Genomic DNA, 72,089 nt, shown 5'->3' with positions numbered 1-72,089 from the left:
GGCCATCTTTATTAGGGCTCCGTCCTCCATTGCAAGTTAAGATGAGGTCATACTGATGTTAGGTGGGCCCTAGACCCACCTAACGTGGGCTGGTGTCTTTATCAAAAGAGGAGAGGACACAGATGGAAGTAGAGGAGAAGGCCATACAAAGACAGAGGCAGAGATTGGAGTGATGCTTCTACAAGCCAAGTATAGGGAAGGGAAAAAAAAAAATCTCTTTCCTCTAGTCTCTTAGGTTCTATACCAGGGGCCTGCAAATTAAACTCAGAAAAGTTAATGTGCGAATAGCTAGCTTTAATCATGTACGCACATATGCACAGGAGTTCACAAAGAAAAATATGGGTCAAGGAGGTGACCCGATAATTAGGGTTTATATAGCATCTTAGACTAAAACAAGGAAAAGGGGTTTGGGCTTCTGTGTGTGGGAGGCCAGTTGTGGGAAGGGGAGGGGAGGAAATGTATGGTAAATAATGGTTGTTCTACAGATGAGAGAATCTCTCAGATGATAAGAATTGTGTCTGGGAGTAGCTCTCTTTCCGGTACAAAGACATTTTTACAAATGGAAATTATCTTTATAAATGTCAAATTCCTTTACAAGAGGGGAAATTTGTACTCCACTTTTAGGCAGTGAGGGGGAGGTAAAGCGCTTTTCCTACATCTGCAGGTTCTCAATCACCGTTAGTTCAAAATAATCCATATACCCCAAAAAAGGTATATTTTAGGCTGGCAGGCTCTGGTCCCCTTCCTGGGGAAAACCAAAGATTGTCAGAAGCATGGAGCTTACACTACCTCAGAGCGTCCAGAATGAACCACCCCTGCCCACACCTTGATTTCAGAACTCTGCCTCCAGAACTGTGAGGGAATCAATTTCTGTTCGCTTAAGCCCCACCCCAAGTTTGCGGTCATCTGTTACGGCCGCCCCAAGAAACTCATACACATGCCAACCCGGGGTTATTCCCACTGTGGTCTCCCCATAAGCAGTGTGATGGGCAGAGGTCTGGCTTTACCTAGAAACAACAAAACAAAACAAATTTTCTTGCCCTTTCCCCCCACCCTGCCCCGAGAGGAAAAGTGAGAATAGTATCTCTACTAATATGGAACAAATTAAAATAAGCCAGTAAACAGTAGAATCAGAATTTTATATACGGGTTGGTTTACAGTTTCAAGGGTGGTGGACGCATGAAATGCAGCAATAAAAAGCAATAAAAAGCACCGGCATTCACAAAGTCAAAGGCATGTGAAAAGCACGTCCTCCACAGGACAAATGTAAGATATTGGACATCACATTTTTGGTTCTGGATGATTTTTTCTGAAACTCTCCACAAGACGTGTGAAAGCAGCTCTTTTGCCCCTTTCCTCTTCCTTCTCCTCCCATTTCTATCCCCCTCTAACCCTAAAAGAACCTAATTATAGGAATGAGATCACTAAGCAATTGAAGCTAAGTCCTGACTTGTGCTCTCCTGAAGGCACACCATGCCTTGCCTAACCCGTTGATTCTTTTCCTAGATAAAGAGAAGTAAGAATGAAGAATGAAGCAATTTATAAACACGACTAGCTCTCAACCCCCAAGAGGCCCTTAGCAATCCTGCAGGCAGATCACGTGGGCAGGAGGACGTCTGAAGGAAAAGTCAGCCAGTCTGCACGCAATGGAGGATATGATACAGAACCCAACCTCTTGTCTGGATGATTCGCTGAGATTCTTCCCCCTTTTTTCCCTTTAAAAACGATCCTGACTGAGCAGAAGCTTTAGAGTTGGTCTTGGGACACGAGTCTACCTTCTCCACAGATTGCTGGCTTTTCTAAATAAAGCAACTTTCCTTTCTACCAATGCTTGCCGCCCTCCACCCTCTGATTATTGCCTTTTGAGCAGCGACCAGCCGAACCTGAGTTTGGTAACATGTGCACACTTCTGTTTCCTAATCAGCTTTCAGCAGGATCGTTGAATTCCCCTGGTCCGAAATAGGAAGAAGAACTGACTTCACATTATTCTCCCCCTTCATCCTCCTCTTGTTCCAAATTGTCGGTGATTATCTGTTTTACGTTTAATTCTCTTAGTCATACCCACTGAACTTGAAAACATTGCTGATACTTATTTTTCTTCCTCTGCAAGGTTTAGATGGTTCTCAGCAGGACGGCACTGGGAGAAATGTTAAATTTTTAAAAAGTCAAATCAAGGTGGAAGACACCTGATGCCACCAATGACCCTGTTTGCATGTTCTCACCTGGCCTGTTCCGTGTTTTCTATTGTATACATTCCCTTTACTTGTATTCCAGCGGCACTAACACAATCCAAGCGTTTTCACGCCCAGTGGTTTCAAGGAGGCTTGAAAACTGGTTCAGTTGAATCACACAGGCTGATCACACCCAACATCAAGTCCCTTCCTTATGTCTCAAATCTCTATGCTCGCAAAACACTCAAAGAAATGTCGACCCTCCCCCCTAAAAAACACCCATTCTGTTTAACCTTTCACAGAAAAAAAAAAAAAAAGAAATAAAATAAAAAGCTACACCCAAAAATCACAGGGTCGGACTAAGACTCAATGTTCTTCAAGTTCTGTCTTATGTCCTTCTCCAGCCCCTTTGGAAGATTTAAGGAAAATAAATCAGAAATCTGCACCACGCCTTCTGGTTTTTAGAGAAACAGCCTCTACTTTATAGCTTTGAGGCCACTATTGCTACTGGGAAGATACAAGTGAAACAAAGAGGGGGAAAAGGAGAAAAAAAGTCTCTTCCAGAATAAATATTGAATGTCTGTGTGTGTGGTGTGTCTGTGTGTGTGTGTGCGTGAGAGTGTGTCTGTGTCTGTGTGTGTTTTCACCAGGGTCTCCAGCCGCTTGGTCCTGGTGGGAGGTGTGAACAGAATCTCTCCCCGCACCCTTCTCTGTATGACAACGGCCTCAGAACTTGGATTGAGAAGACTAAGCGCCCAAGCATCTCTGCAAACAGACTCGTCTGTTATTTTTACCATAATGACAGGAATATTGCATCACACTCTGGTGTTGCAAAGCCTCCCCAGAGGTCAGAAGCAATGAATTACAGGGGTGAACCCTCAGGGAAGAGTGAATGGCCAGATGGGGCAGGAAGGGATGGAAAAGACAAGGGTCGCTAATCCCCATAAAACTACTCACATAACCCCCGGTAACTATAAAGACTTGTGATACACCTTGATCTCGTGTCCTAGAAGCTTCTACAACTTGGGAGCACCCACACTTCCAAAAGGAAACAGCCATTCCAACCATCACGGGGTGAAAGAGAAGTCCCCCTCCAGCTTCAAGAGGCTGATTCTCAACAAAACTAAAATCCTTAGATCAATAAATTCTCTATCCTCGGAAAATCCCAGGAGCGCTCACACAGCTGCCACAACTACCATGTGTGTCCGAAGATGCCGACTTGCCCCGCTTGCACAAGAAGGCATCCAGTGATCCTGAGGACAAGACCACAATTGTGAGAAAGGGACCTATGGTCATTTCTTTGGGAAGAGGAAAGAGGACGCCCCCTCTGAGCCTGGTGACACGCTCCTAGAAGTCTGGGCACCCCCATCCCTGGGGACCAGGGTCCCCTCTGTTGTTTTCCTGAGAACAAGAAAAGGAGGCATGAGGCATTGTATACAGAGGGCAGAGGGACATGGGCAGTATTTGCTTCCTGCTGGGCCCTGTTTCCCATCTTTACATCTTTCCCTATTTATTTTCTATCTATCTATCATCTATCTATCAATCTATCTATCAATCTATCTATCTATCTACAATGTCCAATGAGATTCTTCCTAGGCTGTGAAGACAAGAAATCAGCATTTCAGCCCCCTTCTTCCTCTTGAGGCAGGAGATAGATGGGCTCCAAGCGAGACATTTACAACCGGCCTCCTGTTCACACTTCCTGGGGTGAGAAGAAGATGGGCTCCAGGCCGGACATTCATTACCAGCCTCCTGTTTACATTTCCTGAAGCAAGAGACAAACGGGCTCCAGAACTACATATTTATGACTGGACTCCTGTCTATATTTCGAGATCTGCACCTCGATATAAAAACCAGCAACAGAAATAAGGTAAATAACCAGACATTGGACCTTTTTATGGCAGGGACAGAGTGGGACTAAACCCTGTTAAAAGATCAAGAGGTCATACATTTCCCATCCTGGGGGCAAGGGAGACATTGCACATGTGCAGAAAGCCTCCTTGGGGGTCAAAAAGGAGGGGGCACCACCCCATAACAGGTGATGCTAAGGCCGTCCCATAGGCCTCTGGGCTGAAATCCATCTTGGAAAAAAGTTGCGCACGTGTGTTGAGGAGGGTCCTAGGGCAGGGCAGGTGTGGAAAAATAAACCAGGTAATTGGCCAAAGGTAAACAAAGACTGGGAAGAACTGCCCTATATGAATGAACTAACCGCCTCTTTCCTGGGTTCCTCCTCATTAGGGGGGACACCCACACCCTTTCTCTCCGGGTGGGCATCTCTGCCCTGCTTCTGTCTTAACTAAGTAAACCGTTTCTCTGTGTGCTCTCCCACTTGTTGTTGTGCTGTGTCTCTAGTCATAAACTTTGTACCTGTTTTTACAGTTTCACCTCTGTGAGGAATGCATTTTTCACTGGGGGCGAAAGCCAGGGGGGTGGTGGCTGGGACTCCTGGTTTTCATCCAGGCCCCCCGGGTTCAACTCCTGGGCAGGGAATCAAGATCTCGCTTCGCGCCACCGCTCCCTGCTGCCTCTCCGGGATCACTGCTGTGGTCTTTCCCCCAGGGGTGGCGCATGACGCTTGGGGTTTGGGTCAGGGCCCTTTGTCTTCCATCCCTGACAGCTGGCCTCGGTCTAACAGAGGTGCTTGGGAGGCCTTGAACTCCTGGATGCCATCGCTCTTGGGAAACCCTGGGCTCCTTGTATAAATGCATCCACACCTTCCACTGGGCTTCCATGGGGTGGAGGGAGATTTGGCTCAACTCCACCATGTGCACGGCCCCAAATGGGAAGTACAGTTGATTTACAATGTTGTGTTACTTTCAGGTGTACAGCAAAATGATTCAGTTATATGTATACGTATATACATATTCTGTTTCAAATTCTTTTCCCTTGTAGGTTATCATAAAACACTAAGTAGACTTCCCTGTGCTGTATATACAGTAGGTATAGCACAGGGAACTCTACTCAGTATTTTATAATGGAAAAGAGTCTGAAGAAGAATATATATGTTTATCTATTTTATTTATAGTAATGTGTACCTGCTAATCCCAGACTCTCAAATTTATCCCTCCCACCTTCTTTTCCCTTTGGTAACCATAAGTTTGTTCTCATGTCTGGGAGTCTGCTTCTGTTTTGTAAATAAGTTCATTTGTATCATTTGTTTAGATTCCACATATTAGTGAAATCATATGATATTTTATCTTTCTCTGTCTGACTTACTTCACTTAGTATGATCATCTGTAGGTCCATCATCTTTTTATGGCTGAGTAATATTCCATTGTATACATGTACCACACCTTCTTTATCCATTCATCTGTCGATGGACACTTAGGATGCTTCCATGTCTTGGTTATTGTAAATAGTGCTGCTATGAACAGTGGGGTGCATGTATTTTTTCGAATTAGACTTTTTGTCTTTTCCAGATATATGCCCATGAGCAGGATTGTTGGATCATAGGGTAGCTCTATTTTTAGTTTTTGGAGAAAGCTCTATACTGTTTTCCACAGTGGCTGCGGAAATTTACATTCCATACACTCTTTTATTTTAATTTTGATACTTGTATACATTCTGAGTCTACAAGGAGTCCTTTCTGAATGCCTTCCACCCTCTTCCCTCTCCTCAACAGTCTTCAGAGCGCTGGTTCTCAAGAGGGGTGGCATGAGGTCCCCCTGAGGATGATCTGGAAATCTGGGGGGAGCCTCTTGCTGTTCTCAGAATGACTTAGCACCTGACTGTCATCTGTGGGGAGTATCCTTTAGACAAAGTACAGCGGGCTAATCACATGCTGAGGAACCTCCCACCGCTTACCACACGACGGCTAGGTGGCACATCAGATGCTTGTGTAGAAAAACCTTTCAGAATGATCGGAGGCTAGGACCCCACTCGGGTTTTACACGTGAAGCAAATTCTCGTACAAATAGAGGATTTACTGAGAACATATGTGAGGTTCATGAGTAATAAAAGAGTCAAAGAGGAAAGGTCACATTAAAAATTGTTGACAAGAGAGACAAAGGGTTGCCAATATTTAAAACTCTTGAAGTTACTTAAAGGCAATAAAATCTTTTTCCCCCACGTAATCATCCGAGAAACAGATGGACCGTTAGCCAGCTTTCAAAAAGTTCTGCTGGGCATGTGAGCAACCGATGGCCTGACTCAAATGGATGGGACATGATGGCCAAGAAATCTTAGGAAAAGACTACAAATCAAAGAGTGTTCTTGTCACAGTTAGTGATGAAGTTAAGAGAGTTCTGATGAAGGAGAGATTCTCATACACCACGGAACAAGACAGCTCTCTAATTGAAATAGTTTTCAGACATTTTGTTCACTATTTGGCATGTTTGTATAAATCTTGATTCAATTAAATAGTAAAATTGAATTATTAAGACATAAAGTAACTTCGTATGCATCTAACTGTCTAGCATCTGTTTATCTATCATCTATATATCTATTTATCTATCAATGCATCAATCATTATCCATCTAGGCATCAATCATCTATTTATTTTCTATCTATCATCTATCTATCTATCAATCTATCTATCTATCTACAATGTCCAATGAGATCCTTCCTAAGCTGTGAAGCCAAGAAATCATTTTGGTTAAAGTTAAGGGGATTATCATAGGATTTATCGTCATACTTACATTATGTATAAATAACCTTGCTGGTTACTTCTGTCTTTACAAGAGTTAGATGCAGATAGGCTCAAAAAAGAAAAAAAGAAAAAACCTGACAGAAGTAAATTTCTCTCCTTTGGATGTTTAAAAACATTTTGGATGTCAATCTTTATGGATGATTTAACAACATCACGTTGATTGGTTTCAAAGATCAATTAGATCCTACCACCGTACTGGGTAATGAATCCATTTGCAGTGAATACAGAACATTAGCTGTATTTACTTTAGGATGAGCTTTAAAAATAACTTTGAAGCCAAAGCACAATCGAATCAATCTAATCAGAAAGGTTCTGAGACAAGCTGAGACTTCTTTCCCCTCTTTGGAGAGGAGCTGCCTTGTTTGTAGCACTCAGCATTTGGCAGTGCGCCAGTGATGGAATCTGAGCGCTGGAAAAAACAGGGCGGACATCACAGATGCACGGTGACACCTTTATTTCCCGCAAATACCTGAGCGCTAGAGTGTGGGACTGCAAGGCAGGGGAGGCGGTTGGTTCCTGCTGATCTTGGCATCCCTGCTTCCACGATCAAGACACGGGAACCTACCTGGATTCTACACGTAGAACCATGACCACTTCCAGGGTGAAAACAGTCTCTGCTTTATTTTACATCTCTTCACCATCTGTGCTTTTTCTTGGCTGCCTATGGCCATTTCCATCTGATGTTCCTTTTGACTATCCTACACAAATATTTGTCATCTGTATTTATTTCTCCTACCCCTTGATTATATTCGTGTGTCCATCCCTCCAGCTGTTTGTTTCATGTGTGCACCATCTTATATAAATGGCTTTTTCCCTTCCTATGTCTCTTAAACTCAGATATATTCAGTAGGAGCTAACCCAAGCACGTGGTTACTTTAACATAAGCTTGGTGAAATCACACGCCCAAGCATTTACACGGACATACAAATGACAACAGAGCTCATTCACCTTTAATTCTCCTTTATTGTAGGTAGACATTGCATTTCCTTCTTTATTTGCATGCAATGAGGTTATAGGGACTTCAGTTGAAGGGCAGGAAGGGACTTGCAAGCTACTAATTATGAGAAGGGGCCCCAGAGAACTGAAGGGAAAGGGCATCTGAAGAAAGAGGAAGCTCTGGGATTCCCATACAAATTCACACACTCAGGACAGACCCAATGAGTCCCCCAGAGCCCCTCAGAAATTTCTGAATCGCTCTCCTGTTTAATTTAGGCAGGATATGACAAGACTCATAACCTTTCTGTGTTTTATTTGATTGCCCAAAACTGTAAGGTAGGGTAAAATCCACATACAATGTCCAAGAGAGAGGAAAGAATTCTTTCCAATTATGCTACCAAATGAAAATTCAAGACTTCTCCAGTGTGTGCATAGAACCAGGCGGAACATTTTGCTTATTAAATTAGGCCCTGCCTCCTTTGATTTTTCTAATAGCTCTGTCTGCACTAGGCATTTGTCCAAAATTCTTTTGGTCTTCCCCACTTGTATGTAGGAAATGCAATCAAGCAGAAGAGCAGAGATAATAAAACATGAATTGTATACTCAAGTAGCCTTGTTCTTATTTCCTAAATAAGACCACTCACCTTAGGACATTTAACTTCTATGAAATCTCAGCTCCGAGGAGATTTTAATGTGTCTCAGAACACATGATTGGCTAGGGATAGAGTGAGTGTAAGGTCACTGACCCTAAAAGTCAACAGCAGGCTCTGGGGTCTCCTTAAGCAACGATGGAGTGAATGACAAAGGGGTTGCAATTCAGGACTCTCCCTCCCTCATATCCTGCCTGAACTTGCAATCTCTGAGCTACGCTGATGTTAAGACCTAATTCACGAGGATGTTGGAATAATTAAATGAGGTAATGTCAATAAAACGTCGGACACATGGCAGCGGTTCAAGCATTGCTTTGATCAAAGAAAGAAACGTTTCCTTTCCAAGAAAAGAATTTGGTATATTACTTCAAAAATTGATTATCAGCCATGTACTGTAGGATTCCAACTCTATGACATTCTGCGAAAGGCAAAACTATGGAGACAGTAAAATTATCAGTGGTTGCCAGGGGTTAAGAAGCGAAGAGGGATGAATAGGTGGACCACAGGGGAATTTTAGGGCAGTGAAAATACTCTGATACTGTAATGTCATTACACATCTGTCCAAACCCATAGAATGTACAACACCAAGAGTGAACCTTAAGGTAAACTATGGCCTCTGGGTGATCATGACATATCCGTGTAGGTCCATCACTCATAAAGAATGTACCATCTGGTGGGGATGTTGATAGTGGGGGAGATTGTGCATGTGTGCTGGGGTGTAAGGGATGTAGGGAAAATCTCTGTATCTTCTGCTCAATTTTTAAAAAATTTTTGATCACGCTGCACGCGGCATGTGGGATCCTAGCTCCCCGACCAGGGCTCGAACCCGCACCACCCCTGCATTGGAAGGCGGAGTCTTAACCACTGGACCGCCAGGGAAGTCCCTTTTCTGCTCAATTTTTCTGTGAACTTAAAACTGCTCGAAAAAGTAAAGTCTACTAACAATAATAATAATACAGTTTATTATCTGTGGAAACTTTGACGTATATTGGAAAACGTTGTGTTGTACCCGATGCCAAGCAAGATCGGGGACCAGACATTTTGCATATTTGTTGATTCATTTGACGAACTCGACCAAGGTGCTTATTATGGGATACGAACTCTGCGTGCAAGGCATACAAGGCAGAAAGCCCTAAGGACCTACCCTATAACACAGGGAACTCTGCTCAGTGCTATGTAACAACCTAAATGGGAAAGGAATTGAAACAGCATAGATGCATGTATATGTATAACTGAATCACTTTGCTGTACCCCTGAAACTAACACAGCTTTGTAAATCAACTCTACTCCAATATAAAATAAAAAGTTAAGAAAAAGGAAGTCCTCCATGTTTTCCTACATCTATGTGTAAAACAAACTCTAAATAAAATCACATATATTTTTAAAAACGGCTTAACTTTTTGACTGTATGACTCTTTTTTTTCCCTCACCGTAACTGGTTCGATGATGCAATTCTGCTTCACCAGAAGGGATTTCTGTGTTCGACAGGCTTAGTATATTCAAATGTGTTCACTTCAATCTGACTGACTTGTGAATGAATGATGTTACTGAATACCATGTCGGTTACTTACGGGATGTTCTATGAATTTCCTTGTGGGTCCCCGTGAGGCATAGAGAACAGGGGCCCATGTAGAGCTGAGTCAGGGGGCCTGCCTGGCCGAGGGCTGAGGTCACGCAGGGCAGAGACGCAGCCAGGACAGTTGCTACGGTAGCTGAAACCCAATCCCATTGCCCTCCGTCCGCCGTAAGGCAGCTTCTGCATTTACTTTTATGGTCCCATCGTAACTGCTGGTATTCCTGGTGTAAATATGCACCTCACTGCAGAGAACGGCCAGGTGTGAGGGCTCTGGGCGTGAAAAGTCTGAGACTACCCCTTGTGCCTGAGAAAGAGGATGGTCAGCAAATGCAGGGGTATGTGGAAACTTTAGGTTCAGTATACTTATTCTGTCCTTTATCTTGTTGGCCAGACGTTTTGTGTTATCTATTTATATCTATCTATCTATCTATCTATCCATCATCTAATATCATTAAGTTATTTGTCATTTGTCATCTACCTATTATCCGTCTTCTAGCTACATATCATCCATCTATCTATCTATCTACCTATCTGTCATCTCTCTATCTCCCATCTATCTATCTACCTATCTGTCATCTCTCTATCGCCCATCTACCTATCCACCTATCTGTCATCTCTCTATCTCCCATCTATCTATCTACCTATCTGTCATCTCTCTATCTCCCATCTATTTATCTATTCAACCATCCATCCTTCCATCCCACTTGTCCAGCCATTTATCTATCCTATCTATCTGTCTGTCTATCTATCATCTATCTCTATCTATGTCTATCCCTATCTCTAACTATCCATCTCTCTATAGCCCTCTATCTATCTCTCATCTAACTATTTATCTGTAGAAATTCATCACATTTCCAAGTGACCACATGGACACAAACATGAAAAATCGAATAGCCACTGCATTTCCAAGAGAATGTGCTGTGTAGGATGCTTTTGCAAAGAGTTCACATTCTTTTCCCTTCAGGAAGTGATCAGAGCCCTTCAGCACGGAAGCCAGCTAAGCTGTAATTCCATTTGGACTCCATAAACAATTCCATGTAACTCTGCAAAAACAGCAAGTGAGTCTAGATTTCATGTACAGCGTCACAAGTTCTGGGATATGCATTAACTAGGGGCAATGATTAACTTAACATTTGTCTGATATAAATAAAATTTGCCATAGATCTTTTAAAAAAATCTAGGTGTAGTTTCATCATCAGATTTTAAAATGACTCTCACCTGCTTTTGGTAAAGGTCATGGACGTCTTATGGTTTATGGTATATCCATCTGTTCAGAGTTTTTCCAACATTTTAGCAATTTCCGTTAATATTTCAACTCTACAGCTGATGATTAGAGAACTAAAGAGTTTAGATTCTGAGTTGATCCCGCTGTTTCAAAAGCACCAGTTGGGCTTATACTATTTGAAATGGATGAATTTTTTTTCATGGGAGTGGAATTTCCGCTTGTTTTTTGAAAATCTGCTCTGATCCATGATGTGAGAGATAATATACATCCTCTAGAATTGGAGTTGGGTGTATACCAAGCATTGGCAAACCCAGAAAGGCATGACGACCAAGAATGTTTATTTAATTTTACCAATAACCTGCATTGATAGACACATTTCTTTATACACAGAATCCCACATGGATGTGTAAAGCATGGGTCTCTATGGGTTTCCTGTGCTCTGATATTGCATAGATCAATCAGATTAGCATAGGATATAAGAGGAGTTTCAAAGAACCATTGCAGAGTCACCTTGAACTAAGATGGCACTTTTATATTTCCAGCCACACTTTTCCTGCCAATATCAAGCAGTTTACTCCAAACCTTAGAATTCTTTCCTTTACCAAAAAAAAAAAAAAAAAAAAAATGCACTTTACTTTCCTTTATCTCTGAACCAGCAAGCTTTGTTTTTACTGAAAGGAAATCTTGAAAATTACTCTCTGTTCGTTTGCCTAGCCGTGTCTACCCAGCTACGTTTTCCATTGACGTAGATGTCTACGTGGAATTCTGCTCACTCTTCCTCTTGGAAATTATATTTCTTTTGCTGTTTCTGAAGCATGAAAGGTGTCTGGTGAGAGCCATCAGGAGGTAGTGAGATTTTTAATGACTTTTAAGATTTCCCTTTACTGCATCCAAGACTCAAATCAAACGTGGAACAGTCTATTCCTTGCTGTTTATTGTAAAGATTCATTAAGCAAATCTAGGGAAATTTTATTGTGCTAAAATACCAAGCAGTATGTCAGGAATAACATTATTATTATTGCTGCCTTTTCAACCTTTAAAAACACACAGAAACCCACCTTAATCCACTGGTTGCCAGGCAAATACCTAATATGGAAACTGTAGTGGTTTGAATGGCGACTCCTAAAAAAATATGGCCAGGTTCTAAGCCCAGAACTTTTGAAAGTGACTTTATTTGGAAAAAAGATTTTTGCAGACGGAATAAAGTGAAGGATTTTGAAATGAGGTCATCTGGATGAGGGTGGCCCTACATCCAATGACAGGGTCCTTCTAAGAGACAGAAGAGGAGAGACACAGACACAGAGGAGAAGCCCCGGGAAGACAGAGGCAGAGACGGGAGGGAGGCGGCCACAAGCCCAGGGACCCCCTGGAGCCCCCAGAAGCTGGAAGAGGCGGGAAGGACCCTCCCCTGGAGCCTTTGGAGGGAGCACAGCCCTGGGACACCTTGACCTCAGACGTCTGATCCCCAGGACTGGGGAGGATGGATGTCTGTGGTTTTAAGCCCCCAGTTTGTGGTCACTTTTGTTACAGCCACCGCAGGAAACTCATACAAACACTTTCTTGGAACTCCTGCCTTTTAAGTTTTTAGCTACATCCGTCTCCTTGGCCCCTTGGTGCAGAAACCTCTCCTGGAAAAGAGGAAGGCTGTGTGGCTGTTTTGAAGTGATACTGTGTATGTCTGGGCTTTGTCGGCACTTTCAGACTCTACTGCCTCCCAAAGAAGGTGTGTGGGGACTTCCAGCTGAGTCTGGCTTTCCTGACGTAATAAAAATTGTCCCCCCTATGCTCTCCTCTCTGCTACATCTACCACTCATAGAATTGCACACAGAAAAGAATGGAGACAATACATCTGTCTACCAACTTCCAATAGTCAGAGATGCTTCCTGTAGGAAATTAACCAGACAGGGTAGAATGCATTCCCTTTAACAGAAAGTAGGAAAAGCAGATGCGCATGGGAAAACACATCATGTTTAGAATGAATAAGTATGATGTGTTTAGTGTATGAGTTTTTCCCAACGGATTGTGGTTTTTGGAAACATATAGATCCAAATCGCTGTCATCCTAATAATGAGAAGGTGTGCCTTCGATCCAGGAGCAAAAGTCTGATTTTGAAATCATTGCAGTGACACTGGCGCTCTCAATATTTTTTGGATCCATCTCCTAAAGTAAAGGAAATAAAAGCAAAAGAAAACAAATGGGACCTAATCAAACGTAAAAGCTTTTGCACAGCAAAGGAAACCATGGACGAAATGAAAAGACAGCCTACGGAATGGGAGAAAATATCTGCAAATGAGGTGACCAATAAGGATTTAACATCCAACATATATAAACAGCTCATACAACGCAACATCAAAAAGACAAACAACCTGATTGAAAAATGGGCAAAAGAACTGAATAGACATTCTTTCAAAGAGGGCATGCAGACGGCCAACAGGCAGACGAAAAGATGCTCAACATCGTTGATCGTCAGGAAAATGCAAGTGAAAACCACAATCAGGTATCATCTCGCCCCTGTCAGAATGGCCGTCATCAAAAAAAAGAACACAAATAACAAATGCTGGAGAGGGTGTGGAGAAAAGGCAACCCTCTTGCACTGTCGGTGGGAATGTAAACTGGTACAGCCACTATGGAGAACAGTATGGAGGTTCCTTAAAAAACTAAAGATAGAGCTACCATATGACCCAGCAATGCCACTCCTGGGTGTATATCTGAAAAAACACTGGCACTCCCTCTTCTATTCTTGTGTCCCGTGGCTCTTGTGGGATAACACAAGCATTCTGCAAATTCTTCTTCAGCTTTGAGAAGGGCCCCCAAGTGGTGTCTCCTGGGCTCACATACAAAGCAGACAAATGGATTTAAGGTACAACATGATAAATATAATGAACACTGCTGTGTGTTGTATATGAACGTTTGTTAAGACAGTAAATTCTAAGAGTTCCCACCACAAGGAAAATATCTATTTTTTCCACTTAATTTTATATCTATGAGATGTCTGATGTTCACTAAACTTATTGTGATAATCATTTCATAACGTATGTAAATCATTGCTCTAAACGTATACAGTGCTGTATATCAATTATATCTCAATAGAGCTGGAAGGAAAAAAAGAAAGCGATAAGCAGTGAGATCTGTAGAAATGTTCCCACCGACCACTTTCATGAACTTGCCTCAAGCCATAAAATCAGTGAGAGACAGAGCCAGGAGTGGAGTTCATAATCCCCCAGAGGCCAGTGAGCCATGCATTACAGGAAACCATGGCACTTCTTGACTTAATTTTTGGAAAAGAAATATGGTCCGGATTATACTTACTACCTGTCCAAGCCAGAAGTTTTGTCCCTATCACCCTAAGGAAATGCCCTGTGAAAGGACAACCCCCAGATCTGGAAGTTATTTCTCTGCAATTTGGTAGGTGACCACAGGCTTCATCTGATCAGACTACTTCCCTATAGCAGCCCCATAAAATTCCCCCAGATACCGACGTGGGGATTAGCTCCTTACTCAGCCTTGATGTGGTTCCATTATGGCCCTTTATTAATGGACCAAAAGCTCAAAGAAGACCCTTCATGAGAGTACAGCTTCTTTCTCAAAGATGGTGCAGAACAAGGAAGAAAGGAAAATACTGAGGTAGATTCATCCGAGGGTGTGGTTCTAATCTACTCTCTCTGTCTTGTTGCTTTAACCTAAATATCTCCCCAGACCAGCCTAAACCCTTCCAGCTCTGATGCCAGGGGCCAGATTGAAAGTTTTATCATCTCTTACTTTCCTGATTGCAATGCCTTTCTCATTGGCATCTCCTCAAGACCCACTCTTGTTTAGTTCAAAACCCACTTGACAGCCAGGAGGGTGTAACTATATATCCATCCATTTTGCATCCTATGGAAACTCACTTCTCCCAGCATTCATTAGGTAGGAACTGTTCAAGTCCTTAGCACACTCTCCTAAGTGTTTGTTGAATGAATATATAAAACAGGTGAAAAATCGGCTTCAAAGCTGCCTTGAATTCATGAGTTAAAATAATGACATCAAAACTGATGTGGTCATAAGTCGTGTAAATAAGAATTCTTTCATCATCTTGAGCGCTGGAATCACGCATAAGAAATGGTTCTCTGCATCTGGTTACTTTCTACTCCTCTGGAATCTCAATTCCATGCAATGAAGTTGGGTTTGGAGGTCGTTGTCTGTTTTGAATTGTATTTACTTGCCTCTTTCACGAGGGTTTTTTTCTGGTAGCACCAACAGGACCTCTTTATCATGAATATCATGGAGAGTTCTTTGAAGTACGTGAAAAAGAAAAAAAATGTCATATTGCCAATCGGAAAAAAAAAAAGAGGTGTGGTCATATTCTAAGAGTTGAAATGTAGAAAGAGCTTCTGATTTTTTCTCCTAAAATGCCACCAGAAGCCACCACTTTACTACCCTCCTAGAAAACTATTTTATCTAAGATCACCGTAAAGCTCAGTTCCATGTCACAATGCCATTTCATGATCTAGCTACAGACAGCTCTGCTAATGTAACAAAAATTGCTCTACAGAAACACTTTTATGAGATTTTGTCCATAGTGCAGTAACACTAAGGAAGGAGTCCTTTGGGCAACATATTTGGGTACCATGACTATATTTGTTTACCCAAAATATTAAATATTCTTAATTAAATTGGCAATGATTTTCTGGGGGAAAAAAAGAGAGATGGTCAGTTCCCGATTTTACCTGGTCACGCATCATTCCCTTGTAGGTAATAACTTTATCGGCACAGACGGCAAATGATGTTGAACTTACTCTGTTCTTAAAAGGAGCATCGGTTGGCATTCTTGGAGCCTCAGAGGAGAAATAAAGAGTGAACTTGTTGAATTCATGTCCTCAGAAGGCAAGAGCCAATTTGAACCAGCACAGGACATGATCAAGGACACCAACAGGTGCGGCTGGAAACAGTCTCCCCAACTGCTTCTTTCTCATCTCCAGACCAATGGGGTCCTCACATCCAGCCTTCCCTTGGTATTTCCACTTGGGTCTCTTGGTGATAGCATCTCGAACTCAGAGCTTGCCGTGTGTAGGGTTTTCCCTTGAGCACCATCTTTGCAAATGGCACCAGCATCCCTCCAGTGGCTCAAACAAGAAAACAAGAAGTCATCAGTGATAAGCATCTTGTCCATTCTTCTGCACCCCAGCCCACCATCCATGACCAGCAAGTCTGGTTACTCCTATTGCCAATATGGGTCTCAAATATATGGGAGACTGGCCCCACCAACACCAGCTGGTTTCCTTGGTCATGGCGTTCTTTGCTATTTCTAGTGCTGTTACTCCGGGCAGGTCTACCATCCTCGCCCACCTAGCCTACTGCTGCCAGCATGTCCCCTACAGTCCCCGATTTACTGGGTATTACTTCCCACCACCCATTCTCTGCATCTCCCCACATGGCAGCTAGAATGAGTGTCAGGAAAGCCATGCTTTCCTTATAACCCACCAAGGTCTTCCTTTCCCATTTGTTTTTTTTTTTAGGAAGAGCCATTATTATTTTTTTTTCTTTTTTTAAAAAGTTTATTTTATTTATTTATTTATTTTTGGCTGTGTTGGGTCTTCGTTGCTGTGCACGGGCTTTCTCTAGTTGTGGCAAGCGGGGGTTACTCTTCGTGGCAGTGCGCGGGCTTCTCATTGCAGTGGCTTCTCTCATTGTGGAGCATGGGCTCTAGGCGCGCGGGCTTCAGTAGTTGCGGCACACGGGCTCAGTATTTGTGGCTCACGGGCTCTAGAGCACAGGCTCAGTAGTTGTGGCACACGAGCTTAGTTGCTCCACGGCATGTGGGATCTTCCCGGACCAGGGATCGAACCCGTGTCCCCTGCATTGGCAGGCGGATTCTCAACCACTGTGCCACCGGGAAAGCCTTTCCCTTCCCATTTAGAATATCCTATAAGCTGCTCATCATAATCTTCGGAACCTCAACCATCAGTCTCCCATTTTACAAAGACCAGCACAGAGTTCCTGGAAGCCACACCGCTTTGGCCATAAACCCTAGTTCCACGTCTTTTCCTCCCCATCCGGCTCTTTGCAAGGCTGGCTCTGTCCCGTCTTTCAGTGCTCAGCCAAAATAAAGCTCTTACCTTAAACGTGAAAAGTCTAGGAACAGGTCTGTGCTTGTCCAGCCCCATGTAAAATTTCAGAGATGCTTTTGATAAGGACCGAAGCTTGTCCAAGAAGGCCACTTCAGATTCTAGGAGAGATTCAGAGGGCTGACACCCACCAGCAGGGCAGGCTTTGGGATGTGTGCCGTAAAATGTCCTACACGGTCCCCTCTTAGAAGGGCCTCCTTGCACTTCGCTTAATACTCTGCTATCACCATCCCAAAATTATTAAGCCTTTTTAAAGAAGGAGCCTGGGGTTTCCATTCTGCACTGGACCCTGAAAATTATACAGCCAGTCCTGACCACACATCAGGGCACACAAGGATTGAACTTGTCTGGGGCATAATCATTCAGACTGAGAACCAGCGTGGGTTTAAAGATATGAAACAACGCCCTCAAATGTGTGTGTTGCTTGTGTCTAGATTTTTGGAACATTCCTTCAACAGGGACCTAAATTTTGCTCTCCGGGTGAAACTTAGGAAGTTTGAATCACTGATTAAAATTCTGCCAAAAAGCAGGGATTTCTTGGCGGTTTCAAGAAAGGATACAGGCGACGGAGATGTAGGGGCAGGGGGGTGTTTTGCATTTTCTGAGTGGAAGTTTGCTTGCCTGTTGTCTAAAGGCAATGGAAAATTGGGTAGGACATTTTTGGGGCAGCAGCAAGAAGCCTTCTGAATCCGAAATCCGTATCTTCCATTCTGCCACAACCTGCTGGCCATCCTGGAAAATGCGGCTGGAAAATGTCCATTGCTCCATCCAGAGATGGTTGGACTACCGCCCCTCAGCCAAGAACCTTCACCTCAAGGATTCCAGGCAACCCACGCAGACTGTACTTTTCGGAGATGCGGGCTCTTCTGTACCTCCCCCTGTTTTCTGGAACAGTGTTAAGGAAGCTCCTCCCGGCCAGAGGCTGGACTTTCCAAAGCCATTTGCTCCGAGTTAACAGGGATCACATCATCCCAGCCCTGGGAGTCTTTACCGTCTGGAAGTCCATCCTGGAGTTAGAATTTTCTCCTGAAACCCAGAAGCATCCAAAGTCACGTTTCATCAAGGGGGTCTAATGGTTGCATTCACTCATCAGTAACACACCTACAAATGCCTTGAGTGAGAATGTAAGCTCCACTCGTGTAGAGACCTCCTTAACCACAATAGACACAAATACTGTGTCTGTGACAGTTTGAATGGATAAAGAAATGGTTCGGGAGAATAAGGAATAAGGACCAAGTTTGGACCAGGCAAGGCAAAGCACAAGAGTTAAAAAGAAGCAAGAACTCAGAATCAGAAATGAGCATGGGAATGTAAATTGTCAGGAACTCACAGAAATATTGGGGGAGATACTGGACTTCCCACAGGACATGGGATGGGAGAGAAAGTTTTTTCTTCAGGTTTCAAATGTTAGAATGACTTCGTCTAACATTGAGATTTTTCTTTCTCTGCTTATATATAATTTTACAAAAACTGTGTAATGGTCATCATGCTATGCCATAACTATTGGAACATGGTCTTTTCACTTATAAGTAAATACGGATTTACGTTTTAAAAAGTCAAGTTTCATTTAAAAAAAAATTTGGATTTTCAAATGCCATTCCAGGTAGAGGCACTGTTTCCTTAGATAATTTGTATCCAAGATCAGAAGAAGGGGTATTTATGCCAGCAAAGCATATTGGAATTACTTGTGTGCAAATCTCACCTCCAATTCTTGTTTTTTGTTTTTTTGTTTTTTTCATTCCTGGAACAAGAGGGTCTCAAGACAGAAGAAAGGATGCATCTTTGTTCTACACTTAGCTCAGTGCCCGGATTCATCTAAGTGCTCAATTAATGCTCTCCAGCGACGGGATGAATGAGTAAAATACATTGTAATCAATATATTATTACTCAGAAAAATCCAGGTATTAAATCATGCACTTCGATTATTCCCTCTCTGTCTGTTTTTCTATAACTTTTGCTTTCTGCTATTCCTATCAGAACATTTACATCATACATCCTATCCCACCAAAGTTATTACCGCTTTGAGGGGCGTCTATAAATTATATTCTTTAAGATGCACGAGGCAGGTGGGGGTGAACTTCTTGATCCAATTGAAGGCGAAAAGTTGAAAAGTGTGTCTGTCCCTTGCAAATTCCTTTTTTAGGAATGAAGTTTAAACTGACTTGTTCATGGTCAGCTGTGTGACCCCAGCAAGCCCCTGGTAGTCCCAGAATTCATGTCAAGATGCATAAAAAGAAAAAGAAAAAAAAACACTTCTGCTACCTTTATAGAAGTGAAAGGAATGTATACATTTACAAAGTTGTTTCAGGATTTTGAGTCAGGCAAGTTCGCAGCTATATGAGTGTGCCCCCTAGTGGTTAAATAATCTAATGATTAAAAACACCTATTGTGGGCTTCCCTGGTGGCGCAGTGGTTGAGAAGCTGCCTGCCAATGCAGGGGACACGGGTTCGAGCCCGGGTCCGGGAAGATCCCACATGCCGCGGAGCAGCTGGGCCCGTGAGCCACAACTACTGAGCCTGCGCGTCTGGAGCCTGTGCTCCGCAGCAAAAGAGGCCGCGATAGTGAGAGGCCCACGCACCGCGATGAAGAGTGGCCCCCGCTCGCCGCAACTAGAGAAAGCCCCCTCGCACAGAAACGAAGACCCAACACAGCCATAAATAAATAAATAAATAAAAATTAAAAAAAAAAAAAAAAAAAGGGACACATAAAACTAAGGACATTATGAGACTTGGGCATTAATGAGTCCCAGTTGGGACTCATCGCAAAAATCTCATCTAAGATGTACCATTTTCTTCTCTTTTTTCTTTTTTACTAATAATATATGTATATGTTACATTACACAACATGATGTATTTCATAGCAAATATATGTGTATATGTTTAGGTTGATGGTGCTAGAAAGCATATAAGCATTTTCATGTTTACTATCTAATCAATAATTTTTTTTAATGCTTCAAACATTAAGAACAGAATCAGTTCAAAGCATTGGCTGTCATCATGCTTAAGGGTAAAATATTGAAACTATTTCATTAACATCGACTATAAAATAAGACTTTTTCTATCATCATTATTATCATAACCTATTTTTTCTGGATCACCTGACTAATGCAATTAACATAAAACTTAAATACATGTGTACTCAGAATAAGAGACAAACTTGACATTAGCTAGAATGGACATAATTGTCTACGTTGAGACCCTAGAAAATCTAAAAGAAACTATTATTATGTATGCATAGAATGTATATATAAAATTTGCAGAATATAATATTGTATAAAATCTATAATTATATAAAATAATATATTAAAATATGCTAATCATTATATACTCATGATAAATTAATCTTATATACTAATATTATAATATAATATATATTATACATGACACAACATAATTATAATTATATTATAATATTATGTGTAATATATATACTAATACTTATTTTATTAGACTCTAGAGTTTTCAACATAGACAACTATATTTTTTACAGATATCAAGTTACTTTGAGATATTTCTATTCTTAGTATCTACAGACATTAAATTTGTATTACATATATATATATATTTCTAGAATCAAGTGAAATAAAGATATGTGTAAATTTATATATATTAAATATATAAATATTAAATTTATATTATACCTATGTTGTATATTACACATATATCAGTTTATCAGGGTTTAGGATCCTGGCTCACGGCTGGACACCAACCCCACACGCAGATCTTGGTACCCTGCCGACCTGAAGTCAAGGTTTGCTGTTTAACCAAAGGGTATTGACATCTGAGTTGAGGTCAGGGCTCCATGGGAGACACAAGAATGTAGACAAAGATCCCAGTTGGGAAACAGGTAGGTGAAAAGAATGGATAAGAAATCAACGAGATTTTTGTGTCTTCTTTGTCCAGTACTTTTAGATATTATTACATCATTTGGTCTAAGACCAACCCTCCCTAGTAGAAATGATTCTTCTCACTCTTCAGACGATCACCCCAAACGTCTCCTTCACAGGCTGTGGGTGACCTGAACTATCAAAGATTTCACCGACTTTGGTCCTGACACTTACCCAGCATGGCGTCCATCTCCTGCACGTTATCTCCGTACAAGCCGTGCTTGCTGATGCCCATGAACTCGTCCTATGTGGGGAGAGGGGTGTGAACATGAAGAATGGACAAGAAGAGGAGGAAAGGTCCTTCACGGTGCCTGAGAAGACGTCAACCACATCGCGTTTGAGTTTTCAATACCTCAGAAATTGAGCAACATTGTTCTTGGGCAAAGAACCCACAGTTCCCTTCTTACCTCTCCATGCCCTGTGAGAGTGGACGCACGTGAAAGGCAGCCCCTTTGAGAGACTGTCGTGGCTGGAGTGGATTTTAGGATCCTCCAGTGTCTGGACACACATAGTACTACTGCATTTAGAAGAAGCCCTGCCTGACTATTCACAGTAGCCAAGACATGGACGCCACCTGTGTCCATAGACAGATGAATGGATAAAGAAGATGTGGTACAAATATACAATGGAATATTAGTCAGTCAAAAAAAGAATGAAATAATGCCATTTGCAGCAACATGGATGGACCTAGAGATGATCATACTAAGTGAAGTAAATCTGACAGAGAAAGACAAATATCATATGATATCGCATACATGTGGAATCTAAAAAATAGTACAAATGAACTTATTTACAAAACAGAAACAGACTCACAGACATAGAAAACAAATTTATGGTTACCAAAGGGGAAACCGGTCGGGGAGGGATAAATTAGGAGTTTGGGATTAGCAGATACACACTACTATATATAAAATAGATAAACAACAGGGACCTACTGTAGAGCACAGGGAGCTCTGCTCAAACCCTTTATGTAAAGGGTTTCTTTACATCCCTGAGTTATTACTGTAGCAGCATAAGTCTCCCACCCAGAGGTTGTCCACCATCAAGAGGACAATGTTGGGTCTGGAGTTCCTCATCATGAACATTCCGTGAAGCCTCCCAAACAAACGGTTCACAGGGCTTTCTCATCCCCAAGGCATTTCTACAACACAGGATCCCAGTGGGTCCTCAAAATACTTTACCTGGCTTGCCTCCGAGGGTTAAGGATAGTGGTCCTGTTTTACGGGAGAGGGACTTGGGGATCACACAGTTTAAAAGACTTTCACAAGGCTGGTAAATTGAAGATCAGGGATGCCGTATGAGGTCTCTGACTCAATCGTGTTTGTGTGTGTGTGTAATTCCCACCTTCTAGTCTTTGACCTCCAGTGAGGCACTCCAATGTAACATCTCTAGAGGCTGACAACCCGGGAGTGATTGGTGAAGCCCACATCCCAGCCTTTGACCGGTGGTCCATTCTCTCTGCCCCACGACCCCCAGTCAAGACTTCTGCTTTAGATTTGGTCCCCATTCTATATATACTAGTTTGCATCTGCTAACCCCGAACTCCCAATCCTTCCCTACCCCACCCTCCTCCCCCTAGGCAACCACCAGTCTGTTCTCTATGTCTGTGAGTCCGTTTCTGTTTTGTAGATAAGTTTATTCGTGTCATATTTTAGATTCCATATATAAGTGATATCACATAATATCTGTCTTTCTCTCTCTGACTTACTTCGCTTAGTATGATCATCTCTAGGTCCATCCATGTTGCTGCAAATTGAAAAGCCAGACTTTTTCATCTTCCCAACCCCACCGCTTAATATATTACATGGCATTTCAGTAAATGCACACCCAAGGAATCAAGAGTTTCCCAAGAACTCGGTGAGGGAGGCAAGAACCGCTTTTTTTAAATTCACCAATCATTGCTGTTTCCATCCAAATCTCATAAGTGCCTCTGCAGTCCATATGGGTAAGAATTACAACTGGTGGTCTTAGCCGCCAGTGGAAAGTTCTTTCTACCTGGCAAGGAATAAAAGTTGTTTGTTAAATAGAAAGAAATAAAAGTTATCTTCATGATATAAGGGAGCTCCCATTGCCTCAAAATTTTGTACTTAACAATTCCAGATTTTAAGAAATATCAAGAAGACCCTTTCTACCAAGAAGCTGCTTCACCTCTGCCTGTACTCCCAGCCCATCCCCCGTAGCCTCCTATTTTTTCTTCAAATTTTAACATAGAATTTTATTAAAGATAGGTAAGTGGGCAAGGCACACTTGGACGTCAGATTTATAAATGTATGAGGCTGACACATCATACACAAATACGATTTTACAAACTAGCGTTATTTTTTAGCTATCTTTAAAGAGGCAGCCAAAGTCACCTACTTCATTAAAAGCACCCCTCAAAAAACTATTAGATAAGACCGTGTTATTAATGGTTTGCATCTAAGAAAGATGAGGAAACACATTAGCCAACACAAGAGTTACATCCTCAGATGGGTGAAATGCTGGTGTACAAAATACTTGTGCAAATGTGCTTGTCCTATATTCCATCAGAGAGAGAGTGAGAGTCAAAAAAGAACCCAGTATTTTGGATGGTGGAGTGGACCTTCCAAACAACGGGAAAGAGATTGTAACTATGGGAGGTGGTAGATGAGTTAACAAACCTTGATATGGTCATCACGTTGCCATGGTTACAGAGAGCAAGTTATCACCCTGTACAGCTTCAACTTATACAATGTTATATGTCCATTCCGTCTCAATGAAGCTGGAAAAAAACGTTTTTAAAATATTCCAGATTTTAATGTTTTCGTCTTTAGTGGTTAACTCCCAATGACTCAGAAATTGCAAAATGTATCAGTCATGGATATCTCAGTGAGGCAGAGACTCTTGGGTACTTATATGGAGGTTCCTTTGAATGGGACCTTATTAGGAAACAGGGTCTTTGCAGATGTGATGAAGTGAAGGGTCTGAGATGAGGTCCTCCTGGATGAGGGTGGCCCTAAATCCAATGGCAGGGTCCTTCTAAGCCACAGAAGAGGAGAGAGACAGACACAGAGGAGAAGCGCCGGGAAGACAGAGGCAGAGACGGGAGGGAGGCGGCCACAAGCCCAGGGACGCCTGGAGCCCCCAGAAGCTGGAAGAGGCGGGAAGGACCCTCCCCTGGAACCTTTGGAGGGAGCACGGCCCTGGGACACCTTGACCTCAGACATCTGGTCTCCAGGATGGGGGAGGGTGGATTCCTATTGTTGCCAGCCCCCAAGTTTGGGGTTATTTGTTACAGCCGCCCCAGGAAACAAATATATGTAATTAAGAAAAAAGTCTATGTGACAAGAGATAACCATCAGCAAAGCAAAAATGGCATGTTCAAAGAAGGAGACAATATCTACAATAATTTCTATTAAAAAATTAGAAAAGGAACAAAGTACAACAGAAAAGTAAGACATAGGGCGTCAACAGGCAATTCATAGAAGACACACAAGAGATCAATAAGTACATAAATATACGCTTAGCTTCCTCAGCAACGGAGAAAACAAGTCAATTTTAAGAATCATAAGGTAGTATGCCTATCAAATCACCAATAGTATTTCAAGTTTGATAAGTATGTGGTTTTCACAAGGATTCAAAGAACGTTACCTTCCCCCCCCACCCCCCCCACCCCCCCACCCCCTGGCGCTGATGAAAGTTTTTATGAGTGTAAGTTGCCACTAAATACTTAAAAAATTTTTTTTAATGATCGTGAGCTGAAACTGAGCATTTGTACCTTTCACCTTGGAGAAACAGACAGTAAAAAGGCAGGAATAAGGATGTTAATTGCAACACTATTTTTGTATCGAGTCAAACTGAAACCACCTGAAATGTGCATTCTTAAGACGAATGGCTACATAAATTGGAATGTATTCATTCTTAGAGAATTCCATGTAATTTCCTTCAAAACAAGAAGGGTGTACTCCTGATCTCCTGGGTCTCTTTGATGGTAAAGCTGTGTAATTCTACAAGCATTTCCCAACGGCAGCTGAACTCAGAAGAGTAATTACTTTTACGGGACGTTTCATCCAAGGATATAGCAATGCCACCGGCATGGTCTCCCCCTAAGTTCTTCCACTTCTCCATGAGGCGGGACAGTAATCACATCCTTGGTCCCATTTTCCACTGATGAAATGGGCTACAGGAGCAGGGTGCGACTCAGGGTCAAACTAATAAATTTAAACACAGCCCCTCCATGAATTAAAATGTTGCCTCCTAATTTATCCCTAAATTAGGAGTTTGGGATTAACATATACACATTACTATGTATCAAATAGATAACCAACAAGGTCCTACTGTATAGCACAGGGAACGCTACTCAATAATTTGTAATAACCTATAAAGGAAAAGAATCTGGAAAAGAATAGATATATAAAGAATATGTATATATCTGAATCGCTGTGCTGTACACCTGAAACTAACACGATATTGTAAATCAAATATACTTTAATTTTTAAAAATTCCCTCTATTAATACTCACGAACTAAAATATTCCAGCTGACACCCATCTCGGAAGTGCCTGTATTCTTCCAATGAAAGAGAAGCACCTTCCCTCCTTCCCTAACACAGCTGGAAAATGTGTAATTATCTACCAAACCCACAGTCGACTTGCAAAGTGGACCCCTAAAAATGGCTTGATGCCCAGTGGGATCCCCACGGTATCCTGATGGGAACAGCTGGTGAGGCTAAGACAGAATTACATGATTACGGGCACGATTCAGCCAAACTCGGCAGTTTCTACCAAAGCGGAGAAGAACAATTGACCCTACTCTCCATTTTGGCCTCCGCATCTTCTTTTTCTGCTGTGTGCTCAGAACCAAAGCTTGGAGGTCGGGGAGAGTCAATTTGGATAAAGCAAACTCCCCGGTGATGCATAAAGAACTAAGAGTTCACGTGTGGATGTGACATGAAGGGAAGAGGCACACCTGGAGAGGCAGGTAATGCCCTAGACCATTGTTTCCCCGTCTCAGCACTACTGACATGTGGGGCTGGAGGACTCTCGGATGCGGGGCGTGCTGGGCCCTGTGGGGTGTGGAGCAGCTTTCCTGGTCTCCACCCGCCAGGTGCCAGGAGCAGCTCCAACACTGTGACAATAAAAATGTCCCTAGGCATCGCCAAGTGTCTCTAGGGAAGTAGAATTGTCTCTGGTTGCAAGTCACTGCCATAGATAGAGAGACATAAATAGTTAGATGATTGATAGATAGATAGATAGATGACTAGATAGAGGGGATGGATGGATAGATAGATAGATAGATACATGACTAGATAGAGGGGATGGATGGATAGATAGATAGATGACTAGATAGAGGGGATGGATGGATAGATAGAGAGACAGAGAGATAGATAGAGGTGATGGATGGATGGATAGAGAGAGAGAGAGATAGATACATAGATACATAGATACATAGGTAGATAGATAGAGGTGATGGATGGCTGGATAGATAGATAGATAGTTGATAGATAGGTAATAGCTGATAAATAAATAGATGATTATAGATTATAGATTATAGATACATACTCAGAAGATGATAGATAATAGAAAGAAAGTGAGGAAGGGAGGAAGGAAGGAAAGAAGAAAAAAAGAAATAAAATAAAAATAGATATTAGATGGTTGATAGATAATAAATAGATGATTGATACATAGATAGAAAGACATATAGACAGACGGGGTCTCCATGCTAGGTCAGGGTTTCTCAGCCTCAGCACTACTGACATCTGGGCCCGGAGGACTCTGGGATGTGGGGCGTCCCCAGCACGACTGACATGTGGGCCCGGAGGACCGTCTGATGCGGGGCGTGCTGGGCACTGTGGGCTGTGGGGCAGCTTCGCTGGTCTCCACCCACCACATGCCAGCAGTCCCCTTCCACCCCCAATGGTGACAGCCATAAATGTCCCCATTTACTAGTATCTTCCTGGGTAATATGAAGGATGCAAGATTCTGACTTTCTCATTCAAAGGGTTATTGACTCAGAATAGAAGCTCTGTGATTCTATTCTTTTTTTCTAATTTAAATACATTAATAATGAAAAGTGAGGGGGCAGTTTCCTTGTTGCTTTTTTTACTAATTCCCCACCGGAAGGAATTTAACAAATTGGATGATGACTTTATCATACGGTTCCCCAATTATACAAGAGATTTCTAAAGAGATTCACGTAAATTCCAAAGGTCCTCCAAACCGCCTGATATTTGATGACCCTTGAATCATTACTATTATAAAGTATTAAAGAGAATACTCAACAAAATGGAAAATTTTAAATACATCTGTTACTAAAAACATTCTTTTTTTCCCTAACAATTAAGATAAATCCAGTTTTTGCATCGGCTGAGATAGACCCCATCCCTCTATATTTGTTCTTCACTAAGAAAAATTCTACTAATAAAAAACTAAATTAGAGCCATTACGAGGTAAATGTAACCTAAGAAAATTCTCGTCTCTGGCAAATTGTTAGGTTCTGTGTCAACCAAAGATTTTTAATATTTAGAGTTCATTTACTCATTGCAATGATATGAGCTGCATATCTCCCTTCGAGAATTACAATAGATACCCTCTCAAAAAAAAATAATAAAAGACCAATTTTGAAGTTCACAAACGTACTTGTACAAAGGCCCTCATTTTACTACCAAGCAAATGTCACCCACGTCCATAATCTTGAATTTACCTACTTGTTTGTCCTGTGTATAATCTTAAACACATAAAATCCACTACAGAAAATAGGATTTGACACCCCTGGAGCCCACCCACAGGTGAATGGATAAATCAACTCTGAGGCAGCCAGAATTCCTTAGAAGACCTTAGTACTCAGAGATAAAAACAAAAAAGGAGCAAACCATTGATAAAGGCAACCATATTCATGGATCGAAAGCTAAATAACGCTGAGCAAAAGAAGCTAGAGAAAAGAGTATATATTGCATGTTCCGTATATATATAAAATTCCAGAAAATGTAAAGGAGAGAGAAGAAAAGAGAGAGAGAGAGAATCTGATAAAACTAATACTCAGTTCTCTCCACCCCCTTGACCATTTAAAAATATAAGCGTACCCAACTGGGATTTTAGTAAATTAACCTATTTTACTCACTTGACGTAAGTTGTTTCCCAAGCTCCTACGTTTCTGAATACTTATCCTGCAAGTCTAAATTCCTGCCGTGGCCCTGAGTTCCTGTACTCATTATTGTAATTAAACACGTATTAGGTACCCAGGCTGGGCACTGCTCAAATCTGCCAACTATTTTTATATTTAAATATAACCTAATGTGACCACTGTTAACATAGCTACTGAGGGAAGGAATCAAGCATCATAGACTTTCAAGTGGTACTAAACATACACAGAGAACAAAGGGGATTTCAGGGCATGGAATTTGTTTTCTGCCAAGATAATTTTTTAAAAACCTAAGAAAGGACTCCAGCCAGAAGTTCAAAGGACGGAAGAGAGGACAGATGTATAACAAGGTGAATTTCAGCATCTTCCGGTGGGCACGCATCTTATGGACATAAACACGTCCCTGTAAGGCTCTGCGGAGGGTGAGTGCCATGGGCTGCATTTATAGGTGGAGGTTTCACGGTATCCAGACATCCTTCCTGCAAGACGCAGTCATGCATTCCTCTTAAAACACTTCTATCCCCGCACTTGTCCTCAGGGAATTCCAGCCTTTCTTAAAGACTTAGCATGTGTGTGATAACCAGGGGGTAATGGAAAGAAGAGATGCTCGTAATGAGAATGGTCGAGAAAAAGATAGCCAGGCAATCAACCAGCAAATAGACAACGTAAGCCCAAAACTCTGTGATTTCTGGAGATCCAAGGAAGGTGACCTCATGAAAGAAGGTCGTAGTGCGAGGGTGTCCCAACCCTCGGATGCACCAAGCCCTTTCCCTGAAGTGCATCCTGAGCAGACAGACATTTGCACCTGGGACGCACGTTTTGCTCTTGAAGCAATGCTGCTGTCTTCGTGCGATGCCTGTGCTGTTGTTGAAAGTTGTAAAATCCAACTTCACGCCACCGTGACGTACAAAAGCAAATGCTGTGGAAGGCAGGGGGCGGGTTGGGTAGACAAACAGAGTTCAAATCAGTGCTTCTCCTGGACAAAAAAAAATTTATGCAAGTGATGGAGACACACACCTACTCGTCATCTTAGAGCCCCCAAATGACTCAAAACCAAAACACACAACGATCTGTTTCCCGTGCAAAAGAAAAATACATCTCTTGGGAGGCGCTAAATCCAGAGCATATACCTTGAAAGACAGAGAAGTTTACTCCCGTGATTTCTCAGCTGCGAAGAGTAACCACCAGCCCTCGGGTGTTCCCGTGTGTGTCAACCCCACCCTGTTCTAAGCACTTTATGTTTAATCCCCTCATGACCCCCCAGTGGGCATACATGTACCATCCCGCCAATGAGAAATCCAGGAAACAGAGAGGTTGAGCAACCTCCTTAAAGTCACACAGCTGGAAAGTGCCTTTTCCTGGCACCCGTTCCCAATTCTGCTGTGATCACCCCGCCACACAGCCTGTGTGATCCAGGTCTCCCCTGCTTGCAGGAGTGAGACAAAGAACGATATCACCAGGAACATTCCAGCAATGATCCTGTTGCCCTGAGGCCATAATTCACAGATTCAAAATGGATGAGTGATATGGAAAGATCCAGGCGTTTTTATCTTTTTCTGGGATTCTCACCCTGCACCCGAACAAAACTCTGATGACCAATGTGTAGCATGTGTCCAGATGGACACCTGGCTAACATGTCTCTCTTTTGACCTCTTCAACGAAAACAGTGGAATTTGAGAAAAGGGTTCCAGCACAAGCCAAGAAGTTTGCTCCCTCATAAGCGGTGACCTTGTGGCATCGTCAAAAGGAAGGGATTGGTTTGGCACGAACTTGTTTACAACATTTTTGTAAATCTAATGTTGTTCTCTACCATCCCCAGTCACCTGGAGAGGGTTTTCCATTTCTGCCCCTGGTACAGTCTCGATGCACAGAATCACCCAGTTTTTCATACAGGGTCTCTTCCTTCAGTCTTTTGTATTTTTGATTGTTAGGAAAAACTTGCTTTTATTTCAGTATTGATGTCCCTAGTTCAACTGCTGGGGAGAAAAGATGGTGTCCAGTTGGGAAGATTGGACCCATGGCATTCTGAGTCCTTTTGTTACCGACCAAGGTTCTTGGCCTCCTTAATCAATAGAAATTGATCAGGGGCCAGACAAGAAATTCAGGCAAGGCTTTATTGGGGTCCCTGCTGCAGCGGGGGGGAGCGAGAACAGGTAACAGGTGCCCTTGCTTGCTCGCTCCCCGGGGGGGGGGGAGCTGGTTCCTTATACGGGGTGAGGGTAGGGGTGTGTCCAGGGGTCGGGCTGGAGGGGAGGCGGCTTAGGTGGGCTGCCCACCCCTTAGGTGGTGGTGTGTGCAGGGGGCATGCGCAGTGCCCTGCTTTTGCTCGGGGCTCTTCAGAGGTCACAGTTGGGTTTTTGGTCTCTTTGTATCTTTTGTCCAGAATTTGCCCCAACTGCGCATGCACGCAGTTATTTTTAGTCCCGTAGAGTTTCTTTGTATTTCGTTGCTCAAGGAGAGGTGTGTCCAGGGGCAAGCCCTGCAGCAAAGGGTCCCAGGTCCCAGCAAAGGGTCCCAGGACCCAGCGCGTCTCACTTTCATAGGAAAGATACCCTGACATGTTTATTAAAGGAAGGGGTCAAGTTCAACATCTTTTCTCTCAGGGGAAGTGGCAGGATAGTTCAGTGGACAAGTTCAGGTCAGCCACTGCCGTGGATCAAACAACTTACTAGAAATGGAATTTGGGGCAAGTTACAAACTCTATTTTTATCTGTTCTACAACAGACATTTTTATCCCCACCTTCTTTTTTCATTTCTTCTATTGTACTGAAATACACATAACACAAAACTTACCATTGTAACCACTGTGAACTCTACCATTCAGAGGGTTTAGCACACTCACAATGTTGTATAAGTACCACCTCTATCCAGTTCCAAAGCATTTTTATCATCCCAAAAGGAGACCCCTTACCCAGTAAGAGTCCCTCCTCCCCCTCCCCCTCTCCACTCCCTGGTGACCACTCAACTTGCCCAGCCCCAAATCTCTATGGATTTACCGATTCTGGACAATTTATATAAATGAAATCATACACTGTGTGTCCTTCTGTGTCTGGCTTCTCTCACTGAGCATCATGTTTCTGAGGTTCAATCACCTTGAAGCCTGTGTCAGTGCTTCACTCCTTTTGACGACTGTAATATTCCACTGTGTGGATAGACCCCTAAATTAACTCCAAATGGATCAAAGATCTAAAAAAAGGGGGCTTAAAAAATACAAAGCTCTTACAAGAAAATATAGGGTTAAACCTTCACGACTTCGCATTTGGCAATGATTTCTTAGCTATGACACCAAAAGTACAAGCAATCAAAGAAAGGAAAAATAGATAAATTTTACTGCATCAGAATTAAAAACCGGTGTGTGTCAAAGCACACGGCCAAGAGAGTGAAAAGATAACCCACAGCATAGGAGATTTTATTGGCAACACCCTCATGATGGTATTTCTGAATTCGAGATGCATTTTACCGTGCAGCCAGGTGGCAGTCATAACCTACTTATGCAGAAACTTTCTGCCCGCACCTTCTGGAAAGATCAGGAAAGTGCTGGTGACCTAGCATCGGATGTGCATGAGTGACTCACAGTATGTTCACTGTTATCATGATTGCAGTTTTTCCAAGTTGTCTTTTTTTGTCCCAGAAAGCTGCATCCAAAGTCAACCAACCAGGCATAAGTAATATCAATCCCTGTTCTTCCCAGTTTTCACCAGCTTTGGGGTGCGATATAGTCACATTGACAAGGCGAGCTAGAATCAGGTCTTCTCCTGCCCCCAAATACCCCCTTATTCCCTGGAGGAGTCTTTTGGGGGGTAACTGATTTGCTTGCAGATACATCTATAAATGGAACATTACTCAGCCATAAAAAGGAATGAAACTGCGCCATTTGCAGAGACGTGGATGGACCTAGAGACTGTCATACAGAGTGAAGGAAGTCAGAAAGAGAAAAACAAATATCGTATATTAACACATATATGTGGTATCTAGGAAAATGATACAGATGAACTTATTTGCAACGCAGAAATAGAGACACAGATGTACAGAACAAACTTATGGCTACCAAGGGGGGAAGAGGAGGTGGGATGCACTGGGAGATTGGGAATGACGTATAGACACACTATTATGTATAAAATAGGTAACTAATAAGAACCTACTGTATATAGCACAGGGAACTCTACTCAGTGCTCTGGGGTGACCTAAATGGGAAGGAAATCCAAAAAAGAGGGGATAGATGGATACGTAGAGCTGATTCACTTTGCTGTACAGCAGGAAACTAACACAAACTTGTAAAGCAACTTTACTTCAATAAAATTTTTTTTAAAAAAAGAACCACAAGACCCCTTCATCTGCCGGGTTTCTCTGTGACCACCACGCCTACATCTGCCATTCGATCGGGGCATTGCTGTCTTTGTAGGGACCCACCTCTTATGACAGGGATGCCATGAGTGGTGGAGGTGACCACATGACGCCTCTTGTTCTCCACGTGCTCTGGATTGAACTGTGTCCCGCCAAAAGTCATGTAGAAGTCCTCCCCTCCAGCATCGGTGAATGCGACCTTATTTCAACCTTATGGGATCTTGAGATCCTGGAATAGGGTGGGCCCTAAATCCCACAACTGGTGTCCTTACAAGAAGACGAGACACAGACCACACACAAGGGAAGACATTTATCTGAAGGTGGAAGCAAAATGGGGGTGAAGCATCTACAAGCCAAAAAAAGGCAAGAATTGCCAGGAGCCACCAGAAGCTGGAATATGCAAGGAAGGATTCTCCTCTGAGCCTCCAGAAGATTCCAACCCTACTGACCCCTTGATTTCAGACATATGGCCTCCAGAATCGAAAGACAATAATTTTGTTGTTGCTGTTTTCGGTCACCGACTTTGTGGTATTTTCTTACAGCAGCTCTAGGAAACCAACACGCTAGCTCATAAATGAATGTCTTTGTTTGACCAAAATGGTACAGTTATGGCTTGAATTGCGTCCCCTTCCAAAAGACGCTGAAGTCCTAACTAACACAACATTGTAAAGCAACTATACTCCAATAAATTAATAAAAATAAATAAATAGCCAAGAAATTAAAAATAAATCTATGGCCCAAATATCCTGTCTTTGAGAATCTTGAAAATGACCCTCCATGGTCTTCTAACAAAGTTTTACTTTTGGAAAATCTGAAACAATTTTGACTTTCTTTCCTTCATGACTGCCCAAGTACCCAAAGGATTTTCTTTCCATTTTTTCTTTAAAGTCCAGTAGATCTACAAGAATATATCTTCCAGTTAGTCACTTTGTGTGGATTTTCCCAGGTACATGGTGTTTCTTTTCAATATGTAGTTTCATGTTTTGCTTTTATTTCAATGAAATTTTCTTGAAAGATAAAAAAAAAAAAAAAAGACATTGAAGTCCTAATCCCCAGTACCTGTGAATGTGACTTTATTTGCAAATAGGGTCTTTGCAGACGATCAAGTTAAGATGAGGTCATTAGAATGGACCCTAATCCAACATAATGGGGGTCCTCATGAAAAGGGGAAATTTGGAAACAGATGCACGCACACAGGAAGAGCACCATGTGAAGATGAAGGCAGGGATGGGTCTGATGTGTCTTCAAGCCGAGGAACACCAAGGATTACCAGCAGCCCCCCGAGGCTGGGGGAGATGCATGGAGCAGATTGCTCCTCAGAGCCTTTAGAAGGAAGCAGCTCTGCTGAAACCTTGATTTGCCATGTCTACCTCCAGAACAGGGAGAGGATGCCTTCTCTTGTTTTAAGCCCCCGTCTTGTGGCACTTAGCTACAGCAGCCCCGGGAACCAAAAGCACTTTTATCCAGGCGATGCTTTTGCACACCCTGCAGGCATCCACTGGGTACCACGGCAGCCTCCGCAGCAGAATCAGGATGCAGGAGATCAGCTGCTCCATCCTCTCGTACCGGCACCTCCACCGCTTCTCCCTCTGTCACCCGCCGTGTGATGTAGAGCTGAGCAGGACCAGGGCACGGTCGGGTGCACACCAAGCTCTCGTTCACAGTCGAAGTCTGATGGAGGGACACCAAAGTCACGGCGGCCGAGTTACAAGGCCTCGTAGAGTTTTGTGAAGACCATGTGTGGTTTGTTTTGACTTCTGGGCAGTGGTCCCCAGTTATAGCACTGGAGAGGGAGACGACTGCCAGGACAGAGTTCAACCTTGACTCAAAATCAGTCTTCCCGCCGATCCCAAAGTTCTATTGCCTGGTCCAGCTCGTCCTTCTAGCTCTGTCCTTTGCCAGATGTATTTCTCCAGGGAGTACTATGCCCCCAGGCAACATTCAGCAATGCCTATGGTTGTCACAGTGTGGGATTGGGTGAGTCCTACCAGTAATATCTGGTGGGTGGAGACTAGGAATGCTACTCAACCCCTCACAATGCACAGGACACCTCCTCTATACACAGTAAAGAATTACCTGGCCCCAAACATCGGTAGGGCTGTCCTAGAGAATTCTGTCCCATCATTGAGCAGAGAAGAGTGGGTTGAATTTCAGGCGACCTGGGAGTTTTGACTTGGATCCCAGAAATGTGTCTCCTTTTGGTTGAAGTTGCACAAAAATAACTGCAACATTCTGACAATCTTCCCTCCTGAGCAGACCTGACCCAGAGCTGTAGGTATTCCTAAGTAAAAGGCAAGTACGCTTTATTCTTTTGATCTGATAAATTCATAAAGAAGTTTTGCAGCTGTGTAGCTCCAAGACAGATATTTGGCAAGCATGAATCTCACATAAAACGCGTCAAAGTTCAGGCCACAGAGAGTGAAAATGCAAAATGGCTTTACAGATGGGTGTCTTTACACAATTCAGCACCTAGAAGTGGGCAGAAAGTTCCTCTTATTTGAAAAAGTCTTTGAGAAGAATCATTCTTACATAAGATGTCAACTGAAACATATGTTCTGAGAACATATAGAAAAATGTTTACATTAGCGACTAGAAAAGAAAAAAAATTGGCATGCAGCCAAAAAGGAGTTTACACACAGAGTCATGTTATCAGGTAATTACACATCATTTGCATCTAGAGGTAGTTACAGCTTAGTCAGAGCTATTTTCTGTCTTCTTTTTATTTTGGATGCGGATGCCAGAGGGGGCAGAAACATGACATTTCAGGACTGTTCCAGAGGGATTTTCAAGGCAACTGCTTTCCTGCTTTGAGACACAACCAGCAAATGCCCCGTCTGAGCAGGCGGGTTTCAACCTACTTGTGAATGAAAGACTCCCTGTTTCCAGCAAGAGTTGTCAGAGATTCCTCTGCAAGCGTTTCAGTTTGTAAATGAGAACAGAAGGTCTTCTGTAGAAACCCGAAAGGCACAGACAGCAGATGCCAGGGGCTTCCCGGCCCCTTTTCTGGACAACCTAACTTGGTTTCGGTACGATCCTTGTTGCTTTGAAGAGTGAAACAGCCGGCACATGCGTGGACCGGAGAGAAGTCCTTGACTCAGAGCTGAGATCGTGTCTCCTGGCAAGAGGACCCAGAAGACTGGTCCCCCGGAGAAGCAGCCGTTCGCTGACCTGCAGCTGGCCTGGCCCAGAGACAGCCCTTCAGGTAACCGGCTTTTCTTGAGATGCCAGCGCGGCCGCTCCAGCCGGGCCAGCGACCCTTTGGCAGCCCCCCTAAGTACACGCGGCTGCAGGGCACACTGCAGCATCTGGCCGTATTTTAGAAGCAACTTTCTTAAAAATGGAAAGCAAAGGTATCCATGTCAGATTTTTGCCTTGGGTGATCTCTACACGGAATGCAGAAGTAAGTTCAGAAAGAGAGCAAATGTAACTACACGAGATGCTAGGAGATTCTGGAGCGTGTGTACTGGACGTTGAAGCGACGCTAAGATTAAAAACTGAACCGGGTTTGGGAACAGGGCCCAAGTGTAGTGGAGAAATGAGACATGCTGCCTGGGGTCTGGAGGACAGCGGGGAACCAGGGGTTGTAATTCTTTCTCCCCTGGAAGAGCATCAAAGGCTACAGTATGGGTAATACTTCATTGAAGGGCTTTCTTTCTCTTTTTCTGTATCTTTTTTTTTTAAATGGTCAAAGTATTTGACTTTTTTTTTTTGGTAAGTATTCTTTTTTTTTTTTCCAGATCTTTATCGGAGTATAATTGCTTTACATTGTTGTGTTAGTTGCTGCTGTATAACAAAGTGAATCAGCTATACGTATGCATATATCCCCATATCTCCTCCCTCTTGCATCTCCCTCCCACCTTCCCTACCCCACCCCTCTAGGTCGTCACAAAGCATGCAGTTGATCTCCTTGTGCTTACTGAGATATAATTAGCAGATAACATTGTGAGAGTTTGCGGCGTACAAAGGGTCAGTTTGATATATTTCTATGTTGCAATATGATTGCGACAATAACGTTAGCTAACACTGCTATCACCTCCCGTAGTTGCCATTGCTTTTTTGTGTTGAGAACAATTGAGATCTAGTCTCTTAGCAACTTTGACACTTACCATTACAGCAGTGTTGACTGTAATCGCTGTGGGGCGGGTTAGCTCTCCAGAATGTATTCACCTACATGTTGCAAGTTTCCATCCTTAAACATCCTCCCATTTCTCCCACCCTCCCACCCCCTGCGGACCACCACCCTACCCTCTGCTCTTTCTTTGTCTCTTTCTTATGGAAAGTTTTCTCTGGTAGCAGGGATCCAACATGAAGAAAAGCATGCAGTGTTCTAAGGGATAAGATGCTGTGTTCATTGGAACAGAAGAATATACTCCTTCTGTGTAGCTAAATATAGAAAGCCTATCACTTAAGAGGTAAACCAAAGATTTGATAAAACTAAACCTCGTATGACATTTCCACCATGCTCAAGTGGCGTATATACGCTCAACTCTAACCCACCAGTAGAACAAGTATAACCAGTTACATTCTCCAGAAAAAGTCAGAAGAAGCCAATAATATGCTTTTTCTGGGGGGAAAAAAAAAGATTAAAATAGTTGTAAAGAAAACAATCATATCTACTTTATACTATATTATATATTTTCGTATTTTTATATATGATTATTGTGTATTATATATTTTATGTATACATGTATCTATACATACATATACATAAATGTATATTATTTCATATATAAACACATATAAATAAAAATGTTCATATAGACCTCCTGAGAGGTAAAGATTTGTAGCCAAAAATTGCAAAATGGAACAAACGAAAGGGTAGGGCGAAAGCCGATGGTATGAAAAGAAAGCATTTCCAGTTTCCCTCCTCGGCTCAATTTGAGATATGCCATCCGAACTGTCCACATGTTAAAACAGGTCTAATAGGCAAAGTCCCCAATGCTCTCTCCTTCCATCAGAGAGTGGAGTAGTTTCATCCACGACATACATATTGTATGAGTCCAACTCCATGACATTATGGAAAAGGTAAAATTATGGAGGCGGTAAAAGGATCAGTGGTTGCCAGGGGTTAAGATGGGAAGAGGGGTGAATAGGCAAAGCACAGAAGATTTTTAGGGCAGTGAAACCACTCTATATGATACTCTAATGGGCGGGGGTGGGGGGGTACATGGCATTGTACCTTGTCCACGCATGGGATGTACAACACCAAGAACGAACCCTAAAGCTAACTCTGGGCTTTGGATGATACAGAAAGCAAACAGACACAATCACCGTGCAACAGGTCACCCACCTGTACACCAGCTACCAGAAGCAAAAAAGAGGCACCGTGCCAGGTAGCTCACACCTCACTAAAATCCTTCCTCGAAATGTATAAGGCAGATAAACAGCCTGTGCCTTGGTTCTAGACCTTGCACAGCCACGGTAGGTCTCACCAGGCGTGATGGGAACCCTCAGGCTTTATCCCAACTGAAAACTTCCCCGCTACAGAGGCAGTGACCCCAGAGAGCCATCCAAAGACACCTGTCTGTGGGGTTTCTTGCTGCCCAAACCCTGTCCCAGTTGCACGCAATGGTCATCTGGCTGACCACAGGTGCACTGCCCTGTCCTTGCGCTGAGGAGGATGCAGCTTGGGGAGGTGTGAGAAAGCACCTGAGTTGCAAGGGAGCTTGGAAGGAACCACCTCTGTCTTGTGGGCAAGGGCTAATGTCCAGAGAACATGAAGAACCGGGAAACATCAGGCTAGCTCAGAAGAAGAAGGGTGGAAGCACACTGGGGCATTTCTCCTTGGAGAAGGCCCTCCGTGCGGTGGTCCACACCACTGCACACACAGCCAGCCAGCAGCTAGTCTGCACCTTCCCAGGGGACAGCTTAGATGGAGAGGGTGAAACTCCGAAAGGCAGGATGCCCCCAGCTTGGAAGCTCACCCACCACGCAAGCCAACTACTCTTCAAACAACTCATGAGCAGAGCTTCTGGATCACTGCAAAAGCCATGCCAGGTCAAGGGCCACTGACCCCCAGGAGCCCCAAGCTGGCTTCCCTCACGTCTTCACGGTTCCTCATGGCCACAAACAGGCTGCCAGGGACCAGCATTTTTACTACACATAATGTTGCCCAGTCACCCATTGACATTCTACCTTTATTGGGTTTCCAGGGAAACAGAGCTAGAAAGTTAGCCCAAGTCTGATTCTCATGCATCAAGGGACAGGATTGCCAGTTATCTGCAGAAAGCAGCTGTTGTCACCAGGTGGCTTTGTAGACGAGCAAATATACGTGTTCTTCCCCTTTCCTATTATTGTTTTGTACAGACAGCAGCATACCACACACTCTCTCTTGACTCTTTTTCATTTTTAATTTTTTCATTTAAAATATATCGGATAAACAGAGAATGTGGTCCATCCACACAATGGAATATTATTTAGCCATGTCAGGGAATCCTGACACCGGCTACAACATGGGTGATCCTTGAGGACATTCACTAAGTGAAATAAGCCAGACACAAAAGGACAAATACTGTGTGATTCCACTTATATGAGCTCTCTAGATTCATCAGATTCATAGAGACAGAAAGTAGGATGATGGTCTCCAGGGGCTGGGGAGTGGGATGGGGAGAGAGTGTTTAATGTGGGCAGAGTTTCCGCTTGGGAAGATGAACAAGTTCTAAAGATAGATGGTGGGGATGGCTGTATAATGATGTGAATGTGCTTCATGCCAATGACCTGTACACTTAAAAATGCTTAAGATGGGAAATTTTGTTATGTGTGTTTACCACAATCAAAAAAAATTTTAAATATGAATTGGAAGTCATTTCATATCAATATTTTATCACTTAATTTTGCATTTTCCTTTATACTCCTGCCTTCTATATTGGGCATCAGGAATCTCTGGTCTGTTTGGCAAACTCTGCCCGTTTTTGGAAATCAAGTTTAATTGGAGGACGACAAGGGCCAGTCATCTGTATTGTCCGTGGCCATTTCCATGCTATGACGGCAGAGTGAAGTAGTAGCGACAAGACCATCTGGGCAGAAAAGCCCAAAATATTTACCGTCAGCTCTTGATAAACACATGTTCTACATTCTTTTTTTTTTTTGGCCGCGCCTTGAGGCTTGCAGGATCTTAGTTCCCCGACCAGGGATTGAACCCCGGCCCCGGCAGTGAAAGTGTGGAGTCCAAACCACTGGACCACCAGGGAATTCCCTACCTTCTTTTTTTTTTTTTTTTTAAAGTCACATCAGGACTCAAACACAAAGGCAGACACCCCAAACCAGCTGGGTTTTCCTCGTCAGGCTGGAGCAGAATTCCAACCAGGACAGAGCCGCTCCAGCTCTGCCCACAGCCTACCTCCTAAATTCTGCTGCCAGATACATCGTTTGCACCCTGGCTCCGTTTCACCCAAGGGCCTCTCTCGAGGGCGTTCATCGCTTCCTCAAGCTGAAACACGTTCCACTGGAGTGGACCATCCACTTTGCCCAGAGCTTGTGCAAGTCAGAGCCGTGAGCCACGACCTTGGTGAGGCCCCAGAATTCCAGAACCTTCCGCGGAAACGTGGCTTTGCTTACTTGCTCCATGTATGGGATTCAAGATCCATCTGGACCAAACATGGTTTCTGGCAGCCACGCCTGGATCTGGAACACCTCGGGAACTTTCACCTACAGGGAGATACCTTTCTGTTCTGACAGAATGCCTCCAAACCAATCACACTCTGACCTAAGCTAGAGCTAACAAAGTCCATGTTCTACATTCTAAAGACAGCGTTCAGCATTTGTAAAGCTTTTTCAGTAGGGAAGAACACTCATTCCTTTATGAGTTTTTAGTAGTTAAGATGTTATTGATAGCCTCAGAGAGAATCAAAGTTTCCCTTCTCGTTACAGACTTACTATTTTACTTACTGCATTAGTTCATTTTCTGCTGCCTGTGTTAATATAAACCTCTTTATTTCTTACAGGAAATACAAGGAAAGAGAGGACATGTTACACCTGGAACACTCTTGGTAAGTTAGGATTATGGGCAATCGTTCATCTTCTATGTCTGCCTCTGTGTTACTTCATGTCGCTTTCTCAGAATGCATTGATAGCAAACGGATCTTTCTCTGTTAGTAATTGATCACTGCCCTCCTGAGGGTTCACGATTAATATACATGTGCCGTGCACCCTTTCCTGGGAGGTACTCCTCGGCAGCTACGGAAGGAATTCCATCTCCTCTTCCCAATCCAGCCGTGCATCAAGCCTTGCCATGGGGCAGGTGTCTGGTTTTCCGGGAAGCCCAGGACGCAAATTCCACCAGATTCAGATTTCCATCTTTATTTCATGATTCTGCTGGGGATTGGAACCCCATTGTCCTGCTGTTTATTTGCGTGCCCAGGGTGGCATCCATAAAAGAATGAGTCATTTTTAACTTTAAAAAAAAAAAAGAAAGAGAGAGAGAAAAAAAAATCAAATGCCTAAGAGGTGTATTCAAACTCTTCTGAAATGGGATGATAATATCAAAGTCCCCTAAAATAGCGACCCCAACTTCCCACTTACAGAAGTAGTGTAAATAAGATGGAAAGCAGCATGAAGCCTTGTTGGGCAGCTTGTTTTTCAGGAGCTGGTTGGCTCTGACAGTCGGTGTGCTTCTGGATTTGAAGCTCTCAGCTTGCAGCAGTCTATCTGGTTCCCGTCCAAATATCCTTCTTCTGATGGCAGACGATCTCGGCATCGGAGATGTCGGCTGCTATGGCAACAACACCATAAGGCAAGGACCAGAGAATTGCTCATCTGACACCACGGTGCAGAGGCCACTGATATTGCATCTGACCCTTGGTCTGTGCAATTCCAACTATAACAGAATTGTACACACATGGTTTCTTTGAACGCCCTTGATCCTGCCTTCTTCCCACACCTGCACTAACCCCAGCTCAAATGCATCCTGTGTATGAATAATTGTTTCACTGTTAAGTATGATCTCCATCAGCACAGCCTCTGGTGGACAATGGTTTTTAAATCCTTGCTCTTGCCTGTAAGCCAAAGACCAATATCAGGTTTACCTCACTCTCCAACCTCCATCCATCAAGCCAAATCCACCCACTCACACATGATTTCAATGCTCCTGGATCAAAATCTCTGCTTCAGATAAGTCCCTGTCTTCCTCACCCCGAGATAAGACATGCACATCTCCCATTGCTAGTTCACCTATCGTAAGATAAACCCACCCCATCAGCGTGGTCCCTTTCTCCTTGTCCTTGAGTACCAGCACAGGCAGTACCCTGAAGCTGCATATGAATCCCACCCTCACGTACCACCGACAGTGTGTTGGTAGCGTGGAGTCAAATCTTCCAGTTAGGATTAGCGTGTCCACACAGCTGTGCTTAAAATGCATAACCAACAAGGACCTACCGTAGAGCACAGGGGGCTCCGCTCAATACTCTGTAACGACCTAAATGGGAAAAGAATGTGAAACAGCATAGATACATGTCTGTGGATAGCTGAGTCACTGTGCTGTACCCCTGAAACTAACGCAACATGGCTCATCAACTCCACGCTAATATAAAATAAAAAGTGAAAAAAAAAAAAAAAGACTGTGAGTCCTAAGTGAGAAGTCACTCTGGAGTCTCAATTCTGGGTCTTCTATCGTATCTGTCTCAGCACCAGTAGTATATTGTGGAAACTTGGTAAATAATAATGCAGTGGATATTTCTCTGATGTTTCAGAAGACATTTGAAGTTTTTCCACTGCCTTTTAAAAAATTATTAATTGTTATTGGACTATAGTTGCTTTACAATGTTGTGTTAGTTTCTGCTGTATAACAAAGTGTATCAGTTATAGGTATACCTACAGCCACTCTTTTTCAGGTTTCCTTCCCATTTAGGTCACCACAGAGCATTGAGTAGAGTTCCCTGTGCGATACAGTAGTTCTCATTAGTTACCTATTTTATATATAGTAGTGTGTCTATGTCCATCCCATTCTCCCAATTCATCCCACCCCCCCCCCCCCCCCGCCCAGTATCCATACGTTCGTTCTCAACGTCTGTGTCTCTATTTCTGCTTTGCAAAGAAGTTCATCTGTACCATTTTTCTAGATTCCACATAGAAAAGATATTATACGGTATTTGTTTTTCTCTGTCTGACTTCACTCTGTATTACAGTCTCTAGGTCCATCCACGGCTCTGCAAAGCCGTTGTCTTTTGGTCATTCCTAAGAACGCGTGCATGTGTTCATTGGTGACGGGCAGGTTTTCTATTAAGTAGGATGTCACTATGCCTATGGAGAAAGCCTGTGTGTTTGTTTGCTGAGGAATAAAGCAGTTAACGTTTCCGTCTGTAGGACTCCGAACATTGACGGCCTTGCCGCGGATGGCCTGATGCTCACGCAGCACATTGCTGCTGCTTCCGTGTGCACGCCAAGCAGAGCTGCTTTCCTAACAGGCAGATACCCTCTCCGATCAGGTTTGTCCTTCCTCCTGTCTAACCACACAGTGGACAGGACCATGTTCTTTTTGACTAATCATGTGTGGATTCTCCAGTACAGTGGGAAGAGAGTGCTCGAAGTCCCCCATATTTTTGACCATCAGATTGGAGTCAGTAAGAGCTATAGATAATGAGGTGACACCAGTAGAACCTGGTGCATTTGACTGTCTCCTGTGATATGGATAACTGTATAAGGCAGGCATTGGCGAACATTTTCTCTAAAGGGCAAGATATTAAATACTTTCATCTTTGTGGGCCATATAGCCTGTGATACAACTACACAACTCTACTGTTGTAGCTTGAAAGCATCTACAGACCTTACATACATAAATGAGCATGGCTGTGTTCTGATAAAACTTTATTTATGAGCACTGAAATTTAAATCTCATATAGTTTCATATGCTATGAAACATACTACTTCTTATTTTTTCCCCAACCATTAAATAAAACGTACAAAACCATTCTCCACCTACAGGGGTTAGGCAAACAGGTGGTAGGCAGCATTTGCCCCAGGGGGCATAGCTTTTCAACCCCTAGTATAACATACATAATAATCTACCCTGAGGGATATTAAGGGACCTAACAGGCAATATCATGACTCTGGTTGTGCAAAAGTTTAAGTAACCAAATATGTTTAATCTGAAGAAGAAGGGATAGGGGTCTTCGAAGATTGTTTTCAAATCTCTGCTGGCCCCGTGGAAAAGGAATTTCTTTTGCTCTCTGTGGCCCCAAGAAAAAGATCTGAGACCTCGGAATGATTTTAAAGAGGGAAATACGTCAACAGAGTATTTCTCCCATTCCACCACAGGGGCTCCAAAATCATCCTCTTTTGCATTAAAAGTCATGCAGATCCTTTGTTATAAAGTTCTGGGGTTTTTGGTTGGTTGGTTTTTGGTTTTGGTTTTGGTTTTAGTTTTGTTTTTTGGGGGTTTTTTGGTTTGTTTTCTTTTGTTTCTTTGTTTTTGGGGGGTTTGGGGTTTTTTGGTTTTTTGGTTTTGGGGTTTTGGGGTTTTTTAATTTGTTTTTCAGAGGGGTTCTGAGGGTTTTTTTGGTTTTTTGTTTGTCTGTTTTGGCTTTGTTCTGTATTTTTCTCCCAATCTTCTATCTCCCTGGGGATTTGGGTAGAAAGTAGACTAAAAGTTCGAAAGTCTGTATAATGTCCTTCTGCCCTTTGACCCTGAGGCTGACTCCTGGGAGTAGGGACAGACTTCAGACCCTGTATCAGTCAGAGTTCTCCAGAGAAATAGAACCAACAGGACCTATCTATCTATCTATCTATCATCTACCTATCATCTATCTGTCGATCATCTATCTATCATCTATCTATCTATCCAACCATCTATCATCTATCTATGTATCCATCTATCATCTATCTATCATCTATCTATCATCTATCTATCATCTATCTATCATCTATCTGTCTATCATCTATCTATCTATCTATCATCTATCTATCTATTGTCTATCATCTATCTATCATCTATCTATCCATCTATCATCTATCTATCATCAATCTATCAATCTATCAGCTATTTATTTAGGATCTACCATATCTGTCTCTTACTCTGTAAAGGGATTTATTTTAAGGAACTGGCTAGTGTGACCGTGTGGTTGGCAAGTCCAGGATCCTCAGGGCAGGACAGTAGGCTGGAGACGCAGGCGGGATCTGGTGTTGCAGTCTTGAAGCAGAATCCCTTCTGTGTCTGGAAACCTCAGCTTTTGTCCTGGAGACCTCCAACGGACAGGATGAGGCCACCCACCTGCACGGGGGTCACCTCCTTTAGTTGCAGCCAACTGATTGCAGATGTTAACCAAATCTCCAAAAGACTTTCACAGCAACACCTAGACCCATGGCCTAGTGTTTGTATGACTGGGGACCGTAGCCTGGTCAAGTTGACCCATCAAAGTGACCCACAGAGACCCTCCTATATATAGTTCTCTGGAACCTGCTCAGGGAAGAATAAATCCTGGACAAAATAAGCTGAAACACCCCAACTTTCTTTGTCCTGACCAAGAACTATTTGGTTTTCAGTAGCCTTCATTGAACCAGACGCATTCTTGAGGTTTTGGAAAATCTCAGAATTCTCCACATTCCCAAAGCATGATCACTGAGAACTTCATTCACTCTTTGAACCAAGTGGATCCTCTCTGATCAGACTGAGCTACAGTCATCAAAAAGGTCTAGGAGGCAAAGAGCAACTTCTAAATCTTTGGTTCTCAACTGTACACTGCAGAGCTTTATAAAAATATTGAACCTACATTTTTAAATGATTGGGTAGAGGTCCTGGATCTATCAGGGTCAGGATGAATTATATCCGTGGTTCCCTACCTTTTCAGCACATGAGAATCATTTGGGGGGACCTTTTAACCATTCCAAATTCCACCCCAGACCAACAAATATCACAGTCTCTGGGGTGATATGATAACCAGGTATCAGGATATTTTGGAAACCCCTCCCATGATTCCAATGTGCAAAACAGTTTGAGAAGCACTGGATTCTATCAAGAGTTTGGTGAAATCATAAAATCATTTTTAATTCTGTTTTCCTTTTCATTTAATTCTCTTTCGGTTTACAACCTTCACATAGCAGGACCGTAAGTCTTCTCACTAACATTTTCAATTAATGAATCATTTCCTTTGATGACAAAAATAAAACCCAAGAGGCCAACCCACGTTGGAAGTAAATTTTCAACTGAATTTTGAATAATGGAGATTTCCACCAAATGTTCTAAGTTAAAGTGATAATAATGATGATACAAATCGATGTCTGATTGTAACATTTCTTTGAAAACGATTGATCAAAGGTATGGTGTCCAGTAATGGTTATCGTGTTCTTCAGTGGACGGGCGTATCTGGAGGACTTCCGCCAAATGAAACAACTTTTGCAAAAATATTGAAAGATAAAGGCTATGCCACTGGACTCATAGGTATGGACATTTTCTAAGTATTAAGCACATTATTTTTTTTAACATCTTTATTAGAGTATAATTGCCTTACAATGGTGTGTTAGTTTCTGCTTTATAACAAAGTGAATCAGCTATGCATATACATATATCCCCATATCTCCTACCTCTTGCGTCTCCCTCCCACCCTCCCTATCCCACCCCTCTAGGTGGTCACAAAGCACTGAGCTGATCTCCCTGGAGCACATTACTTTTATAGGGAAGTTATAGTCAAGTAAGAAGTTTGGAAATGAAATAGTTGGGACACAGTGGGATTTCTCACTGGACAGAAAGCCCACGCATGCTGGAATCATGTCACTACCCACATTGCTTCGTGCAAAGCGGATGCTCAAGAAATATCAGCTTAATGACATATTTGGCATTTCATACAATTTTCTGAGGCACCATGATTTAAAAAATTAGAAGTTTTGGGGTGGAGGGATAGATTGGGAGGTTGGGATTGACATATACACACTGCTGTATTTAAAATAGACAACCAACAAGGACCTACTGTAGAGCACAGGGAACTCTGCTCAATGTTATGTAACAACCTCAATGGGAGAAGAATTTGAAAAAGAAGAGATACATGTATATGTATAATGGAGTCACTTTGCTGTACACCTGAAACTAACACCACATAGTTAATCAACTGTACTCCAATATAAAGTAAAAATCAAAAACAAAAATAAAAATACAACGGCAAATCATCTACAAGACAGCTTTGGTGGCATCACAGGTGTGACAGTAACAAGTTCTCCATAGAATGCAAAATCCAGTTCCAAGCTCCCCACTGCAACCCACATGGAATTCTAAACTAGGTGACAAACAATAAGAATCAGGCAACTCACAGATATTTTAAACGATAATCAGGTGTAGAAAGATTTTAACTATATGTCAGTTCTGACTTTTTACTCAGTACAATGAAGAGTTTTATGAGCAATCCTTTCCTGAGGTATCTGATCATACCAAGTCATGATAAAAGCAAAAATAAATCCATTAATGATCTTTCAAAACATTAGCATTTTTTTTCTAATTTTACCAGATTACCAAAAATTTTCATAATGCTGTTTTTCCCCATTTCCTGCCTAGAAATGTGACTACACAGCTTAGAACCTTCCTCTCTGCTTCCATAAGGAGCAGGCTTATCTTTCTATACGTCAACAAACCACTTACGTCATGTGTAGAATGAATTAAAATTAGGGACGGCAGTTTCTTGAAAGGGGCCCAAGGAGTCATGATCATTATCGTGTTACAGTAATAAATTTTGCTAACAGTCTCCTTTGTTGATCAGAAAGACCAAAGCTAACTCTTTAGCTCTTTGAATATAGAATCCAATAGATTCGTGGATATTCCTTGGGAAATCACATGAGGTTTTCTGGGTGACGGATCCCATTGGGCTGCTGAGAAGGTACACAGAGCGTATCAACACTGCGGCAGTGACAGCACGGAAGCTAATCACCTTCCACTGATTGAACACGACAGGTGGGGTCTGCAAAACCTGTCACCCACCACCACCCTGACTATGATTATAACGAATTAGCAAAGGGACGGAGAATTCTAAAGTCAGGAAATCTTTCGCTCACGCTGGTCACATCAGATGGAGTTTTCTAGAGCAGTGTGACCACTGTGTGCCTTGATTATTGCTCTCCTATAGACAGTCGCAAAGTCAGGTGGAGTCGACTGAATAAGGGTCACCAAAGATAGCAGGTCCTAAATGCTGGAATATAACCTTACATAGGAAAAAAGTGTCCTTGCAGATGTGATTAAGTGAAGGATCTTGAGATGAGGAGATGATCCTGGATTATCCAGGTTTCCTTATATACAAGGACAAGGGTTCTTTCAAGGGGGAGACAGACACATATCTGACTACAAAGAGGAGATAGTGAGACCATTGAGGCAGAGACGGGTGGGATGCGGCCACAAGGTCCTCATCCCCTTGAAGTGACCTGGCCGGGCTGTGGTACAAACAACAGCAAACACTGCCCCCACGTCCTCTACATCCCCACCTCATCCCACCACCCAGCAGAGAGCCTAGAACTTGGCAAGCACACCATACCTACTCCCCCAGGGATGATCGGACCGTTGTCACGTGTGCATACTTCTTGCCTTTCAGGAAAATGGCATCTGGGTCTCAACTGTGAATCCTCCGATGATTACTGCCACCACCCGCTCAGCCATGGCTTTGACCATTTCTACGGAATGCCGTTTTCCATGATGGGAGACTGTGAGCCCTGGGAAATGTCTGAAAAGCGCGCAGGCTTGGAGCGTAAACTCAACGTCTGCTCGCATGTCATGGCGTTGGCCGCCTTTACGCTCGCCGTCGGGAAACTCACCCACCTGGTAGCGGGTTCCTGGACGCTGGTCATCTGCTCAGCCATCGTGGCCCTCCTGTTCTTCACGACCTCCTATTTCGTGGGTGCCCTGATCGTTCACGCGGACTGCTTTCTGATGCGAAACCAGTCCATCACCGAGCAACCCATGTGCCTCCAAAGGACGACGGCTCTTATGCTCAAGGAGGTCTCATCCTTTGTCCAAAGGTGAGTGTCAAAGGTGGCTTCAGGAGGAAAATGAATTCGGAATCTGCTTCTTCTCTAATGGGTACTGGCGTGGTGAAATGGTCCCAGCTCAGAAAGACATTTTTTGGTAAAATGGGGCATAAATGGTGTTCCCTGGAACTCAACTGGATCCATTGAAACAACTGACCAGTCAGCTGAAATTTGTTGCTGTTCCCTCTTATTTTAGAGCCAGACCAGGGAATTCCCTGGGGGTCCAGTGGTTAGGACTCTGAGCTCCCACTGCAGGGGGCACGGGTTCTATCACTGGTCTGCAAGCCACGTGGCATGGCTAAAAAAAAAAAAAAAAAAAAAAAAAGAGCCAGTCCAATTCTTTGAGCACCCCTGGTTACCACAGGGGTGGTATCTAATGAACATATGAAACTGAATCATCTGTAGGTTTTGCAATAAATTCTCAGTATTTTTAAAGCTCTGTCATCAGGACCAAGTGGTCCTGTGGCTAACTTCAGCCTGGATGTAAATGTGAGTGACAGTGACAAAGAGACTTACCAGGCCAGACCAGGAGGGACCCAATGAAAAGCTACACCAAACAGAGGCCACTTTGTGCTCCGCAAAGGGGTTCCAGTAAAGTGGGTGACTCCATGGAACCCCAGCTTACTTGGGTGGTGATCATGTTCTGGAACATTCTTAGAGAGTTCTTGATGGAATTGCCAAATATGGGTCAGGTCTGAAGGGAATACTTTGCTTTCAAATTAAAACAAGCTAACCTGATGTGTCCTAATTAAGTCTAAGAGCTTCACCTTTGCTTCTGTCCTTTAAGGGTATAGATTAGACCATAAAGATCAGGTGAAGACAGGGGAAGATAAGGAATTGTCTAGATTGGGGAGAATCAACTTGAGATTAATAACCCCATATACATCATTTTGAAAGTGTGTTTTTTCATGACTATTCCACATCCTAAACTTCGTTGCCTAAGAGCAGTTGTAAAGAAAACTGAATGTGCAAATCACTTATTCTTTCAGCTAAGTTTGAAATAGAAAAATATACTGAAATAACAATAAAATAAAAGTCAGACCAGATGGCATCCTGGTATTCTATTTTATTTTCAGTCATCCGAAGTCCATAGAGTTAGAAAACGATAATCAGGAAGAAAAAGACATATAAAATCGGTGTGGAGGGAATTATCTGGCGGTCCAGCGGTTAGGACTCTGAGCTCCCACTGCAGGGGGCACGGGTTCGATCCCTGGTCGGGAAGCTGAGATCCCACATGCCGCGGCATGGCCAAAAAATAAAACATTAGTGTGGACTTTTCAATAGACTTTAGAAGGAAGAAAGTCATCACACTGAAGATTCTCAGACACAGGAACATGGTGCCGTGGAACAGATCTACGCATTTGCTTCTGGTGGGTAGAGCAGCAAAGTCACGTATCTGAGTAAGGACGTGACAATGGAGATTTGTATTTAGCATTTGTAGGAGCTCAATCTCAGGTTGACGGAAAAATAACTCCCATCACATTGTATGTACTTTCAGAAACAAGCAAGGACCTTTCCTCCTCTTCGTGTCCTTTCTACACGTGCACACCCCCCTTATCACTACCAAGAACTTCCGAGGGAGAAGTCCCCATGGGCTGTACGGGGACAACATAGAAGAGATGGATTGGATGGTGGGTAGGTACCTGTTCCAGGTGAGGAAGTGATGGTTCCTCGTCCAGAAACTGCAGGAGGGAAGGATGTAAAGAATGAGAAGACCAGACTACTTACGGTTACCGATAGGAGAGGCATCCTTTGAATGTCGAGGGTCCTCCTCACTCTTGTGTTTTATTTCTCTTTCTTGGATGGGTTGATTTTCTCTTCTCCCCCCAGGAGAATGTACAATGCCTGTGGGTTGGGACTGCCTTGCCTTCTTCTCCCACTGCATCCCCTGGGTTTAGAACAGTGCCAGGTGCGAAAAAGTGAACATTTCCTGACTGAGTCAGCGCTTGAATGCCTGTGTGGGTGTGGATACAGCTACTTGGCTGATTCTCCGACAAGGGCTCGGTACCCCTGGGTTTCCATAGTGATGAGCTGCAGAGTAATCACCCTCAGAGATTTTAGAGAAAATGTACCTTAAAGAATCTTTTCACAACATCATCTTGGATGATGTATGATTCATCATACTGTAAAAAGAATCTTTTCACAACATCATCTTGGAGTAAAAAGTATGATTTCGGTCAACTGTTGGGGAAAATGAGAAAAATTGGAAGACAGTTGTGCAATTACTCATGTCAAATCTCTTCCCCGGAGGGCCCGGCCCCATTCCCTTCGAGACAAATTCACTCATCTTTGGGTAGAAAAGATTAAGAATGACTGGAAAATATAGGCTGTTTTAGGTGATGTCAAACACTGAGGGTTTAAAATGGAATTTCCAACACCACAATTTGGGAAAAAATATTTTTAAACGAATAAATGTACAGATGTATGTAATCGAATAAGTATTGAATGATAAAGACTGAAAATTTATAGTACAGAGTTAAGAACCCGTAAGTTCATCAAGATAAGGAACTCTTCACGAGATACATTTAGAGAATCTTTTCTTTTTTTAAAAATTTTTATTGGAATGTAGTTGATTCACAATGTTGTGTTAGTTTCTGCTATACAGCACAGTGCATCAGTTATACATCTACATATATCCCCTCTTTTTTAGATTCTTTTCCCATGTAGGCCATTACAGAGTATTGAGTAGGGTTCCCTGTGCTACACAGTAGGTCCTTATTAGTTATCTATTTTATATATAGTAGTGTGTATATGTCAATCCCAATCTCCCAGTTTTCCCCTCCCCCTGCCTTCCCTCCCCCCACCCCCTTGGTAACCATAAGTCTGTTTTCTACATCTGTGACTCTTTTTCTATTTTGTAAATAGGTTCATTTGTATCATTTTCTTTTTAGATTCCACATATATGATATTTGTCTTTCTTCTTACTCACTTCACTTACTATGATAATCTCTAGGTCCATCCATGTTGCTGCAAATGGCATTATTTCATTCTTTTTTATGGCTGAGTAATATTCCATTGTATATATGTACCACATCTTCTTTATCCATTCCTCTCTCGATGGACACTTAGGTTGCTTCCATGTCCTGGCTATTGTGAATAGTGCTGTTGTGAACATTGGGGTGCATGTATCTTTTTTGAATTATAGTTCTGTCTGGGTATATGCCCAGGAGTGGGATTGCTGGGTCATATGGTAACTCTATTTTTAGTTTTTTGAGGATCCTCCATACTGTTCTCCATAGTGGCTGAACCAGTTTACATTCCCACCAACAGTGCAGGAGGGTTCCCTTTTCTCCACACACTCTCCAGCATTTATTGTTTGTAGATTTTTTTGATGATGGCCACTCTGACTGGTGTGAGATGATACCTCATTGTAGTTTTGATTTGCATTTCTCTAGTAATTAGCGATGTTGAGCATCTTTTCATGTGCCTATTGTCCACGAAGAATCTTTTCAGTGTCTCCCCTTTCTCTCTGTCCCAATTTAAATCTCAGTCAAGCAACTGAATGATACATTTTTTTAACAAAAATCATTTAGAATGTAGGTTGGTGGAGCTCAGATTATTAGGGCAGGGAAACTCTTCTGTCTGACACTATAATGCTGGACACAAGACATTGCACGTTTATCAAAACCCACAGAATGCACAACACAAAGAGTGAACCCTAATGTAAACTATAGACTTTAGTTAATAACAGTGTATCAATATTGACTTATCAATTATAACATTGTTCAGCTAATCTATAAACCTAAAACTGTTGTAAAAGCCAAAATCTATTAATGAAGGGGGAGGAAAATCAATAGGGATACAAATTTTAAAATCCTTGTCCAAAAGAAAGCAACTAAAGAGGAAGAAATGGCCAAAGTACAGACGGAACAAAGAGAAAAAAAAATTAAAAGCAAAAAACAAACAAACAAAAAGAAGCAATGTGATTGATTTAAAACTAACCGTATAGAGATTCCCTGGCGGTCCACTGATTAGGACTCCACGCTTCCACTTCAGGGGGCCCAGGTTCAATCCCTGGTCGGAGAGCTAAGATCCCACAAGCCGCAGCATGGCCAAAAAAAAAAATGCAGACCTGGTCAGACTGTATAAAAAAGCAACACCCAAACACCAAAGAAACACACTCGTTTTTTTAAATCTGTAACTTTTAACCAACCACCTTCACCCATTTTTTCCCACCCCTCACCCTCACCTGCAGTAGGCACCAATCTGTTTTCTCTTTCTGTAGGTGTGGCTTTTTGGATCCCACATATAAGTGAGATCACACAGTATTTGTCTTTCTCTGTCTGACATATTGCACTGAGCATAATGCCCTCAGGGTCCACGCATGTTGCTGCAAATGGCAGGATTTCCTTCTTTCTCAAGGCTGGATAATAGTCCGTTGAATGTCTACACCACATTTTCTTTATTCATTCATCCATCGATGGACACTTGGGTTGCTTCCATGTCTTGGCTATTGTAAATACTGCTGCTATGAACATGGGGGTGCAGATATTTTTTATGTGACTCTAAGAAACTTAGAACTGCCACTGAAAACTATTCTTCATCCATGTACAAATGCCTTTATCAGTGGCCTTCCTAGCCTATCCTGCTCCCTATCCTTTTTTCTCTGTAATCTTCTTTTGCCTCACTTTTAAGGGCTCACGACGTTGTCCTATGCAGCATGTACACTTGTAACTTTCCTGAAACTTTTTGGAAACAGGATTGGGCACACACAAAGACATTTATCAATCTTAGATCAAGGATGCTTAGAATAACACAATTACATTACTGCTTACTCCCATTATGCTTTAATACTAAAGACTCATTTTAATGAAGCGTTCCAAAATTTGGTTTAAGAGTTTCTTCTGTTTTGACTGGCACAAACGCATCTATTCTTTGCAGGGCAGATCCTTGATACTTTGGACACGGAAGGTTTGACCAATAGTACCCTCGTTTATTTTACGTCGGATCACGGGGGATCCTTAGAGGCTCAGTTTGGAAACAATCAATACGGTGGCTGGAATGGGATATATAAAGGTAAGGGTGAGACATTCCCAGATCCATGTGTACTGTCTTTATCTCTTCCCAATAATTCCCAACCCTTTCTCTGGAATGGGAGTTTACAAAGCAAAGTCACAAAAACCAAAGGAACCCAAATGATTGTTGTGGTCAACAGAATAATGTCCCCAAAGATATCCATGTCCTGACCCCCGTGTGGTGGAAAACCAACACCCAGATTAATAAATAAAACAAAATCTATGCTCTGCCAGGGAGGAATGAAATGTCATCATGTAATTAAAGAGGGAGGGAGAGAAAGAGAGATTTAAAACAAATGGAAAGGGTAAACCACCCGGGTAAGCAACCACTTTGGGTTTTCAATCACATTCTTTCCTGTTCACGTTTGAACACAGGTGGCAAAGGCATGGGCGGCTGGGAAGGTGGGATCCGGGTCCCGGGGATACTCCGGTGGCCCACGGTGCTGCCCGCTGGCCGCGTGATCCACGAGCCCACCAGCCTGATGGATGTCTTCCCCACTGTGGTCCAGCTGGGGGGTGGCCAGGTGCCCCATGACAGGTACAGAGCAGCCCAAAGAAGGCAGTTGCGTTTTGTGTAGAGCCAACACGTATGTCAAACATCACTGTCACTTTTGTTTGGCATAAAACATCCGTGAGATCAGTATCTGGAAAAACGCTCATCATTCTCTGCTGGGATCCAATGTCTGCTTCATTTTATGCACAAAATGTCCTTCTCTTCTCCTCAGTCTTAAGTGGAGCCATTTGATTTTAAGGATGATTGTCACTGAAATGCATCAATGAATTTACTAACGATTCATCACAAGTGATTCCTTTTGATGTAGCGTGGTAGGAACTTTTCATGATCCCAGTTTTTCTTATTTATTTTTTTATTTATTATTTTATTTATTTCTTTTTGGCTGTGTTGGGTCTTCGTTGCTGCACGCGGGCTTTCTCTAGTTGTGGCGAGCGGGGGCTACTCTTCTTTATGGTGCGTGGGCTTCTCATTGCGGTGGCTTCTCTTGTTGCGGAGCACGGGCCCTGGGCACGCGGGCTCAGCAGTTGTGGCTCGCGGGCTCAGTACTCGTGGCTTGTGGGCTTAGTTGCTCCGCGGCATGTGGGATCTTCCCGGACCAGGGCTCGAACCCGTGTCCCCTGCATTGGCAGGCAGATTCTTAACCACTGCACCACCAGGGAAGCCCGATTCCAGTTTTTCTTCCTTTAAAAATTATAGAAAATTTGGGAGGAATAGAAAGAAAATAAAATTATTTCATAAACTTGACAACGTAGAGATGAATACATAATTAAGTTATATGATACCTATATACTATATATATTTAGATATATTTTATATATATTTTTTATATATTTGTATAAAATATGTCAGTATATATCTATAGATATATATGTACATATCTATATATATTTAGACACTTTATGCATGGACAAAAATTTTAATGGCTTTACAGTATTCTTTCAACTAACCTCTTACAGGTGGACATTAGCCCTGTTCTTTTTTGAAAAAAAAATCTGGCTTTGTCATTTTACTGCCTGTCATAATTACCTTCTTAGTAAAAATCCCTGGAAGTTGAATTCCTGGGTCAAAGTGTATGGGCATTTACTAAATCTCTTGATACATTTTGTCAAATTGTTCCCTAGGAATTGCTACTGGCCGTATGTGAGAGTATCTATTTTTAAAATAATAGAACTAAAATCAATTTAATTTATACATGTAATTTATTTATTATATATATAAATGACACATACAGTATGTGTGTGTGCACATATACATATATATGTGTGTTATCATTTCCATTGCTTTATCAGCAGAGATGTTGAATATTACAGACCTATAGTTTACATTCCCTTGTTTTCTCTTTTCTTACATTGAATATCATGTCTCTGGTTGATTTTCTTTTCTCCTAATTGGCTGCTGATTTTTAATATTAATTTATAATATCTCATTTGTTTCAAAAATAAAAATTTGTCCATCATGTATATCACAAATGTGTTTTGCTAGAAGATAAAATTCAGCTATATATTGTTGCTTGGTTTTATTTATATATACATTTATATATATTTATACACACACATATGTAAACATATGTGTGTATGTGTATATGAATACACGTGTTTGGAAATGATATATATTGTGTATATACATAGTGTCTATATATATGTGCTATATATATGGTGTGTCTATGCGGTATGCATATATTTTATGTATATATGGTGGGTATATATATCATATCTATGGTATATGTATATGGTATGTGTATATGTATATATATTGTATATACAGTATATATATAATATATAGTGTATATATTGAATATAAAATACATATATTGTGTATATATTATATATTGCATATATATTGTATATATGTATATTTGTGTATAATGATATATATTGTGTATATAATGTATATATTTTTTATATAATAATGTATATATGTACACTATATATGCATATATATTTCTTTTATTATATATATTTATGAAATGATTCCAGTTCTTGTTGAAGAATACCGCATATTCTATAACGACTTAAAGCTCAAATCAATATAAAACCAAGCAGGTGTTTCCATTTTGTTCACCTATTTGTGCCTTCAGAATAAGGCTGGGTGGACCATTACTTCAGCCGAGCAAGCTGGACCCTCCAAGATCTTTTAGCCAAAGGCGCTGTGTGCAGGCGGATGGTATGCTGACTTCCCCAGGGCTGCCCTGGGCTTGTTAAGGCTCACGCCCCCCTTCCAGCAGCCCCGCCCTGAGTCCCTGTGTTCCTGCCTGTAGGGTGATTGACGGCCGGGACCTGCTGCCCTTGCTGCTGGGGACAGCCCAGCACTCGGGCCACGAGTTCCTGATGCATTACTGCGAGAGCTTCCTGCACGCAGCCCGGTGGCACCAACGGGACGGTGAGTAGCCTGCATGAAGGACTCACGTCTTGAGGCGTTCTCATTTTCTGCTTCTTTATGGCTTGCATTTCCACACGAGCTCCTTTATTTCCTTCTTGGCGGTATTTTTCTTCTGACGCCGGCAACGTCCTGTAGCGGTCGATCATCCTGTGGTGATCGGAAGGGAATTCTATGGTTTAGGCTCTGGCTCTGGCTTTCCTGTCCCCCAGCCCCATGAGGTGAGGTGCAACTTTTATCATCACACACACACACACTTGTACACACACAGGTGTTCCAACCTGATTCTAACCTTTCTAGTCTGTCCTCTTAATCTACATTTGCTTTCCATGTGTCCTAATTTCATGACACCATCTCATATCTGTTATATTAATGATAACTTTGTAAAACAAGCAGTGACATGTTTAGTGAATAATTTTTGCATCTCAAACTTTTCTGGGCTGTTTTGGCCCAACGGTCCTTTCAAAAGAATTGTAAAATCATTTGCAAGTATTTTTTTTTAATCCCACAGGAATATCAGTGGCCATTGTCTTCAACGTATAAATGATTTTGGGGGGAAAGTGGTATCTTTACAATATCAAATTTTCCCAAACTGAGGCATGTTATGTCTCTGCACTTCTTATTTAACAACTATTCGTTTTACCAAGCACTTTATTCCCTTACCAAGTCATTTCATTGTATTTTAATTGCTTCCATATTGATAGCTAGATTCTCCATCATGGTCTGACTGGAGTTGCTTGAGGTTTTCTGTTTCTATGAACCTGTTTCTATGAATCTTTTTAAATCCAGCTCTTGGATTTACTAAACAACTGTATTTTAAAATTTTCTAACTGCTTGAGTTCTGCCTCTACCTTGGTCTGTGATAACAGACTTTCAGCTATTTGAGTTTCTTCTCTTTTCTTCATTTCTGTTTCCCTTTCTATTATTCTGCCTTGCCCTGACATTTTCTCTCTTTTTTGTGGATTTGCCTTAAGGACTTGGTTTTCTTCCAGGGTTTGGGAAGGCTGATAGACCTCTTGCAATTCAACTCACACTTTTTTCTTTATGCCTCTAAACCATTCTCTGGACATGTCCAGTTGCCTGAAACAAGAATAAAAGGATACCTTTTGGAATCCCCCTTATTTGAGGAAGTTACCAATAGATTTTTAAAGAATCTCCCTCCTTTTCCTGTCCATCCTTTTCAGTAGTATCATCATCTGGGTTGATTTTTATTGCTACATTTTTGGGTTTTTAAGAATTACATATCATAGATTTCCTCTTTTAAGATTAAAAAAAAAATACTTTCATTCAGGGACTTCCCTGGAAGTCCAGTGGTTAAGACTCCGTGCTTCCACTGCAGAAGGGGACGGGTTCAATCCCTGATTGGGGAACTCAGATCTTGCATACCATGGGGCGTGGCAAAAAAAAAAACTTTCATACAATTACCTAGCACAATCTACAACTATTTATGCTTATGGATAATTTTTATTGCTACATTTTTGCTTTTTTAAACTTACATACTATAGATTTCCCCTTTTACAATTTTTAAACAAACTTTCATTCAATTGCACAGTTCAGTCTACCAGCATTTATGCTTAGGGATGATTTCTATTGCTACACTTTTGAATTTTTCAAGTCGCATATTATAGATTTCCCTTTTTAAGCGTTTTTTAAACTTTCCTTCAGTTCCACAGCGCAACCTTCAAGCACTGCAGTGAGTGGCACCGATACCTGGGATCAACGTCCATCCTCTTTTCCTTTACCCAGTGGCTGCCCCATTACTGAACCTCTCTTCTCTCAGTTATTGGGCAAATATCTCAATTTTTTTTCAAGGTAGATAGAGAGTGTGTTCCTACTTTCTTTTTTTTTTTAAACTTTTTGTTTTTCGGCCGTGCCACGTGCCATGTGGGATCTTAGTTCCCCAACCAGGGATCGAACCCGCGCCCCCTGAATTGGGAGCGTGGAGCCCTAACCACTGGACCGCCAGGGAAGTCCCCTGTTCCTACTTGCCGTGTTTCTTCGACGGCCCCCTCACCGGCCTCCCCAGGTCCACTCTTCATCCCACTCCCATTGTCCACTTAGCCCTCCATGAAAACCCTTCCAGGACCACCCACCATACCGATTCCTCCCTGTGACATGAGCCAGCCCCTCCCCTTCTCCTGGAACAAGAGCTCTGACCCTAGGAGCCCCCAGTCACCAAGCTCCAGCAGAACCATGCCCTGTGATTCTAGAACCTGCCGTTACTGCCTCAGGGCCTTTGCACGACCCATCCCTGCCATCAAGAACATGCTCAGAAGGCTGACCATCCTCCGTTCTTGACCTTCACGTCCCGCCTCCACTATTACCCCACCCTGCACCTTGCGCACACACAAACCTCCGCGTCCAACTTCCATCACCTGGACCGCTTGTATTTTCTTCCAGGCATTCGGCACTCTTGGCAATTTCTCATTTCTGGTGTTTATTCACCACTCTCTGGCCTGAGCCCCTCCCTAGGACTCTGTGTGTCTTCTCTCTGCACTCATTTGCTGAACAATGAAAACAATCACGGACATTGAATGAGTGTCCGCCCGACGCCAGTGAACTCATTTTACCCTGAAAACCCCAGCAGATGACAATTCCTGTCCCCAGTTCACAGGTGACAGAACTGACACTTGTTAAGACAACAGGTCGCAGGGCTTCCCTGGGGGTCCTCTGGTTAAGGCTCCACGCTCCCAATGCAGGGGGCCCGGAGTTCCATCCCTGGTCAGGGAACTAGATCCCACATGCCACAGCTAAGACCCAGCGCAGCCAAATAAATAAATGAATTAATTAAAAAAAAAAAAAGACAACAGGTCACCATAAATGCTTAGAAGGGAACAGAAACCAGAGATTTTAATCGTGGTCCCATAAAAACACCAAACCACAGTGGTGCCAGCCTGGGAACCAGGGCTCGGGCAGGGAAATCTGGTGGCTGTTGGGACAAAGGGAACGGGATGCCCGTCTGAGCACAGGTCTTGGTTGCCCACACTTGCTGGCTGCATGGGGATCCCTGGCCTCATCCTCCTCTCCTGCCCAGGTCCCAGGAGCAGTCCCAGCCCTGCCCTGCCTCCCTCCCTGGTCCCTGGTCCTGCTCCAGGATCCAAGGGAACCCTCCCGCCTGGTCCTGGAAGAGGCACGGCCACCAGAGTCCCGCTCACTGCCCTCTGGTTGCACGTGTGGCTTCCCCAGACTTGCTGCCCTGCGAGGATGCCGGGGATGCCAGAGGGAGAGTGGGGGGCCTCCTTCCCCAAGCAGCAGGAAGCCGCAGGGCTCAGGCTGTGAGGTTCTGGGTCTGACCCGCGGCCGGGGGGCAATGCTGGTGTGAGGACAGCCTCAGCCTCTCCTTCCATTTGGTCAAAATCGCTTCCTGAGGCTGAGCTAGGTCTGCTGCCAGCTGACCTCTAGTTAGTAAGTCTTCTCAGACGCTGGAGGATGTCTGTTACAGATGCGTGCTGCTCTCTCCCTCCCTTCCTTCCCTCCCTCCTTCCCTTCCTTCCTTCCTTTCCTCCCTTCCTTCTTTCCTTCCTTCCTGCCTTCCTTCCTTCCTTCCTTCCTTCCCTCCTTCCTTTCTTCCGTCCCTCCCTCCCTCCTTCCTTCCTTTCCTTCCTTCCTTCCTTTCCTTCCTTCCTTCCCTTCTTCCTTCCTTCCTTCCTTCCTTCCTTCCTTCCTTCCTCCCTCCTTCCTTCCTTCCTTCCCTCCTGCCTTCCTTCCTTCCTTCCTTCCTGCCTTCCTTCCTTCCTTCCTGCCTTCCTCCCCTCCTTCCTTCCCTTCCCTCCTTCCTTCCTCCCCTCCTTCCTTCCCTCCTTCCCTCCTTGCATCCTTCTCTCCTTTTCTTGGTGGAACCTTCACAGCTAGAGAGAAGCTCGGGAAAAACATCACTGAGAACAGCTACTGCCCTCTTAAACCTCAGAGAATTCACTTAGGAAACCACTGACCAGACAAGTAATTCATTCTTTTTTGTAAACAGCTCTGTGGCGCTGTCATTCACCATCTTAGCTCGGGCTGCCAGAACAAAATACCACAGACCAGGGAGCTTAAAATAACGCACACTTATTTCTCACAGTTCTAGAGGCTGGAAGTATGAGATCAAGGTGCCAGCACGGTGTGGTTCTAGGGAGGACTCTCTTCTGGGTCAGATTCGGCCACCCTCTCCCTGTGTCCTCATGTTGGGGAGAGAGAGCTCTGGCCTCTTCCTCTTCTTATAAGGACACGAATCCCATCCTGGGGGCCCCACCTTCACGACCTCGTCTAACCCTAATCACCTCCCAAGGCTCTATCTCTTAATCCCATCACGTTGGAGCTCAAGGCTTCCACAATGAATCTGGGGTTGAAGAGGGGGAGGACACACAAACATTCAGTCCATAACATTCACATAACCATAAAATTCACCCTTTTCGAATGTAAAACTTGAGTGACATTTAGCACATTCACAGTGGGTGCAAACCTCACCGTCATCTAGCTCTATAACATTTTCATCACCTCCAAAATGAAACTCCAAACCCATTAAATAATCACTCCCCATCCCCCTCCCCTAGCCCCTGGTAACCATGAACCCACTTTCTGTGTCTGTGGATTTGCCTGTCCTGGACGTTTCCCATAAACGGAATCACACACTGTGTGTCCTTCTGTGTCTGGCTTCTCTCACTGAGCATCGTGTGTTGAAGGTCCATCCACGTGGTAGCCTGTGTCAGAGCTTCACTCCTTTTCATGGCTGCATAATATTCCACTGTGTGGACGGACCCCATGCTGTGTGTCCATCCATCACTTGAGGGACACTTGGGCTGCTTCCAGCCCCTGGCACTTGGGAATCACCCAGCTCTCCAGCAATGTGTCCTGTCTCTCCATGCCAACCCTCCCCAATTCTTGTCCTTCCTCCAGGAGGGGCAGTGTGGAAAGTCCACTACGTGACCCCGATGTTCCACCCAGACGGAGCCAGTGCCTGCTACGGGAGAGGGGTCTGCCCATGCTCTGGGGACAAAGTAGCCCATCATGACCCACCGTTGCTGTTTGACCTCTCGAGAGACCCTTCCGAGGCTCACGCCCTCACGCCAGAGACGGAGTCCTCATTCCATCAGGTGGTGGAGAGGATCACAAAGGCCGTGGAGGACCATCGCCGGACGCTCAGCCCGGTTCCACTGCAGCTGGACATGCCGAACAACATCTGGAAGCCGTGGCTCCAGCCCTGCTGTGGTCGGTTCCCCCTCTGCTGGTGCGATCGGGAAACTGACCCATAATAGCCGCCCGCCCGGGAAAACTAGGTCCCTGCTCCCTGGAGATCGTCGTTGGGGTCAAAATAAAATGGCCTGAAGTCAAGCTGTCTGCTTGTGTGGGGCTGAATCGTTTCACCAGCTCTAAGGAGAAAGTGTTACCGAACTCAGGTTCAGCTTCTCGCCGCTCAGGAATACAGTACTAAATTGGTACGAATGAACTTATGTACGAAACAGAAATAGAGTCACAGACACAGAAAACAATCTTATGGTTACCAGGGGGGAAGGGGGGTGGAGAGATAAATTGGGAGATTGGGATCGACATATACACACCACTATATATAAAATAGATAACTAATAAAGACCTGCTGTACAGCACAGGGAACTCTACTCAATACTCTGTAATAACCTATATGGGAAAAGAATCTTAAAAAGGGTGGATATATGTATATGTATAACTGACTCACTTTGCTGTACACCTGAAACTAACACAACATTGTAAATTAACTATACTCCAATTTAAAAAATTAAATTTAAAAAAAAAGAATCAATACTGAGAGACAAGTGTTGGGTGAAAAGAAAGATAGATTTATTGAGGAAGCCATCAATCCTGGGGAGAAGGTGGATTCATGTCCCAAAGAACCAACTCCCAACCCCCCAAGTTTTGCTCGGAGATTATACAGGGGAAAGAAGAAAAGTGTTACGTGCTGGGGAGAGGGATTGTGGGTGTATGATCAGCTCGTGGGCGTTCTTCTGATTGGCTGCTGGTGAGGTAATAGGGAGCCCACATCCTCAACCATCTGATTCCAGCCGATTTGGGGTCTACATGCTGGTGGGCAGCATGCAGTTAACTTCTTCCACCTGGTGGGGATTTCAGGGTCTGCAAAACAGCTCAAAGGATATGGCTCAGAATACGATCTACAGCCCTTGAGGAGGAACTAAAGGTCGTTGACTGTGTTTAATGGCTCAACTATTATTATTTTCTCTTGTTTAACTATTTTCCTGTGTTTCTGTATTTTCTCATTTCCCTGATTAAATTTTTTCTTTGGCTAAACTTTTTCCTCCAGCCAAGAGGAAGGTGGAGGCCATGGGGGGAGGGGCAGTGATCTGTCCTGGAAAGGCCCCATGGGGTCCTGCTCGGTTACAAAAGGGACGGGAAGAAGTAGTAACATAGAATCGCCAGGAAATAAAATGCACCATTTAGGGGCTGCCGAGACCACACTACAGGCAGGTCAAGAGTGGAGTTCTTCTTGCCACCTGGGGGAGGCTGCCCTGTCCCCAGAAAGAGCTCATATCCCAACAGAAGATGTTTCTATGTCACACAGATTTCCAGATAATTGTCAGGTGGGGACCAAAGGTAATAACTGTCCCTGGTTAAGATGTGGCTGGGACCAATGCACAGAATGTAGGTGTATCATTTTCAACATGGACAAGGTCGTACCGTGTTTCAAACTGGGACTATTTTCAAGCAATGATCCTTGGTGAACAAATGCCCCAGTGACCCGGGGGAACCCAGAATTTGGGAGGCGTGCTGGGTATGCAATGTCCTACCCTCTCTATTTTGAGAGATCACTATGAGATTGGGCTCCCTTGCCCGCTGGCTTTGCACTGGACCAGCCCAGGACGAGACAGCAGCAGGAGGGAGGAGAATGAGGTGGGAATTTTATTCCAGGCACCCCCTACCCAATCTCTTCTCTGTCCATGCACACACACACACACACACACACCTCATACCAGCTAGGGCTGCCATAACGAAGTTCCACAAACGGGAGGGCTTAAACATCAGATATTTATCCTCGTCCTGGAGGCTGGAAGCACAAGATCCAGGTGTGGGCAGTGGTTCCTCCTGAGGCCTCTCTCCTTGGCGTGTTTAGCCAACACTGAGCCAGAGCTTTTGGCCAGCTGTGCCTGCATCCCTGGCCCACTGAGCCACCTCTGGGCCACTTAATAGGAGCTGTGCTCTGTCACCTCCCTCCCAGACCCATCCACACCCTTGTCCCTGATACTTTGAAGCCACTAGAGTCTTTGCATTCCTTAAAGTGAATTCAGACCCATAAGATCAAGGCCAGACCCCAGGAGTGTTACCTGAAAACTGGGGTCGCCTCTTGATGGGTGTGCAGCCAAAAGACACAACCAAGCCAAAATCAGGAGAACAATTTATCATTTGCAGCAAGTAGGGAGAACACAGGGGACCTTTCCCAAAGCAGTGTTTCCCGGGGAAGCTTTAATCTCAGGGTACATGCATATTCATGAGGGGGCTTGATTGAAGTCACAGGGTCAGAAAAGGTCTATATCATCCTCCTCCTTTAGGTCCCAGTGGATCTGGTAGTTGAGGCTTCAGACTAATCTTCACCACTGAAACAGAACTGGGAGACTTTACCACTGGTTTGTTATCTTTGCTATTGTTCCTTCTCTTGCCTGATAACAGTTTGCTCCTTGGTTCCCTTAAGATCATTAATGACCATTAGAGAAATGCAAATCAAAACTACAATGAGGTTATAACCTCACGGTCAGAATGGGCATCAGCAAAAAATCTACAAACAATAAATGCTGGAGAAGGTGTGGAGAAAAGGGAACCCTCCTACACTGTTGGCGGGAATGTTAAGCTGGTGCAGTTACTATGGAGAACAGGATGGAGGTTCCTCGAGAAACTAAAAATAGAGCTACCATATGATCCAGCGATCCCACTCCTGGGCATATAGCCAGAGAAAACCATAATTCAAAAAGAGACATGTACCCCGCCAATGTTCATAGCAGCACCATTTACAATAGCCAGGACATGGAAGCAACCTAAATGTCTATCAACAGAAGAACGGACAAAGAAGATGTGGTACATATATACAATGGAGTATTACTCAGCCATAAAAAAGAACGAAATTGTGCTATTTGCAGAGACATGGATGGACCTAGAGACTGTAATACAAAGTGAAGCAAGTCCGAAAGAGAAAAACAAATGTGGAATCTAGAAGAAAAGATACAGATGAACTTATTTACAAAGCAGAAAGAGAGACACAGATGTAGAGAACAAACATGGACACCACGGGGGAAAGGGGGGTGTGGGATGAATTGGGAGATTGGGATGGACATATATACACTATTGATACTATGTATAAAATACATAACTAACGAGAACCTACTGTAGAGCACAGGGAACTCAGTGCTCTCTGGTGACCTAAATGGGAAGGAAATCCAGAAAAGAGTGGATATATGTATACGTAAAACTGATTTGGGACTTCCCTGGTGGCACAGTGGTTGAGAATCTGCCTGCCAATGCAGGGGACACGGGTTCGAGCCCTGGTCTGGGAGGATCCCACATGCCACGGAGCGACTGGGCCCGTGAGCCACAATTGCTGAGCCTGCGGGTCTGGAGCCTGTGCTCTACAACCGGAGAGGCTGCGATAGTGAGAGGCCCGCGCACCGCGATGAAGAGTGGCCCCCGCTTGCCACAACTAGAGAAAGCCCTTGCACAGAAACGAAGATCCAACACAGCCATAAATAAATAAATAAATAAAATTTAAAAAAATAAATAAATAAAGCAAATAATTAAAAAAAAAAAACTGACTCACTTTGCTGTACAGCAGAAACTAACACAACACTGTAAAGCAGCTATACTCCAATAAAAATTAATTTAAAAAAAAATCATTCATTACCAAGACCCGTTCAAGGGCAAGCATGGTGGCCAGGCTTAGATCCCAAAATGGCTCAGGCCAAAAATGGCTTCTCTTATGTCAACAAAGCCATGCCTGGTTCCTTCTTACCTGCTTATGCAACCTCCCCCAAATACTACTTCTCGGGGCAGCAGCTCCCTGGCCCCCATCCCTCTTTGCCATTCCAAAACCCTCAGGACAGCCTGTATTTTGTTTGGGTACTTGGCCCAAGTGTCCCCAGGGCTCCTGTTCTGCACATTTTTGGGGAATCTTGACTGCCTCCAATGTAGAATTTCTTCAACGGATCAGATCTGGTCTCCACCCTTGCCAAACTCCATGCAAAGCTACTCCTGGGCTCCTGGCTTCCTGCCCCTCCCTCCAAGCCTCAATCTGTGTGGTATTTCCCCAGAAGTCCTCCACTGATAAAAGCGCCTGTAGAATCATCAATCACCCAGGACAAAGAGTGAAGCAATAAACAACGCCCAAGAATGAATCCAGCTAAAGCCATCACCCCGTCAAAAACAAGCCAACTAAATCTACCCATGAAAAGGCAAAGGTCTCTGCTCCAAACAGAATCTCCAGCCCCATTTCTGGAAATTCCAACAGCCCGTTACGCCCCAGGCTTTTGGTTAACACGGATTTCCAATCACCATCTGGTAAACATGCAGAAATGAGTTGGAAAGGTAAAAAGAAAAGAACTGGCGGGCAGCTCATGGGGAGGGGGATCTGGAATTGACCACCAGGCAAACTCCCACCGGCCCGCAAACAGACGCACACACAGAAAGTCGGCTGAGGGTCCAACGAGGCCAACACATTTAAATGCCTCTCCCCTTGGCCATAGAGTAGAAGTCTGGCATCCTGGACCCTCGTGAGTCTGGATTCACATCCTGGTGGCCAGCCTGCAGGAGGAAGACCGGGGGGGAGGGGTGTTCACAGGTGGCGCTCACCGTGCCCAGACCCGGCCAGGATTAATCAGCTCCCTCCTGGCCCCAGTCTCCCGGGAGTGCCCGCCCCGAGAAAGCCACCCAGGAAAACCTGTTTACCAGATCAGTTCCCCGGAGGCGCCAGGACTTTCAGCGGATTAGGGAGGGAGGGGACGCCACACCCCGGATCACGTGGGCGGGCCCGGGACACGGAGCGCTCGCGGCCAAGTCCTGCGCTCCGGGCCGAGCTCGGCCATGGGACCCACGGCGCCGCCAGGTGCGCGGGTCCCTGCGCCCCGGTGCCTACTCGATCCCGGGGCTGGGGGCACGGAACCGGGAAGAAGAGAGTCGGGAAGGGGGGGGCGGGGGCCCAGGAAGGCCCGGCTGAGCATGCGCGCCTCGGAGTCACCAAAAAGCAGCTGGAGGCCGGCTCTCTGGCCTGGACACCCGCGGGACGGAAGCGCTGGGCGGCGGACGGGCAGTGCTCGCCCCACGAAACGGGGGGCTGGGGGTGGCGAGGACACCGGAAGGGAAAGGAACAAAAGAGGGAGGGTCGCGAAGAGCAAGGGGACCTGGCGAGCCGCACCCCGGCAGAGAGCGGCCCCGCCCCTCCCCTCCCCCCCACTCCCCTCCCCCTCTCTCCCCCCTCCCCCCTCCCCCCTCTCTCCATACACTTCCGGTCCAACCCCCAGGTCCCCGCCCCCTCCCCTCCTCCCTCCCCTGCTCTCCATACACTTCCGGTCTAACCCCAGGTCCCCTCCCCTCCCCCGCTCTCCTTACACTTCCGGTCCAACCCCCAGGTCCCCGCCCCCCCCCCCCCCCCGCTCCCCTTACACTTCCGGTCCAACCCCCAGGTCCCCGCCCCCCTCCCCCCCCCTCTCCATACACTTCCGGTCCAACACCCAGGTCACCGACCCCCGGGCGCGGCCGCGTACCCTCCCGCACTCGCTAGGGCGCCACACCCTAGGCTCCCTCCTCCAGGCAGCCCCCCAGCGCGACCACATCCTCCTTCCTGTATTCTCTCGCCACGCGCCCCCCCCCCCCGTACCTCCATCCCGAGCGCCGGCGTGTCCCCTCCACCCCATAACGAAGTTGCACCCCGTCCTGCACTGGGACACACACCCCCCCGCCTCCCCCGGAAGCGTGGCCGTGTTCCCCAAAACCTCCAGGATACGCGCTGTCCGCCCCTGGGCCTCCCCCTGCCCCCTCCAGCTGTCCGGCCGCGAGCCGTACCCCCCCCGGCTCAGATCCCCGTCCCCCCCCCAGCTCAGATCCCCGTCCCCCCCCGCAGCTCAGATCCCCGTCCCCGGAGCGCAGCAGAGACGCGGGGAGGCGCGCCTGCCCTGCAGGGAGAACTTACTTACCCAGCGGCGGGAAGGTGGAGGCCTGCATGCGTTCAGGTAGAGAAGCCGCATCTGAGCCGACCACGACTTTCTAAACCAAAAGCCAGCGCGTTCCACTTTCCTGCGGCGCCCGGGATTAGGCAAGTCTTTGGGGCCAAAGGATTCAAAAGCTGGACGCCGTCCTTTGTTAAATCCTAATACAGTGGGAAAATACACACACCTTCCCAGCAACCTGGTTTGAAAGGCCGACTTTTCATTCCAAGGGAGAGATGTTTATTTCTGCGTTTTTTGTTTTTTGGGTTTTTTTCTGTCCAGGGATTCTTTGGCGGTTTTACTCACTGTGTGTTTGCTTCTGAGGACTTGAGAATTAAAAGCAGCGAATGCGTTTAAACCGAATATTCTACTGACAATGGCAGACGATCTTGGCATTGGGGATCTTGGTTGCTATGGGAACGACACACTGAGGAATCCATTCCTGTGCTGATGGATAATTTGGATTCTTTCCACTTTTTAACTCTGAGCAATAACGCTGCTATGAACCTTCCTATACAGTCAGGTATAAACCTTCCTATACAGTCAGGTATAAAGGAAGGTATAAACCTTCCTTTGAGTCAATCTTGATGGGAAGTTGTGATTTCCGATGGGTTCTGGGTGACTGGGGGTGCTGAATAGTGGCCCCTGAAGGTCCTAATGCCCCAGAATCCATGAATGTTGTTTTATCTGGCAAAGGGGATCTTGAGGATGTGATGAAGGCAAGGATCTTGAGACGGGGTGACGATGATCCTGGATTATCCAGGTGGGCCCACGGTCATCACAAAGATCCTTGTAAGAAGGAAGAAGGAAGGTCAGAGTCAGAGAAGGAGGTAAGAGGTGGGTGCAGTTTACTTAGAAGACGAAGGAAAAGCCAAGGAAGGCAGGCGTCCTCTAAAGGGAATTCGGCCCTGCCAGCACCTTGAGGTGAGGCTTCTGAAGGTAAGTCCATATTGTTTTATGGCACCAAATTTATATCCCTCACCCTACCTCTAACCCTCTGAAATGAATACAGCCCTGCAGGAGTCCTCTAAAGGGAATTCAGCCCTGCCGACACCTTTATGTGGGACTTCTGATCTTTAGAAGTACGAGAAACTAAATCTGTTGTTTTATGGCACCACATTTATGATCACTGGTTACAGCAGCAATCGGAAAACGAGTACAGGGAACCACTTCAAAACTTGTGGTGTGAGATGTTCCACATGGTTCAAAGTACATACAATGGGAGTGACGCGGAACAGTGAGGAACCATCCAAACTACAATCAAAAACCGCAGAGTTGGGCTTCCCTGGTGGCACGGTGGTTGAGAGTCTGCCTGCCAATGCAGGGGACACAGGTTCGAGCCCTGGTCTGGGAAGATCCCACACGCCGCGGAGCAACTGGGCCCGTGAGCCACAATTACTGAGCCTGCGCATCTGGAGCCTGTGCTCCGCAACAAGAGAGGCCCGCGCACCGCAATGAAGAGTGGCTCCCGCTCACCGCAACTGGAGAAAGCCCTCGCACAGAAACGAAGACTCAACACAGTCATAAATAAATAAATAAAAGAACGTGAATTTCTTTTTAAAAAAAAAGCAAAACTGGGCTATTCATTCAAAAAAAAAAAAAACCACAGTTATACCAACACAGACTCAACGGAGTGGCTGGATTAAAAAAGATGGTCAGTATCAAGTGTTGACAAGGAAGCAGAATGTTAGGAAGCCCTTGAACACTGAGGGTGCAGGTATTCACAGAGGATGCAGGTATGCACAGGCACAACCACTGTGGACATTTGTTGCTCAGGTCCTGCTTCAGCTGAATGTGTGCATGTCCCGTGACCCAGCAATCCCTACGTGTATGCCCAACATGTATACACGTATGTTCTACAAACGACATGCGTATGAATGTTCATGACAGCACTGCTTGTGAGACCCCAATACAGAAACCATTCATCCACAGGGGAGTGGAGGAATAAACTGGTATAGTCACACTTTGGAGTAATATTGTGTCAACTTGGGTAAGAGAATACCGCCGACCGGGTAACGTAAACATCAGACATGTATTTCTCCCGGTCCTGGAGGCTGGAATGTGAGATCCAGGTGTCGGCAGAGCTGGTTCCTCCTGAGGCCTCTCTCCTGGCTGTGTAGACGGCCATCTCCTCCCTGTGTCCTCACAGGGTCGCATGCCACAACTAAGGAGCACACATGCCACAACTAAGGAGCACACATGCCACAACTAAGGCCCGGCACAACCAAAAATAAACAAATAAATAATTTAAAAAACAGATTTTATATATATATATATTTTTTTAAACCTCTTTATTGAAGTATAATTGCTTCACAATGGTGTGTTAGTTTCTGCTTTATAACAAAGTGAATCAGCTACACATATACACACGTTCCCATATCTCCTCCCTCCCACATCTCCCTCCCTCCCACCCTCCCTATCGCACCCCCCCAGGCGGTCACAAAGCACTGAGCTGATCTCCCTCTGCTATGCGGCTGCTTCCCACTAGCTATCTATTTTACATTTGGTAGTGTATATATGTCCATGACACTCTCTCACCCTGTCACATCTCACCCCTCCCCCTCCCCATATCTTCAAGTCCATTCTTTAGTAGGTCTGTGTCTTTATTCCCATCTTGCCACTAGGTTCTTCATGACCATTTTTTTTTTTCCTTAGATTCCATATATATGTGTTAGCATACTGTATTTGTTTTTCTCTTTCTGACTTACTTCACTCTGTATGACAGACTCTAACTCCATCCACCTCATTACAAATACCTCCATTTCATTTCTTTTTATGGCTGAGTAATATTCCATTGTATATATGTGCCACATCTTCTTTATCCATTCATCCGATGATGGACACTTAGGTTGCTTCCATGTCCTGGCTATTGTAAATAGAGCTGCAATGAACATTTTGGTACATGACTCTTTTTGGATTATGGTTTTCTCAGGGTATATGCCCAGTAGTGGGATTGCTGGGTCGTATGGTAGTTCTATTCCCAGTTTTTTAAGGAACCTCCGTATTGTTCTCCATAGTGGCTGTATCAATTTACATTCCCACCAACAGTGCAAGAGTGTTCCCTTTTCTCCACACCCTCTCCAGCATTTATTGTTTGTAGATTTTTTGATGATGGCCATTCTGACCAGTGTGAGGTGATACCTCATTGTAGTTTTGATTTGCATTTCTCTAATGATTAATGATGTTGAGCATTCTTTCATGTGTCTGTTGGCCATCTGTATATCTTCTTCGGAGAAACGTCTATTCAGGTCCTCCGTCCATTTTTGGATTGGGTTGTTTGTTTTTTTGTTATTGAGCTGCATGAGCTGCTTGTAAATCTTGGAGATTAATCCTTTGTCAGTTGCTTCATTTGCAAATATTTTCTCCCATTCTGATGGTTGTCTTTTGGTCTTGTTTATGGTTTCCTTTGCTGTGCAAAAGCTTTTAAGTTTCATTAGGTCCCATTTGTTTATTTGTGTTTTTATTTCCATTTCTCTAGGAGCTGGGTCAAAAAGGATCTTGCTGTGATTTATGTCATAGAGTGTTCTGTGTATGTTTTCCTCTAAGAGTTTGATAGTGTCTGGCTTTACACTTAGGTCTTTAATCCATTTTGAGTTTATTTTTGTGTATGGTGTCACGGAGTGTTCTAATTTCATATTTTTACATGTACCTGTCCAATTTTCCCAGCACCACTTATTGAAGAGGCTGTCTTTTCTCCACTGTATATGCTTGCCTCCTTTATCAAAGATAAGGTGACCATATGTGCGTGGGTTTATCTCTGGGCTTTCTATACTGTTCCATTGATCTATATTTCTGTTTTTGTGCCAGTACCAAACTGTCTTGATTACTGTAGCTTTGTAATATAGTCTGAAGTCAGGGAGCCTGATTCCTCCAGCTCCATTTTTCGTTCTCAAGATTGCTTTGGCTATTTGGTGTCTTTTGTGTCTCCATACAAATTGTGAAATTTTTTGTTCTAGTTCTGTGAAAAATGCCAGTGGTAGTTTGATAGGGATTGCATTGAATCTGTAGATTGCTTTGGGTAGTAGAGTCATTTTCACAATGTTGATTCTTCCAATCCAAGAACATGGTATATCTCTCCATCTATTTGTATCATCTTTAATTTCTTTCATCAGTGTCCTATAATTTTCTGCATACAGGTCTTTTGTCTCCTTAGGTAGGTTTATTCCTAGATATTTTATTCTTTTTGTTGCAATGGTAAACGGGAGTGTTTTCTTAATATATAGGAATGCAAGAGATTTCTGTGCATTAATTTTGTATCCTGCTACTTTACCAAATTCATTGATTAGCTCTAGTAGTTTTCTGGTGGCAGTTTTAGGATTCTCTATGTTTAGTATCATGTCATCTGCAAACAGTGATAGCTTTACTTCTTCTTTTCCGATTTGGATTCCTTTTATTTCTTTTTCTTCTCTGATTGCTGTGGCTAACACTTCCAAAACTATGTTGAATAATAGTGGTGAGAGTGGGCA

The 72,089-nt window shown here is 43.8% G+C and overlaps 1 protein-coding gene and 2 long non-coding RNA genes across 3 annotated transcripts; 1 reads left to right on the top strand and 2 right to left on the bottom strand.

The window, feature by feature from the left end:
• Window positions 1-35,407: 35,407 nt before the first annotated feature.
• ARSL (arylsulfatase L) lies at window positions 35,408-62,729 on the top strand. Its single transcript, XM_036839358.1, has 11 exons — window positions 35,408-35,840; window positions 40,582-40,626; window positions 41,208-41,369; window positions 42,938-43,059; window positions 45,885-46,007; window positions 48,136-48,559; window positions 50,067-50,203; window positions 53,450-53,584; window positions 53,959-54,121; window positions 56,355-56,476; window positions 61,349-62,729. The coding sequence occupies exons 2-11, from the start codon at window positions 40,604-40,606 to the stop codon at window positions 61,702-61,704; spliced, it is 1,767 nt and encodes a 588-aa protein (XP_036695253.1). The 5' UTR covers window positions 35,408-35,840; window positions 40,582-40,603; the 3' UTR covers window positions 61,705-62,729.
• LOC118888413 lies at window positions 54,748-68,894 on the bottom strand. Its single transcript, XR_005018287.1, has 3 exons — window positions 67,612-68,894; window positions 56,503-56,623; window positions 54,748-54,778 (listed from the first exon to the last, which is right to left on the bottom strand). It is a non-coding gene; the product is annotated as an uncharacterized LOC118888413 (long non-coding RNA).
• LOC118888412 lies at window positions 63,472-66,760 on the bottom strand. Its single transcript, XR_005018286.1, has 3 exons — window positions 66,368-66,760; window positions 66,100-66,223; window positions 63,472-64,032 (listed from the first exon to the last, which is right to left on the bottom strand). It is a non-coding gene; the product is annotated as an uncharacterized LOC118888412 (long non-coding RNA).
• Window positions 68,895-72,089: the final 3,195 nt, after the last annotated feature.

Source organism: Balaenoptera musculus, chromosome X, assembly GCF_009873245.2.
Source record: "Balaenoptera musculus isolate JJ_BM4_2016_0621 chromosome X, mBalMus1.pri.v3, whole genome shotgun sequence".
Taxonomy (NCBI): Eukaryota; Metazoa; Chordata; class Mammalia; order Artiodactyla; family Balaenopteridae; genus Balaenoptera; species Balaenoptera musculus.
The sequence above is the reverse complement of the archived record's forward strand: the minus strand, read 5'-3'. Positions and strand labels throughout refer to the sequence as shown.

Excerpts from the sequence above, each read along its gene's own strand:
- ARSL (XM_036839358.1), top strand. The coding sequence starts at position 40,604 with ATGTTACACCTGGAACACTCTTG. Across the intron at positions 43,060-45,884 it reads CAGATACCCTCTCCGATCAG|GTATGGTGTCCAGTAATGGT; the intron begins GTTTGTCCTTCC and ends GATTGATCAAAG. Across the intron at positions 46,008-48,135 it reads CTATGCCACTGGACTCATAG|GAAAATGGCATCTGGGTCTC; the intron begins GTATGGACATTT and ends CTTGCCTTTCAG.